General features: G+C 39.5%; 3 protein-coding genes across 5 annotated transcripts; 1 reads left to right on the top strand and 2 right to left on the bottom strand.

The window, feature by feature from the left end:
• Nucleotides 1-10,578: 10,578 nt before the first annotated feature.
• On the bottom strand, nt 10,579-15,091 carry LOC122683825. The gene is made up of 2 exons (XM_043887697.1): nt 14,077-15,091; nt 10,579-10,702 (listed from the first exon to the last, which is right to left on the bottom strand). The coding sequence occupies exons 1-2, from the start codon at nt 15,089-15,091 to the stop codon at nt 10,695-10,697; spliced, it is 1,023 nt and encodes a 340-aa protein (XP_043743632.1). The 3' UTR covers nt 10,579-10,694.
• Nucleotides 15,012-28,253, top strand: PTGER4 (prostaglandin E receptor 4). The gene is made up of 3 exons (XM_043887696.1): nt 15,012-15,144; nt 15,604-16,531; nt 26,308-28,253. The coding sequence occupies exons 2-3, from the start codon at nt 15,647-15,649 to the stop codon at nt 26,902-26,904; spliced, it is 1,482 nt and encodes a 493-aa protein (XP_043743631.1). The 5' UTR covers nt 15,012-15,144; nt 15,604-15,646; the 3' UTR covers nt 26,905-28,253.
• Nucleotides 28,254-37,708: 9,455 nt separating this feature from the next.
• TTC33 (tetratricopeptide repeat domain 33) lies at nt 37,709-68,174 on the bottom strand. Of its 3 annotated transcripts, none has more exons than XM_043887692.1 (5): nt 68,011-68,174; nt 64,633-64,854; nt 47,465-47,546; nt 45,658-45,789; nt 37,709-42,671 (listed from the first exon to the last, which is right to left on the bottom strand). In XM_043887692.1, exons 2-5 carry the CDS (start codon nt 64,851-64,853, stop codon nt 42,318-42,320), a joined length of 789 nt encoding a protein of 262 aa, XP_043743627.1. In that variant the 5' UTR covers nt 64,854; nt 68,011-68,174; the 3' UTR covers nt 37,709-42,317. The 3 variants fall into 3 exon arrangements, with proteins under 3 accessions (XP_043743627.1, XP_043743626.1, XP_043743628.1); XM_043887691.1 differs by lacking the exon at nt 68,011-68,174 and adding an exon at nt 67,791-67,988; XM_043887693.1 differs by lacking the exon at nt 68,011-68,174 and having other exon boundaries at nt 64,633-64,857.
• Between the last annotated feature and the right edge of the window lie 3,915 nt (nt 68,175-72,089).

Here is a 72,089-nt window from a genome sequence, read left to right as displayed (position 1 = left end):
CTTCCCAACACAGGGATCAAACTGGGGTCTCCTACATTGCAGGTAGATTTTTGACCAACTGAGCTACCAGGGAAGCCTGGTTTGCAGAACAGAGAGAAGTATACAAAGGAATCTCCTGGACTTCCCTTGAGGCTCAGTGGTAAAGAATTCGCCTGCCAGTGCAGGAGACATGGGTTCTACCCCACATGCCACAGAGCAACCAAACCCAGCATCACGACTACTGAGCCTGTGCTCTGGAGCCCAGAAGCCACAACTACTGAAGCCTGCATGCCCTAGAGCCTGTGCTCTGCAACAAGAGAAGCCACCACAGGGAGAAGCCCTCTCACAGCAACTAGAGAGTAGCCTCCACTCTCTGCATCTAGAGAAAAGCCCATGCGGCAATGAAGACCCAGCACAGCCAAAAGTAAATAAATAAATTAAAAAAATTTAAAGGACCCTCCCAAGAGAGTCTTAATTTGAATTATAGGAAAGCTTTTATTGTTATTATGGATGTAAATGAGAAAAGAGAAGTCAGCATTTGCCCGAGCTTAAAATGCCATGATTAACACATTAGTACAGGGATCATAAGATGGATACTGGCTTTGCAAGAGAAATGATTTCCTCAAACTCCTAAAAATCAAACAAACAAACAAAAACCCAACAAAAGTGTGCCACTAACCTCTACAGAGCAATGTAGGGATCACCTGGATAGAACTGACCACTTTCTAATAAATAGAGTTCTTAAAAGCAACAGAGATCTCAGGTGTCTTTCTCTAAAAGTGAATGCTTATGCAGATCTGTAAAACAGCACATCCAATTCTTCAATCCTCCTGCACAAATTGAATCTCAGAAAAATACAGGAAAAAAGTCAAATGCAAAAAGCACATTCTGTCAAAATCCAAAGAGAATAAACTAACCTTTTAAAAACAGGAAAGGGAAGTCTTCAAAAAAATAACAGAGGGTACTGAATTGTTTAAAAATGTATTTTTAAATCTTTCCTAAGACCAGTCCTTGACAAGGGCTAAAAGATTCGATTTGGTGTTCAAAGTTGACTGGTCTGTCATTTGGGCCAAAAAGACAGAACTTTGGACTTCCTTTAACAGTCTAAGACTTATGGACACTTCATAAAATGGGCATTTCTAGTGCCACACCTTCAAGCCCAGGTGACTGTGTGGTGTGTAAGAACCCAAAGGAGTCTGTAAACAGGATCTCCAAAATTATATAAGTCCAGGCAAAACCTCATCTGGAGGATGGCCTCTTCCTCAAGAGGGAAATATATTTTATTTCTATATTTGGTAGTATTTTTGTTAATGTTCAATTTGGAAAACAAAATTTTAAATGAGATGCAAGTCAGGAAAAGGAAAACAAAACTAAATAACACTCTTCCTTTTATAGTTTGTTTGGCCATTAAAAAGTGTTTCGGAACTTCCCTGGTGGTCCAGTGGTTAAGATTCCGTGCTTCCACTGCAGGGGGCTCAGCTTTCAGTCCTGGTCAGGGAATTAAAATCCTGCATGCCTTACGATGCATCCAAAAAAAAAGTTTTAATCCATAGGTAGAATGCTAAAGTAAGAATTGACTGCTATCAAAGCTTAAATTGAACATACATAGTTTAGGGTGAAGTCTAGACTTTAGACTGTCAGCAGATCTCTTAAAGTCCCTTCAGCACTAATGGAATAGGATCAGAGATGAAGTCAAATCATTAACACAGCAAAACAGTTTTGAGAAGTGTATGTTGTTTTTTCAGTCATGAAAAAGTCACAAAATTTTACTTCTCAGCAACTGACACTTTTATACTAATTCACGATTTGAGAGAAAAAGAATTTGTTCTTGCTTCTTCAACTGTCTATCGATAGATGAATAGGTTAAAAAAAGAGGTGTGATATATATAGTCAACATAGTTTTGGAAGTCCTAGCCACAGCAATCAGAGAAGAAAAAGAAAAGGAATCCAGATTGGCAAAAAAGAAGTAAAACTCTCACTGTTTGCAGACAACATAATACTATACATAGAAAACTCTAAAGATGCAATCTCTATCAAATTACCAATGGCATTTTCCCTAGAACAAAAACTTTTCCAATTTGTATGAAAACACAAAAGACCCCAAATGGCCAAAGCAATCTTGACAAAGAAGAACAGAGCTGGAGGAATAAACCTTTCTGACTTCAGACTATACTACAAAGCTATAGTCATCAAGACAGTATAGTAGTGGCACAAAAACAGAGTATAGACCAGTGGAACAAGATAGAAAGCCCAGAGATAAACCCAAGCACCTATGGGCACCTTATCTTTGACAAAGGAGGCAAGAATATACAGTGGAGAAAAGACAGTCTCTTCAATAAGTGATGCTGGGAAACTAGACAGCTATGTGTAAAAGAATGAAATTACAACACTTCCTAACACCATACAAAAAGATATATTCAAAATGGATTAAAGACCTAAATATAAGGCCAGAAATTATAAAACACTTAGAAGAACACATAGGAAGAACACTCTGACAAAAATGACAGCAAGATCCTTTATGACCCACCTCCTAGAGTAATGAAAATAAGAAAGAAAAAAAAGAAAGAAATGGGATCTAATTAAATTTAAAAGCTTTCTCACAGCAAAGGAAGCCATAAACAAGATGAAAAGACAACCCTCAAAATGGAAGAAAATAATAGGAAATGAAGCAACTGAAGAGGATTCATCTTCAAAACACACAAGCAGCTCATGTAGCTCAATACCAAAAAACCAAACAATCCAATCAAAAAGTGTGCAGAAGACCTAAACAGACATTTCTCCACCTCCATACAGGTGGCTAATAAACATATGAAAAAATACTCAACATTGCTTATTATCAGAGAAATGTAAATCAAAACTACAATGAGGTATTGCCTTACACCATTCAGAATGGCCATCATCAAAAATCTACAAACAATAAATGCTGGAGAGGATGTGGAGAAATGGGAACCCTCTTGCACTGTTGGTGGAAATGTAAATTAGTAATAGCCACTATGGAGAACAATATGGAGAGTCCTAAAAAATTAGGAAGAAAACTACCATATTACCCAGCAATCCCACTACTAGGCATATACCCTAAGGAAACCATAATTGAAAAAGACATGTGTACCCCAATATTCATTGCAGTACTATTTAAAATAGACAGGACATGGAAGCAACCTAGACGTCCATCACCAGATGAATGGATAAAGGAGCTGTGGTACATATATACAATGGATTATTACTCAGCCACAAAAAAGTGGCTCAAACTGCATTTGAGTCAGTTCTAATGAGTTGGATGAACCTAGAGCCTGTTATACAGAGTGAAGTAAGTCAGAAAGAGAAAAACAAATATCATATATTAATGCATATATATAGAACTTAGAAAAATGTTACTGATACTGATGAACCTATTTGCAGAGCAGGAATAGAGACACAGACATAGAGAACAGACTTGTGGTCATAGCAGGGGGAAGGAGAGATTGGGATGAATTGAGAGAGTAGCACTGAAGCATATATATTACCACACAGCCAGTGGGAATTTGCTCTATGATGCAGACAGCTCAACCCAGTGCTCTCTGACAACCTAGAGGGGTGGGATGGGGTGGGAGATGGGAAGGAGGTTCAAGAGGGAGGGAATATACATATACCAGTTCATGTTGATGTATGGCAGAAACTGTACAACATTGTAAAGTTCCAATTAAAAATTAATAAATTAAGACATGCTAAAAAAAAAAAGAAAACAAATAAGCCACAGGATATGATATACAGTAAAAGAAATATGGTCAGTAATATTGTAATAACTCTGATGGAGACAGATGGTTACTAGATCTGTCGTCATTTTATAATATACGCAAGTGTCAAATCATTGTTGTACACCTGATACTAACATAAAATTGTATGTCAACTATATTTCAATTTAAAAAGATGTACTTGCTTTTCTTCTATTAGATTAAATGAATGAATCTTACTGCAGAAACACCTTAGGCAAATTACATAGCTCTTTTAAAATATAATCTATTATTTTATAGGAAAATACAAAACAATTTAGCATCAGAAAGTCAGATTTTTATTCAGGAAAAGAAGAAGTGAAACTCTCACTGTTTGCAGATGACATGATCCTCTACATAGAAAACCCTAAAGACTCTACCAGAAAATTACTAGAACTAATCAATGAATATAGTAAAGTTGCAGGATATAAAATTAACACACAGAAATCCCTTGCATTCCTATATACTAACAATGAAAAAACAGAAAGAGAAATTAAGGAAACAATACCATTCACCATTGCAACAAAAAGAATAAAATACTTAGGAGTATATCTACCTAAAGAAACAAAAGACCTATACATAGAAAACTATAAAACACTGATGAAAGAAATCAAAGAGGACACAAACAGATGGAGAAACATACCGTGTTCATGGATTGGAAGAATCAATATTGTCAAAATGGCTATTCTACCCAAAGCAATCTATAGATTCAATGCAATCCCTATCAAGCTACCAACGGTATTTTTCACAGAACTAGACCAAAGAATTTCACAATTTGTATGGAAATACAAAAAACCTCGAATAGCCAAAGTAATCTTGAGAAAGAAGAATGGAACTGGAGGAATCAACCTGCCTGACTTCAGACTCTACTACAAAGCCACAGTCATCAAGACAGTGTGGTACTGGCACAAAGACAGAAATATAGACCAATGGAACAGAATAGAAAGCCCAGAGATAAATCCACGAACCTATGGACACCTTATCTTTGACAAAGGAGGCAAGGATATACAATGGAAAAAAGACAACCTCTTTAACAAGTGGTGCTGGGAAAACTGGTCAACCACTTGCAAAAGAATGAAACTAGAACACTTTCTAACACCATACACAAAAATAAACTCAAAATGGATTAAAGATCTAAATGTAAGACCAGAAACTATAAAACTCCTAGAGGAGAACATAGGCAAAACACTCTCCGACATAAATCACAGCAAGATCCTCTATGACCCACCTCCCAGAATATTGGAAATAAAAGCAAAACTAAACAAATGGGATCTAATGAAACTTAAAAGCTTTTGCACTACAAAAGAAACTATAAGTAAGGTGAAAAGACAGCCGTCAGATTGGGAGAAAATAATAGCAAATGAAGAAACAGACAAAGGATTAATCTCAAAAATATACAAGCAACTCCTGCAGCTCAATTCCAGAAAAATAAATGACCCAATCAAAAAGTGGGCCAAAGAACTAAACAGACATTTCTCCAAAGAAGACATACAGATGGCTAACAAACACATGAAAAGGTGCTCAACATCACTCATTATTAGAGAAATGCAAATCAAAACCACAATGAGGTACCATTACACACCAGTCAGGATGGCTGCTATCCAAAAGTCTACAAGCAATAAATGCTGGAGAGGCTGTGGAGAAAAGGGAACCCTCTTACACTGTTGGTGGGAATGCAAACTAGTACAGCCACTATGGAAAACAGTGTGGAGATTCCTTAAAAAACTGGAAATAGAACTGCCATATGACCCAGCAATCCCACTTCTGGGCATACACACTGAGGAAACCAGATCTGAAAGAGACACATGCACCCCAATGTTCATCGCAGCACTGTTTATAATAGCCAGGACATGGAAGCAACCTAGATGCCCATCAGCAGATGAATGGATAAGGAAGCTGTGGTACATATACACCATGGAATTTTACTCAGCCGTCAAAAGGAATTCATTTGAACCAGTCCTAATGAGATGGATGAAACTGGAGCCCCTTATACAGAGTGAAGTAAGCCAGAAAGATAAAGAACATTACAGCATACTAACACATAAATATGGAATTTAGAAAGATGGTAACGATAACCCTATATGCAAAACAGAAAAAGAGACACAGAAATACAGAACAGACTTTTGAACTCTGTGGGAGAAGGTGAGGGTGGGATGTTTCAAAAGAACAGCATGTATACTATCTATGGTGAAACAGATCACCAGCCCAGGTGGGATGCATGAGACAAGTGCTCCAGCCTGGTGCACTGGGAAGACCCAGAGGAATCGGGTGGAGAGGGAGGTGGGAGGGGGGATCGGGATGGGGAATAAGTGTAAATCTATGGCTGATTCATATCAATGTATGACAAAACCCACTGAAATGTTGTGAAGTAATTAGCCTCCAACTAATAAAAAAATTAAAAAAAAAAAATTCCTATCAGAGCCTAAAATATAAAAAAAAAAAAAAAAGAAAGTCAGATTTTTAAAACTGCTATTTATACAATCAAATCTCATTTCTTGTTAAATTAAGTACTACAGCTTTTTTTTTTTAAGTTTTCCTGTAAAACAGCCTTATTCATTGACTTTGACTTTCATACCCTTAGGCCCTCTTAAACTACAGCAAAGTTTTGGTTATACTTTTAGTTTCCTTTGTGACCAGTACTTTTTAACATGAAATGCAAGGAGTTGGCCAGGCCTGATACTAATTTTGACTTGAATTTTAATAGTCAGAGAAGTTGGTATTATCCTCAGAAAGCAATCCCACTTCACTTCTCTACCTCACCCTCCACAATGAAGAGCTTTGAACTTCTGTTGCAGGAGTTCACAGTGAAGTGGCAGATTTTCTCAGGTCATGGGTTCCTCTTTTCAAATTTCAATAATTTCCTTTACTTCAATGCACCTCAGTCGGGTTTATTCAGTTCCTAGTTTCCTCAGTCCTAAAGTAAATTAAGCCTGAATATTCACTGGAAGGACTGATGCTAGAGCTCCAATACTTTGGCCACCTGATGCAAAGAGCCAACTCATTGGAAAAGACGCTGATGCTGTGAAAGATTCAGGGCAGGAGGAGAAAGGGGTGACAGAGGATGAGCTGGTTGGATGGCATAATTGGCACAATGGACATAAGAGTTTGAGCAAACTCTGGGACTTAGTGAAGGACAGTGAAGCCTGGTGTGTTGTAGTGCATGGGGTCGCAAAGAGTCAGACATGATTTAGCAACTGAACAACAGTTTCCTCAAGATCCATTCTCTGAATTCTCAGAAACCTTCTCTGCTCTAGCCATTGGCCTATAGAATGTGCAGTTATCTTTTCTGAAGCATCAGAGTGCTTGAGAAACTCTGAGCCAGAATATGCTTAAAGCTTCCTGTACTGGGAGTGGAAGATAACCTGTTGTTAAATAACAGCCATCTTGAAGGGAAACAAACTATACTCTGGTTAGAAGATACCACCTCTTCAGAATGGCCATTCCTGCTCTCAAATCTAAATGAAGCATTGATGACAGGTTGTAAATATCTAAGTGTATGTGCTTATTTGAATGTTTCCCTTTCTGGACAGTAAGCTTTTTCCCATTACACAAAGTTACATAAGGGCAGGAACTTTGTTTATTTTGTTCAAAGGATGCACTCAGAGGTTATCCTAGTCCTTTACACAAGTACTTGTTGAATGGATGAATGAATGGCAGGCTGAAAGGAGGAAGAAATGTTTGCGACTGGGCAATTTAAGTGCAATGAATACAACCAGAAGAATGAGTACACTCACAGAAGAATGAAGGCATCATGTTTGTCCATGTCCTGGGTCAACTGAGAGATCTATGTCCGAGGATGCACGCAGGGATGTGTTTATCGGTAGGTTGGGGGCAGTGACTTGTGTGTATGTCTCTTTAGGTTGGATGTGTATGCATATAAACGCTGGAAGTGAAGAGACTACTGTGACTAGATGCAAAGTGGAATTTGTATGGATGACAAAGTTCAAGAGGGTAAGTTCTGAAGACTCATGTTACTCTGGATTTGCCATGCATTATGCTAGCAGACTGGCAGTTTTTGCAGGACAGGGCTCTATTGGTGCCCTGGATAAGCTGATGCAAGTCGAGGGACATCATAGCTATAGCCAGTACCTGGCAGAACAGGCTGAGCCCGGTCCAAGAACAGCTGCTTTCCCCATCGTATCTTGGCTCATAAAGATGCTTTCTTTTTTTTTTCTATCCATTTTTGATTGAAAATGTCCCCCTCCAGTCTTCCTCCCCTCTGCAAGTTCCCCACATTGGCTCCCTGCTTTCAGGGAGAGCTGCATTCATTTCTTCCAAATAAAAGTGCTTAGGTTCTTATAAATATCTCAAAATTTAAAAAAAAAAAAGGAAACTTATTTTCGAGGAAAACCAGGTAAATTCTGTGTCTGGGTAAAATTTACTAATATCAGCTCAATAGCTAGACTGTGATTACAGTCAATATTAGGTGTACCCTTGAGAAATTATCTAATAAAGTTAACCTAAGTAGGCAATAGGAATCATCTCTTTGAAAGTAATTCTTTCATTCTCATGAAGGGAAGGAAAGGGGATTGACTAAACTATCTTATTTGTTATTATTTAGTAGCTAAGTCATGTCCAACTTTTTTGTGGCCCCATGGACTATAGCCCCACCAGGCTCCTCAGTCCATGGGATTTCCCAGGCAAGAATACTGGAGTGGGTTGCCATTTTCTCCTCCAAGGGAGTTTCCTGACCCAGGGATTGAACTCGAATCTCCTCCATTGACAGGTGGATTCTTTACCACTGAGCCACCAGGAAAGCCCAAAATTATCTGATAGATACCTTAATTCTCTTTCTGTGATTATATATACAACCAGTCTTTGGATATTTTGGGCAAGACCCAGGCAAAATTAAGTTCTATCAAAGTAATATATACTCAACTTATTATGATGCCATCTAAAACATCAGGGAGGATAAACATTTTATGCATAAATTTGGGGAACATAACTGTATGTAGAAATAATAACTATTTTTAATATGTGCCAGATATTTTCTTCATGTGGATTACTATATTACTTAAACTTCAAAAGAATCAACTTAGTAAAAACTCCTTTTCAGTAAGGTTTAGGCAATTTAACTTACTTACTATGACCTTGAATCCAGACTTTCTTTATCCCAAAGCCAATGATACTAAGGAAGAAAAAAAGAAGACTAAGATTCATGTGGCTGTAGTTCCTGGGCTAAGAAATATAGACGTTAGAGATAGAGGTTTCGGGATTGGACAGACCTATATTTAAATCTTTGTTCTGCCATTTATCAATACTGTGATCTGTAATTTACTCAACCTTTCTGTGCTAGGTGGGGTGATTATTTGCAAGCAATAGCAACTGAGCATGATCAATTTAAGTACGAAAATAATTTATTGGAAAGACAATCAACACACAAAGAATCAACAGGAAGACAGGCAAAGCAAACTCAGCCAAGGTCACACCTAATCAAGATGGTCAGGAAGCCTCAACCAGCGGCCAGTGGGACCCTTCACATTGCCACCCCCAAATGCTGTGTAGTCTTTTAAGAAATGACAACGTCTTCCTCCACATTCCTCAAGCAAATATCAGTTAGCTCATCTATAAACTGGGCCTACTACTATGTAGTACCTGCTTCATAGGTTTCTTGTGAGGTTAGATGACATATGCATACATCAGTCAGCACACTGCCTCACACAAGCTAAGCACTGGATAAATTTCAGCTGGCCTGACTAATTTTTGTGCTTTTGAGCAAGTCACATAGCTTTTTTGTGCCCACCGTCTCATTACTGAAGACCGATGAGCCCAAGACCGATGACTACTGTTTTGTTAGCACAGGGTAACTGCCCAAACAAGCAGCCCCTCAAATCTCAGGGGATTCTTTCTCTTCATTTCCTTGTCCAGTGAAGGTCACTAGGATTAGAATGAGGTCCTCACTCAATGAAGGTATACAAGGACCCAGTCACCTTCTACCTAGTGGCTCTGCCATACACCAGGGCCTTGTATCCTGTTGGCAGAAAAGGGAAGATAGAGAGCACAGAGAATCAGGGTCCTTTAGGGACCAGGCCTGAAAGTGATACACATCACTTCCTCCTATTTCCACTGGCCAGAATACAGCCACATGAGCCTCAGCTAGCCACAAGAAGTCTGGGAAATGCCATCCAGCTATGTGTTCAAGAAAAAATGGAAACAGGATTTGGAAAAGCATGGGTCTCCATCACACCTACCTAACATCTTCAGGGGGTTACTAAGAAGAGCACGGTTCAGTTCAGTTCAGTTCAATCACTTAGTCGTGTCCAATTCTTTGTGACCCCATGGACTGCAGCAAGCCAGGCCTCCCTCTCCATCACCAACTCCCAGAATTTACTCAAACTCACGTCCATTGAGTCGGTGATGCCATCCAACCATCTCATCCTCTGTCATCCCCTTCTCCTCCTGTCTTCAATCTTTCCCAGCATCAGGGTCTTTTCAAATGAGTCAGCTCTTTGCATCAGGTGGCCAAAGTACTGGAGTTTCAGTTTCAGCATCAGTCCTTCCAATGAACATTCAGGACTGATTTCCTTTATGTTGGATCTCCTTGCAGTCCAAGGGACTCTCAAGAGTCTTCTCCAACACCACAGTTCAAAAGCATCAATTCTTCGGTGCTCAGCTTTCTTCACAGTCCAACTCTCACATCTGTACATGACTACTGGAAAAATCATAGCCTTGACTAGATGGACCTTTGTTGGCAAGGTAATGTCTCTGCTTTTTAATATGCTGTCTAGGTTGGTCATAACTTTCCTTCCAAGGAGTAAACATCTTATTTCATGGCTGCAGTTACCATTTGCAGTGATTTTGGAGCCCCAAAAAATGAAGTTAGCCACTGTTTCTCCACCTATTCGCCATGAAGTGATGGGACCGGATGCCATGATCTTAGTTTTCTGAATGTTGAGCTTTAAGCCAACTTTTTCACTCTCTTCTTTCACTTTGTGAATGCAATTGTGAAAGTTCCGTGGAAAGCAGTCAACAAGCTATAGAAAAAAAGGGTGTTGATGACTAAACCAGGGAGTCTCTGTGTATTTTCTGAAGTGCTAAAATATACAGCAATTCAGGGGATGTGAGAAGAAACTAAAATATAATCAGCATGTCCATCTTCCTGTAGAAGAGACACCTGGACTTATAAGACTTTATCTCTCCACCTGTACCTTCCAAAATGAGCAACACTTCTGTGGGGGGAGGGAGGAGACAGTTAGGGAGTTTTGGATTGACATGTACACACTGCTGTATTTAAAATGGATAACCAACAAGGACCTACTGAATAGTACATGGAACTCTGCTCAATGTTATATGGCAGCCTAGATGGGAGGGGAGTTTTGGGGGAAGAATAGACACATATATATGTATGGTTGAGTCCCTTCATTGTTCACCTGAAACAATCACAACATTATTTGTTAATTGGCTATACTCCAATACAAAATAAAAAGTTTTTTTATTTTTTTTTTAAAGTTTCTTTTTAAAAATGATCTCCAACTAATAAAAATAAATGGAAAAAAAATCAATATTAATTAAATAATCTTCTTTCTTTGTCCATTAGCCCAGTTTACAATGGGAGTGCAGTGGAAATATCTGTATGGAGAAAGAAGAGGGGAAGAACAAAAAGGTAGAAAGGTGTCACTTTGATGAGTGAAACTGTCAGAGAAGAAGGAAGCCTGAAGCAATCACTTGGTAGCGACCAGCCACCACCGTGGTAATTCAGGCCCACATGAAGACGCTGAGGAGTCAATCACAGTACTATCATGTATAATAGCCCTAAGCACCAGAATCAGCACAAAATTTATTCTTGGAAAATGAAAATAATTAGGTGCACATTTAAAATGCACTGCTAAAAAGGGAGGGACCAAAGCCACAATCATGGACCTCTTTTCATGTCCAACATCAGGTTAATGTCATGCTTGTAATTTACTAAACCAGTTGGGTGAGCACATGGAAGGCAGATGTGGCCATGGGCACTGGGTTATCTGCACTAGATAGACACCTTTTTCACCTTTTTGAGAATCTATATGGCTAGTCCTGAATGACAGAGAGCAGGTTTTGCATGGGCTTTGCTACATGAATGTTATCTCTTTAGGAATGCTCTAAGATCTGGCCAGCTTTGCCTCAGTATGGGGGTCCAGGTCAGATCTGATTCATCCTGCTGCCTTCCTCTCAGGAATTAGCCCCTTTGTTTTCCATTCTTTTGACCCAAGGAAGATTCAACCTAGTCAAAGGGAATGTAGTTGGTAGCCTCCAAGTGGACTCTGCTTTTAAGAGTTCCCACCTTATGATGTTGACCTATAGTCCAGTAATTTAGCTAGCAGAGAGCAATCAAAAGGATCAGTCAGGCCATTCTTGGACTAGTGCAAACCTTCGGGGAGGATTTGGTGACAGAATTGAAATAGAGACTTACAGTGTAGAGTAGGGATTGAGGCAGAAATGGCAAGAGAAGATACAAATCAATGCTTAGAATAAAATTTTTTCATAAAATACACAAACAATGATAAGAATTGTCCACCTAATCGTGGTGATTCTTCGTTTTCTTTTGCAACGTACATTCCCAGGAGAGTGTGAGGGACACTGAACAACAGTGTCCCAGTTTTTCAAATAAAGAAGATAAAGTATTTGTTGGCCAAATTTTCAACTTCTACTTTTGAAGGCTAAACTTAAGTTTTAAGAATCATGTACCAAGAGAGGGTAGCGGTAAATCTCATAACAGTTTTTCAGTCTTACGTTCGGGATTCTTATTTATTTTCATTTTCATAAAGCTACTCTGGAAAGCAAATGTAAATGACTAGTAAGAAAAACAGCTCTATTGGTAACAAGTCCAGTTTATCAGCAATGTGTTAAAATCTCTAATCCTAATTCTCTCAACAGGGTGCCTCAACTTTTATATTTAAAATACTCTTCATCATGAAAAGTTAACAAGGACCAATTCAAACTGTTCTCCATTTTAGGAACTTCAAATGCAAAGAGAATTGGAAAAAAAATGTTATTAGCAGAGGGTGATTATAAGTGGAACTTCCCACCTCGACTTCAAACTGTTACTAATAACCACCTGACAGGCTTACAGTGATGCAATGTGGTCACAAAAGATTGGGGGTAGAACGTGCAGTTTCCTTTCTCAATGCTGACACAACCCTAGAGCTTACTACTCAACGGGAAGCACAGACTATACGAGTGGTAATAGGGGATTAGGGCTCTGAGAAACTGACGGATCTCCATCAGTTCCTTTTACATGGGCTACCAAATGTGTGTTTCTTTCTGAACCCCTGATATTCATGTGGAAACAAGACAAACAACACATTGATGTTATATCAGTATACCCACATGGTGCCTTATACAATTATGTCCTGTAATTAGCTGAAAACTGGAATGCTTTGTTTTTCCTATTACTCATTTGTTACTGTGTCACTTGAGAATAACGGGAGCACCAGACAAATTCTTAAGTTTGTACATTCACGAAATAATAAAGGCATGAGTGCCCGCTTTAGCATATAAAAGGATCAAGTTATTTATCTATCCTGTGAGGAGATGCATTACCTTAAAATGCATGTATCCGACCTCTGGAAAGAGACTTTCCTAGGAACTGAAATTATGAAGGCTCACACAATCTCACTTTACGGTTTAAAAAAAAATGGTGAAGCGGTTATAATTATGCCATAAAGCTTTACAATCTTTTTTTTTTTTTAGTTTTCAGTTCTGATTTTAGCAAGTAAAATATTAATAGAACAGTTCTGACTGTAGCAAGTAAAATAGAAGGGAATAACGAGAAGAAGCTAAATTGTAATTCAAAGATTAAAAGGTAGAGCAAATAAGCTTTTCCAAGAGTTGACCAGTGAGGTAGTGACTGGACAATTCCTTTACTTGAAGACAATCCCAGTCGCTCTGCATCAGCCTCTCTAAGGATTCATGCTGAAGGTGTCTAAATCCGAGTTAACCGAGCCCAGACACGAAACTCAAGTCTAACCGTTCTCACGGGCCGCAGAAGTTCCCCGGAGGAGGACAAAGGTCTCCGCGGTGCCACGGGCAGCTCCGCAGTCACCGTCCGGCCCCTGGAGGGCCGCGCGCAGGCTCTCCGCAGCCGCAGGTCTCTGCCACCTGCGACGGGAGACGTTGCTGTCCCGGCTCCCTCCCCCACCCCTCCCGCTTTTTTTTGCCTCTGCACTGCCAATGAACTCCTTTCGTGGTGAGAGGATGGACTCCTTGTTGTTTCCCCGCCCAACCCTGGTGCCCACTCGCCCATCCAGCCACCACGACAGTCACGCGCACCCTTACTTCTGATCCGGGACCACTCGCGCACGCACCCTATTTCTCCTCTCCCGGCCGCGCGCGCGCGCGCGCGCACACACACACACACACACACACACACCTCGACAGCTCCCAGGTAGAGTCCTAAGCCGCTGACCTCCCTTCCCAGCACCCAGATGTTGCAACTCGGCTGAAGAAGGTGCGAGAAATAGCCCACTTGGAGAGGGAGGCAGCGAGGAAAAAAAGATGCCGGTTTCAGAGCTGTCCTCCCTGGATGCCGAGTTCAAAGTAGCTAAGAGGGTGCATAGGAGAATACCGGGACTTCCCCAGGGTCCCCGCGGACCGCGGCCTCTCCGCACCACCTGCCTACAGCAGGGTGGCCAAGCCTCCACCATCCCAGCCCCACGGTGGGCTGGAAAGCCGCAGGCAAGCAGCCAGCGGAGGCGCGGTGGGACCCGCGCCGCCCGGGGCCCCGCCCTCTGCCCCGCAGCGCTTCCTCGCCGCGCAGGGGAGAGAGCGGGCGCCCCGCCCACTTCACATCTGGCCAATGGGGGCCCAGGCCGCGCGCTGTGTGGCCCCGCCCCCGCCAGGGAAACTTGAAGCTGCTGAAAAGTTTGTACAGAGGCTGGACCGGCCAGAGCGGAGCTGGAAACCCGGCAGCCCGAGAGGAAGATGAACCGCCCCAGGTCAGCGCCTCGGGCCGAGGGGACCTCAAGCTGCCCCCAGGGCGTCAGAAGCGCCCTCAGCTGTAGCCGCCAGCCCCGGTAGCCGCCCGCGCTGCCCTGGGCTGGGGAGGAGCGCGGCCCGAGCCGCGTACCCAGGCTCGGTGCCACCTGCGCGTGCCGCCGCACACCTGAGAGCTGTCCGCCCGCGGACGAGTCCCGCGGGCTCCGCAAAGCTTGGATCGTCTTTGAAGAAACGAAGGAAAAAACTAAGGAAAAAAGCAATCCATGATCGGGCTTCACTGACCCACTTCGCTGCTCTTCTGTTCCTCCAAGTTTTTGAAAGCTGACCACTGACCCCAGTTCCGGAAAACTGGCAGCCACCGAGAGCAGGCTCTGAGAAGGCAGAGGCTTGGCAAGCTCCACATTGAGCAGGGCACGGCTGAGGGCAGGTTGAAGCCTTGTCCAGGACATCTGAGGCTTGACCCTGGGGGCTTACGTAACTGCAACCTCCGCGGCTTCCACAGGTGAGACAGGGTTGGGGGCACTGGGCAGAGAGCGGTGCGGGCGCCCCTTGAGCGTAGCCTGGAAATGAAGAGTTCTCTATTCAAATTATCTTCCATAACTTGTTTTCAGCGAGACTTTTATTGACTCAGAATCTGTCGGGAAAACGAGCAAGCCACTTTTCCCTTGAGATAGGCCTTGTTCATCTTGGCAGTGGAATGAGTTGGGTTGGGGAGAGGAGAGAAAGACAGTATCAACGTATAAATATTAATGCCGGTAGAGTGGTGCTGCCGGCAGGACTTATCCGGAGCCTGGAGATTTCGGTAGCTGCAGTTGGTAAGTGGCTACAGTCCACAATGTTGGATCGAGTTGCTCCCCCCCCGATCTCATCAGCATATTGTTTCTTGGGAGCGGGCCTGACACCTTTTTGCAAGTGGTAATTTCTTCTCATCGCTTTTTCGTCTCTCTCCTATTCTCCACAGACCCAGCCTCGCACTCCAAGGCAGTGTACCGTCGGCCACCACCATGACCGCCCCTGGGACCAATGCATCATCCTCCCAGGCCTCCAACCCACTGAACAGCCCAGTGACCATCCCAGCGGTGATGTTCATCTTCGGGGTGGTGGGTAACCTGGTGGCCATCGTGGTGCTCTGCAAGTCGCGCAAAGAGCAGAAGGAGACGACTTTCTACACCCTGGTATGCGGGCTGGCGGTCACCGACCTGCTGGGCACGTTGCTGGTGAGCCCGGTGACCATCGCCACCTACTTGAAGGGCCAGTGGCCCGGGGGCCACGCGCTGTGCGAATACAGCACCTTCATCCTGCTCTTCTTCGGCCTGTCGGGGCTCAGCATCATCTGCGCGATGAGTATCGAGCGCTACCTGGCCATCAACCACGCCTACTTCTACAGCCACTACGTGGACAAGCGGCTGGCCGGGCTCACGCTCTTCGCGGTCTACGCGTCCAACGTGCTCTTCTGCGCGCTGCCCAGCATGGGCCTGGGCAGTTCGCGACTGCAGTACCCGGCCACCTGGTGCTTCATCGACTGGACCACCAACGTGACGGCGCACGCCGCCTTCTCCTACATGTATGCGGGCTTCAGTTCCTTCCTCATCCTCGCCACGGTGCTCTGCAACGTGCTCGTGTGCGGCGCGCTGCTCCGCATGCACCGCCAGTTCATGCGCCGCACCTCGCTGGGCACCGAGCAGCAACACCACGCGGCCGCCGCCGCCGTCGCCTTGGCCCCGACCGCCTGCCGGGCTTCCCCGGCCGCCTCCTCCCCCGCCCTGCCGCGCCTCAGCGACTTTCGCCGCCGCCGGAGCTTCCGCCGCATCGCGGGCGCGGAGATCCAGATGGTCATCTTACTCATCGCCACCTCCCTGGTGGTGCTCATCTGCTCCATCCCTCTTGTGGTGAGTGGCAGGGGCCCGGGCCCCACTCGGCCCTTTTCCTGCGTCCACCTCCCTCCTCCATCGCCCGCTCCCTGCTCTCCCTCTCCTCGGCCACCGGCCACCGACGTGTCTCCTCCAGGTCGGGGCTGGGGTCCCCACGCTGGGCTTCTCAGAGCAGACTGAGGCTCTTTTTAGGCCTCGTTGCTAGCGAGGTGCAGCAGGTGCCTTTCCCCTACATCGCCGAGTTTCTTTCCCCGAAAGCCTGGTTTTCTCTCCCTCCCGGGACAGCCCCTACCTCTGGCTGCCTGACAGTGGCCTTGAGCCTTCCGAGAACACGCGCTGCTCTCAGATGGAGAGAGGAAACCGCTTTAGTGTGACTGAGCCCCATCCTCAGGCGGAATCCGACCCGTCGGGGACGGTGATTTCTTTGGTGTCCACTCCTTAACAGTAGTAGGGTTTTTAGTGTTCTGATTTATGTCCGTTTTTTTTTTTTTTCTTTTGGTAGCTTATGTCGAATTTTAGAGCTTGAATGCATTTTGGTCTAACTCCTTCACTTTACACTGGGAGTGACTTGCTTAAAACAGTCCCGCAGAACTAGGCTGTCAAGCTAAATTCCTCGCTCTGTGCCATGCAGTGAGTCCCCCAGGAAAACATCTCGGTGCACATGTGGCCCTCCACGGGCAAGGCCCAGAGCTTCATTCTTTCTAGGGGCCCGGAAAGCAAGGTGTTTCGGGGACCTGTTGAGGGCAGACTGATGCACCTGGGGTATTGAATTCACATTCTCAACTGTGAGAGGTAGAGTGCCCTTCTAGAGAGATGGGGCTTTAGAGATGGTCACCTTATTTATTGCCAAACCAAAGCTTTGCAACTTGAGATGAACCTCAGACCAATCTAACCCCAACGCTGCTTCTGTAATATGACGTCATGTCTCCCTCCTAGAACACTTCTAATTTTGGCCTTCGAAACAGTGTGTGAGTTTGGGTTTTGGTACACTTTATTTTAAGGACACCATCTTCTTTAAAATGGCCTTGCGTTAACTTTTCAAATGTTTTAAAATGTCACAAGCAGAAAGTTGGAAAGTCTGCCTAGTTCTCCTCTCTTTGCACTGGAAACCCATGGGCAGATGCACATAATACTTCATCTAGAGTTTCTCATGAAAGCAACTAGTCCTGAGTTTTTCTATATCTCAAAACACCACATTCCTAGAAATTCTAAACTATCAACTTGAAAAAGTTGGTTTTGTTTTTTTAATGTTGATTGGGACCATGAGAAAATACATGTTATAGGCTATTATTCCATCTTTTCCCTTACTAATACTGTTCAGAGACTTTAAGATAAAAATATTATATAATAAAATTGATATTGTATCTAATAAAATATTTTAATATAAAATATTATATAAAATTACAGATGGATAAAATTCCTTCCATCTGTAAATGGAACTCCAAGGTGGCAGAGAGCCAGTGTACAGTAGCTTCTTGCCAATTTGTATGAACAGAAGTAAATATAATTGGCCAGAAGGGCCTTTAAGCCGTCCCAGGACCCAGGATAATTTACAGCGTTAATTGAGCCACATAAACATATTTTACTGTCTGTAATGGCACCTTTAGAATAGAGGGAGATTTTAGAAGAAACAACTCTCTGGCTGGGGCCTCCTTCTGTGGCCTCTGCCTTCTGTTTTACAGAACAGTAAATGCCAGAGTGAGTGGTTGTTATTTACAGAACATCCACTTTAAGGAACTGAGGAATCACAGCTAGAGGTTTAGCAACACGCACATAACTTTTAAACTGTGTTTTGGTTGGAGGCAAGCATGCGAAGCTGTTGATGACCACACAGTCACAGATGAACTGTTCTCTTCAAAGCCTCTTATGGGCTGAAATGGTAGATCCATGGCAAAGCCATTTATCACAAAGCCTTTGACATTATTTGAGAAACAAGAGGCAAGAAATTATAGGACTTATATTTGTGGTTTGCAGACCGACCACATTTAAACTAACAAGGATTGTCTACTCTTTGTGAGGTCAGTGTTGGGTAGTGATATTAAGTCTTTTTACCCTGCAAATTGAAAATGGCTCAGCTGAGAAGTTAACACATAGACATACCTTTGTAAGTAATAAGAAATCATCGGGATGGGGAATAAGTGTAAATCTATGGCTGATTCATATCAATGTATGACAAAACCCACTGAAATGTTGTGAAGCAATTAGCCTCCAACTAATAAAAAAAAAAAAAAAAAAAGAAATCATACAAGTAATGGTAGCTTCAGAATAGATTTAATTGTAAATTAATGATAAGAATGATGTCATTATATTACACACCCACCCACAGTTTAGCAATGACTGAAAGAATTAAAAAGTGAAGCATCCACAACTGTAGCCTTCCTTGGATCACTTTTACAACTTTCTTGGTTTCTGGTTTTTTTTTCCCACATTTCTCACATTCATGTTGTAATTTGAGTTGAAAATTTCTGAACTCTGACTTTTAAAACAGTTGGATCTATCTTCAGTTTCAAGGAAACTAATGAAGAATCTCTTCTAACTTTATCAAATCAAGTTAGTTGGTAATCCTGTTTGAGGCAAATTAAACCCTTCCAAACATTTAAAATGCTTTGGAAATAATAGAGCAAATACAGTTTATGTGCAATTTCACAAGTCTTGACTTACAATACATAAGGAAAACAAGCATCACTGCAAAGCGGCCACATTTTTGTCTTTCAGATATCAGAGAAAGAAAAACGACAGTGGCGCTTAAAGGCAGTTGATATTGAATTTAGTATAAAAGTCAATTTTAATTTGTTCTCCAAAATATATATATCTCATAAATAGAACTTGGAATGGAAATTTGAGAAAGGTTGGAAAAATTAATTGCAGTTATATAAGGAACTGTGCTGAAGTTGCAAAATTTTCTAAAGTGAGTCATAAGCAATGAAGAGAAAAGATGTAAATACAATCAACAGGGAACATTGCATGACAAGGTTTAGTGGGACAAGGTTAATGTCATATTGTCTGTTCTGTTTATAAGCAGTCTCTGGTTTTTGAAATACAAGAGAAGCTAAAGAAATGAAAGAGTTTATGCTCAAAATAAATAAAAGGGAATGAATTCTTTGGAAATATTCAAGTGAGACAGCCTAAGGTCCTGGTGTTAAATGCTGCAGCTGGATCAATGTCTGGTACCTAATTTTGTTACTAATGTTAGACATTATTGTAATCCAGTCTTTGGCCTCAGGGCTAAACGGTTACACTACAGGATTTGAAAGGCATTTTCCCCCATGCACAGGCATGCTATGGCAGTATTTATTGCTTACTTGTTTCTTTTATTTTCTTTCTTCTTACTCTGAAGTAGCAAGCCTTCACCTCTATTAAGAGTAGAAGGGCCAGTTTGATTCATCTTCTGCCTGGGAGGAGTGAAACTTAGGAAAATAGCTTCCTTTAAGTGTTTATTTGGTTCCTTACTATAAACTAGTTGTCTGTATAAGCCTTCATCAGCATTTGATTGCCAAAGGTTTATTAGAGCGGAGGAGAACTGTGTAAATAGATATACTTTTGTTTACTGCAGGCAGACTGGAAGTGGAAACTAAAAGAAACTGATGGGGTTGCAGATGAGTTAAAAACCACATCTAGAGGTCCATGAAGAATGGCATAAATCCAGGCACTATTACAGCAAAACCTGAAGGATTTGATTATTTTTCAAATAACTTTGCCTAAATTTTAAAAAAGTAGCAATTCCCAAAAGCAGAATTTTAGCCAAAACATAAAATTGCAGACCCAGGAGTAGTACCTTGAAGACTGGAGCAGCACATAAAAGTAAGGTTGTTTTCCCTGCTTCTCTTCTGAGTCTTTAAAAGCGCTAGGAAGAAAAGAGGGCTGACCAATATTTTCACTGTCTCTGCACCTCAGATTCCTCAACTGCAGATAATGACTTTATTTCATGCTATTTCCTGGGTGGCTGTGAGTGAGTCCTAGTCTAAGACTCTTTTCACCATGCTTTGCTGACCTGTCAAGGCTTGATTTTATGGAACATCTGCTAACAAGATATCTTTCCCCCAGAGCTGAAGTGATTCTTGAAGGTTCTTGTTAGAATGTTGAAAGTTAAGGGTGCAAAGAAACTAAACGCTTGAGAAGTAAATTTTCAGTGTACACAGTGACCTGTAAAGGTGAAGCAGCTGCTCTGCAGTTAAATAGTCGGTCAGTGATGCAGAGGAAGGAGAACCGAGCTCTCCTTCCACCACCCATCCAAGAACTCCCTCCACTCTCCTGTACTTAGAGATTTTTGTCACAGAAAAAAAAGAGGTGGGAAGAATTTCTAGTAATGCTGTGTCAATTTTAGACCCTTCACAGGGCAGTTAGATAACTGACCACACACAGATCATTCCTTTCATGTGCTCAGAACAGAACAAGGAGCACATACAAATCCAATCACAGGTTCCCGTCATTTATTGGAAAGCATTTCTATTTCGACAGTCAACTACCAAATCAGTCTAATCAAAATTTCAACATTCCTTTTCAATTAGACATTCCCTGCCGACAGGTTAATTCATTAAACAGGAAGTATGTGTTTTAGATACCATGCGCGTCATTAACTATACCCCAAAGCGACCTCTAAGCTGTGGTTTTCATGTTATTGATATAGTCCACAGTAGCCAAGCTTCCACATATTTGTACTAAGCCCTTTCATGATTTTGCTCATAAATTATACGGAGCAGAGAGCTAGGATTTGAACAGAACTGGGCATTTATCTTTACAACCTGTAGCCTTCCTTATAGCTTCCCCGTCATCACACTTAATTTGGGGTTTATCATATTTTTTCCAAGTTATGTTCCTGAATCCTAATCTCTAGCCGTCCTCAACAAGTTTAGAATATTGTCGTGTATGCCAGTTCTAACAACAAGCCACATGTGCAAATCTGCATCTACTGAAGAAATAGACTAATGAAATTGCAAGAGACTATATACGTTGTTTGTTTTCAGCGAATTCTTTTAAGGTGTCCCCCACCCGCCTCCCACTCAGAGGTTGGTTTTCTCAGCAGCACACTCTTCCAACACTGAAAACTGCCTGAACACGTTTATTTGTGTAACATACAGAGCCTGTTGGACAAGAATTGCAGAAAAGTGCTCTCTCCTCCCTTCGTGAGCTGGAGTCCTGCTGTGGATGGTCCCATCTTAATCTGGGGTCTACCCCTTTGGGGAAGCAAATCAAGTAAAGCCTTTAAAGTGAGGCAGAGATGGCTGTGATTTTTTTTGAAATCTAGTGAAGTGCATGGAGCTTTTGTTCACTTTTGTCTTCTTTTTCTCTATTCAAGTCAGTCTCCATTGAGATCATGCTGCAAAGGAAAGCTCCGTCTTCATTTTTTTCAAATAATTTTACCAGCTTTTGAGAATGTTTTCATCTAAATTTGGAATGTTGCTTTTCATACTCATCTTTGCTGCTACCCCATGAGCTCTGCTTTCCTGAGAAGACATGAAATGACCAGGTTCGCTAGCTTATATTAATTGTAAGCCCTCTGCCCACCGCCCCCCCCCCACACGCACCCCATGGAGCACTGAAATAAGTCTCCTTTTCATGCCTTTATACAGTAGTTTCAATTAATTACTACTGAGCATGAAGTGAGCCACAAAATAATTCTTTGCTTGCCTCTTGTCACCTTGATTATGAAAGTTCACTATTAATTTTTTTTACAACACTGACTTTTCTGAAGGGTCATAGGAATTTAAAAAAATAAATGGTAACTCCTAGTTTATTCCCTTAAATAGCTACAAATTTCATTCCTTCTATAGCCATTTCAGGTGTTAAAAAAATTTCCTCCTTTCAGTAATAAATGTGTTTCCCTCGAGGAAGCGGTGGGAGAAACAACTACCAATGAAGCATTTCAATGTTAAAATTTTAAGAAGTGCAAACTTTAGATTTAAAATTCTGTTCTGAAAGAGGGTCTTGAAGTGGCTGGGCAAACCTCTTAGGGAGGGCTGTGGGACCAACTCCCAAGTAGAGCAACACTGCCACCTACTGGCTAAAAGTCTCAAATTCACCCAAATCCTGCCTTGGGTTTTTTTCTAGAGGCTACACTCAGGGGAGGGCCTAATACTAAATCCAGATTTATTTATTTATTTATTTATTTATTTTTGGCCTGCAGATAGTCCCTTTTTATTTATTTTTTTAATAGATATGATATTGTTTAATCCTCTTGAAAATAATACAGTCCAACAGAAATTAAAAAGAAAGTAAGTTAAATTGTCTCTGTGCAATTTCAAATAATCTTATCTACAGAGAAAATTTTGTTATTCATTTCCACAGTCCCATTTGACTCTTTGTGACTCCATGGACTGCATCATGCCAGGCTTCCCTGTCCATCACCATCTCCCAGAGCTTGCTCAAACTCATGCCCATTGAGTTCATGATGCCATCCTAAATCCAGATTTAAATCCATCATTTCTTTTACCCTTAAGAACCTACTGTGTGACGTGAGTAAAATACAGACCTCATGCTCTGTATTTTACCAATAATTCCATTGTCAGGAGATAATTCTTAAGCAGAAAGCTAGCTAGTCTGGTAAAACAGAAAAAGCAAAATGAAAGTCATTTGGAGACCTGAGGCCCAGGCCAGAATCAGCCAACAGGGTGGGGGATCTAAAGAAGGTTCTCAAAACTTCCTGGTTTCAGTAGCACTTCATCTGAGAAAAGGTCTGTAGACCTGAGGGAATCTCTGTGCCCAGGCACAGCTGAGAACCTCAGTGAAGAGTATGGTAGGGAGAGACCAAGATGCTTTGTTCCATTGGTTTTTGAAAGGACAGAAGGTCAGTCATCCTTTGTCTTGGTAGAATCATTTATACAAGCATAGTTTCTAAAAATATTTTAAGAGTTGTCATCATAGGAACTTCACTGCAGGGGGGTGTGAGTCCTGTCCCTAGTCAGGGAACTTAAGATCTCACATGCTGTGTGGTTTGGCCAAAAAAAAAGAGTAGTCATCATATACTGTTGTTCATTCTAGTACACTTTTTATTTAGCTGTCTTCCAGAGATCAAGGGAATAATTTCATCTTAGAGCCATTTCACTATTTTATTCTATGAGAGTTACAGGGCTGTATGTAATTGCTTATCCAAAATATTTAGGACCAAGTGTGTTTTATTTTTTTATTTTATTTTTTTTTTACCAGAATGGAATTTTATTGTGTAAAGTTTATAGAAGTATGACTACTATTCTTCTGTACAAAGTGTGTTTTAAATTCAGAATATCTTGGCTTTTAGGAAAGTAATTTAGTCATCTACTATGTAATATGTAATATCCCCATCAGAAACTAGAATGGTACCTCTGGAGCAAAACATGGGAATATTCACATCAAGTGGACTAAATAAAATTATAAATAGCATCTTGGTCTAGTCAGTTCAGGTTTTGCAACCAAAAACAACAAATGAATATCAAAACAACAGCAACTTCTTGATAAAGGATTATAGACCTGTAGTTGATTGAGGTCTAAATTCCAGTATAGGAAGAAGTAGAAATACAGTTACATCCCACTGATCTAGCATCATTTAGAAATGTGTCATATAAGTTGACTTTTGCAGATTAATGAGATTTATTTACATGTTTTAGACTTCCTTTTATCCAGTTTATTATAAATCTTTCTAAAATATCCCTATTCTTTCTTAGTGATTCATACACTATAAATATTGTACTGTATGACAAAGTGGCAGTGTCATCAACTCTTCTTAATGTTAGACATATTTGCCCTTAGTTAAATGGCTCCAGCTATGCTTTTATAGTTCTTTCTTCTTTTTATGGCTTTTAATGCATCTTTCTTGGCTGTGAGACTCACCTCTTACTTATCCCTGACCTAAAATAATTACTATAGCAAGTAATAATTATCAAATAATTATATTATCTTAAAAACCACTATTTTTATATGAATTATTGTGAGATTTTTATATAATGATCCTGGTGGAATTAGAAGTAAGACTCAGATAGCATCATCATCTTTTAACAGTAAAATTTTGGGTTTTTTGGTGTGTGTCTTGTGTGTGTATTTATATACACATATATATTTATTTAGATATTGACATATAACATTATATTTATTCCAAGTGCATAGCATAATGATTTGATATTTATATATGTTGCAAAATAATCACTATGATAAGTCTAATTAACATCCATCCCCATGCTTAGTTATAAGATGTTTTTCTCATGATGAGAGCTTTTAAGATCTACTCTTTAGGAGTAAGTATGGAAGTGTATGTTTTACAAGTGCTTTTTCGAAGTAGACTCACAGATATAGACAACAAACTAGTGGTTACCAGTGGGGAGAGAGAGGGGGGTACAATATAGAAGTAGGGAATTAAGAGGTAAAACTACTAGGTATTAAATAAGATACAAGGATATATTGTACAACACAGAGAATATAGCCAGTATTATATAATAACTATAAATGGAGTATTACCTTTAATAATTGTGAATCACTGTACTGTACACCTGTCATTTACATAATATTGTACTTTAATTTTAAAAAAGAGAAAGAAGTGCCTTTTCCACTAAGGAATAAAATGATAATTTTCCTCAAGTTTACAAATTTATATTCTCTTCACTGAGTCTGGTCTGTCCAGAGTGCTCCTGGCTGTTTATTCTAAGATGCTCCAGAGATACAAAGGAGGGGTGGATTCCAGTGGAGGCTTCAGGATGGATTCAGAGTGGCAGATGTTGAACAGAACTATAGTTCCCAAGCAGCAGGGAGCCATTGAAGGTTTAGCAGCCGAGTAGCATAATCAAATCTGCATTTGAGAAATAATCTTCCGGTGGCAGGTTGGAGGATGGTTTGGAGAGAACAGGAAGTGGAGATGGGAAAGCTAGTTCGGTGGTTGATGCAATAATCTAGGTGAGGAAGGCAGTTAGAGGAAAAAAAAAATGGGAAAGATTTTCTTTTTTTTCTTCTTTTATTATTATTTATTTATTGACACAATTGGTTTATGGAAAAGGTTTTTGAAGTAAGAGTTGATAACACTAGATTATTATTATTATAACTAGGGAACAGCTTCATATAGAGAAAATAAAAACTATTCTCTGGCCATTCTAGATGATAATAGATTCAAATATTGATTTAAAATTTCCATGTTTAAAAGTTTCTCACTATTCTGTGAGAAAGCACAGAAATGAAGTTAATAAAATTCTTCTCCAGGAACCTTTATGCCTATGTTACCTGTACACACATTGCATTCTTTTATCCATCTTTGACCTAGAGAAGATATTCATAAGGTAGTTACTGATATATTAAAGTTATACTAACTTGATAAATGGTAATTGGTGGTCTTCCTGGTTCTATATACGCTGCTCTTTTCTCAGCACTTTTTTTTTTTTAAACTTTAAAAAAGTTTTTGACCATGCACCAGGGTATGTGGGATGTTAGTTCCTCTATCCAGGGATTGAACCCAGGCCCCCTCCATCGTAAGTACCAGTCTTAACCACTGAACCACCAGGGAAGTCCCCTCTTGGCACTTAATAGAAAACAGGGCAGCTAATGTTACTAATGGCTCAGTCGGTAAAGAATCCACCCGCAATGCGGGAGACCTGGGTTCGATCCCTGGGGCGGGAAGATCCCCTGGAGGAGGTCGTGGCAACCCACTCCAGTATTCTTGTCTGGAGAATCCCATGGACAGAGGAGCCTGGCGGGCTACGGTCCATGGGGCCACAAAGAGTCGGACAGACTGAGCGACTAAGCACGCACAACAAAGTTACTACGTTAGACGTTGCACGCAAATGTTTTCCCAGTTGATGAATGAATGCTAAACACTAAACGCGGGTATCTCCTTCACGCAGGTGCGGGTGTTCGTCAACCAGTTATATCGGCCACAGTTGGAGCCAGTCATCAGCAAAAACCCGGATTTGCAGGCCATCCGAATTGCTTCTGTGAACCCCATCCTGGACCCCTGGATATACATCCTCCTGAGGAAGACAGTGCTCAGTAAAGCCATAGAGAAGATCAAATGCCTCTTCTGCCGCATCGGCGGCTCGCGCAGGGAGCGTCCGGGGCCGCACTGCTCAGACAGCAGAAGGACGTCCTCCGCCGTGTCGGGCCACTCCCGCTCCTTCCTCTCCCGGGAGCTGAAGGAGATCAGCAGCACGTCGCAGACCCTCCTGTACACGCCGGAACTCAGCGAAAACGGCCTCGGGGGCGGCAGGAACCTGCTGCTGCCGGGTGTGCCCGGCGTGGGCCTGACCCAGCTAGACAGCACGTCGCTCAGGACTCTGCGGGTATCGGAGACCTCAGACTCCTCCCAGGGGCAGGACTCGGAGAGCTTCTTACTGGTGGACGAGGTTGGCGGGAGCTGCCGGGCTGGGCCCGCCCCCAAGGGGAGCTCCCTGCAAGTCACGTTTCCCAATGAAACGCTGAACTTATCCGAAAAATGTATATAGTAGTGAAGGGAAGACATACAGCACTATCTCTGGAAGCTTCGAAGATCCCGTGCAATAGACACATCAGTGAACTGTTTGGCCAGTGCTGAGAGGGCTCTTTTCATCCTATCACGCACGTTAGAGAACACCCGGGCTTCTGAGCACTTTGCAGACAGACGAGTTGCTCCTTCTGGGTCCTGAGGTCCGAAGCCTTGGCTGCCACCTCGCTGTGATAATAGCGTTTCGGTGACAACTTGATGGCTGGGAAGATGGACCCTCAGTTTTTCTACTTGACAGGCGGACAGCATAAGTTTTGCTATTTTCATAAAATCAAGAGCTTTATATGTGGCACACGGCAGAAGTCCATGTACCGAAGGGCTCTATTCCAATAAACCATAAAGGACTGTCTTGTGGATGATTTAAGGGTCTCACTAAAGCATGAAATGTGAATTTTATTGTTGTAAATATGATTTAAGGTATTTAAAGTATTTTCTTCTCTGTGAGAAGGTTTATTGTTAACACGAGGTATAATAAAGTTGTGGTAATCCCTCTCCCCCTAGTATAACCAGCTGAAGTTGCAGATGTTAAGATATTTTTCATAACCAAGGTCAGGCCATGGTGTTGAAAATTCAGTGAGTCAGATCTATAAAATAAATACAAATTTTTAAAACAAGTTTAGCACTATTAAAGGAATAAAGCAAAATGCTATTTAAGACATAGACATTACAGGCCAAAATATTAAAAGTTCTTTCCAAGCTATGTGTAATACATAGTGAAAAATGTTTAGTGATGCTGCATGTATCTATCCAGAAAACTGTGATTTCAGGAGAACCTAACATGCTGATAAATATTTTGTACTTTTGTCTTCATTAGCTGGTACTTTTTAAAATGTAACAAAGCTTTTAAAAAGTGTTAGTAACCCATAATTGAAGTGTGTAATATAAAAAGTAAGCAGCTTGTTTTCCCCCTTGGAAATGTGTATAGTTTTACTTTCCTAAGGAATGACTTAGAATATTCTTTGATATTTAAGAGAAAGGCAGATTGCACCATGAAGGGTTTTAAGGGAGGTGTGGAAGGATTGATTAAATTAGCCTTTCACAGATGTCACAACAGAAGGGGTACAAAACTTGGGCATGTAAGAATCATCTTCTAAAAGTTTTGTGTAATGCCCAGTCATGCTGTACACACATCTGAAGCACCTTTCTCAAAGAAATATTGAGCATGTTTTGTTGCTTATAGTGTCTTTGTGAATTGCTTGGTTGTAATTAAATTGAGCCTGATAGTAATGTGGTTTTAAGAAGCAGTTGAACCAACTGAAATTATTTTGGAGATTATAATAAATAAATACACTCAATTGGAGTTTCATGTCATCTGTTTTGGAAACTTGTGTGATTTTTGTGTGTTTGTTTCAGGTCATCTTCCATCTTTTTAAATTGAAATATTTTAACTTATTTTACAAATAATGTTCAATGTAAAGTTGCAAGAATAGCACAAAGCCTTGGAGCCACTTAATAAAGAATGGCATTTAGAAACCAAGATCTGAGTGCAAAGTGTGCTCAAAATTACCAGTTTGTATGGATGGAGACAGTATTATGCTTAACTTGCTACATGTAAATAATCTAAATATTTATTATTAAAACATTAGCATAGACTTGTGGTCTTTCCTACTTGTAAATTCTCTAGATCTCTGCTTTTCAAACTTTAGCATGCATCAGTCTTTTGGAAAGCTTGTGAAAACACTAAGTTTCTGATTCAGTAGTTCTGTGGTGTATCCCAGGTATAGTGATGCTGCCAGTATGAGAACATACTTTGAGCAACAATAATCTCCAGGAGCGAGGTTATAAATTTTTTTTTTTGCAATTTTTAAAAGATATTTTTGAATGATACCAGAAAATCAAGACTGTCATTTTCATAGACCTGATAGCTTAGTGATTTTCAGCTAGCTCAGAAAAGGAGATCTGTTAGACATGGGGAGAGGGAGGGAGTGGGTGAGATGTGTGGAAAGAGTAACATGGAAACTTATATTACCATATGTAAAATAGATAGCCAATGGGAATTGCTGTATGTCTCAGGAAACTCAAACAGGGGCTCTGTATCAACCTAGAGGGGTAGGATGGGGAGGGAGATGGGAGGGAGGTTCAAAAGGGAGGAGATATATGTGCACCTGTGGCTGATTCATGTTGAGGTTTGACAGAAAACAACAAAATTCTGTAAAGCAATTATCCTTCAATTAAAAAATAAATACATTAAAGAAATATATCCTATAATCAACCATAATGGAAAAGGGGAAAAAAACAAACAAACTGAAACTTCTAAAGTGTTCTATTTTGCCATGCTAACCAAAGACTTTGGAAGGTGGTCAGGGACAGGGAGGCCTGGTGTGCAGCAGTCCATGGGGTTGCTAAGAGTCAGACAAGACTGTACAACTAAACAACAACCAAAGACTAAACACAATGTTTTCAGAGAGTGTTTTACTTGTTAAAGAGGCTTTTATTTTTCTTCCATGTATATGGACAATGAGACAACATATCAGTTCAGTTCAGTTCAGTTCAGTCGCTCAGTCGTGTCCGACTCCATGGACTGTAGCACGCATCTTCCCTCTCCATCACCAAGTCCCAGAGCTGGTGTTGTCATCCAGCTGTCTCATCCTCTGTCATCCCCTTCTCCTCCTGCCTTCAATCTTTCCCAAAATCAGGGTCTTTTCCAATGAGTCAGTTCTTCACATCAGGTGGCCAAAGTATCAGAGTTTCAGCTTCAGCATCAGTCCTTCCAATGAACACCCAGGACTGATCTCCTTTAGGATGGACTGGTTGGATCTCCTTGCAGTCCAAGGGACTCTCAAGAGTCTTCTCCAACACCACAGTTCAAAAGCATCAATTATTCAGCACTCAGATTTCTTTATGGTCCAACTCTCACATCCATACATGACTACTGGAAAAACCATAGCTTTGACTAGATTATAGACATTTGTCAGCAAAGACAATGTTTCGATTTATATATAAATGAATATATTCATTACCCATGTTAATGGGAGGAAAAACAAAGTCTTATTCAGAAGTTAGCAATACTAGTCAAGGTATATGCTCACTCATCCTTTACTTCATGTTCACCACCCAGAATGCTGATTCTAGCTGATTCTTTTTTTAATTGAAATAGATCTCACATATAATAAAACTTTCCTTGTAAAGTATTGTAGCATTTTCACAGAGTGCAACCATCATTCCTAATTCCAGAATAAGAGAAACCACAAACCCATCTGCAGTCACGCCCAATTCATCTTTCCCTCTAGACCAGGGCAACCACTACATCTCTATGGATTTGCCTATTCTGGACATAAATGAAATCATACAATATGTGGCCTTTACTGTCTGCATAATATTTTCAAGTTTCACTCACATAGCATGAATCAGTACTTTCTGATTTATAGCTGAATATTTCATTTGTGTGAACATACTACATTTTGTTTATCCATGCATCAGTTGATGGGCATTTGAGTTGATTCCCAAATTTGGCTATTATTAACAATCCTGATAGCCACAGTTGTATACAACTTTGGGGGGTATACTCCTTTGTATCTGGGAGAGAGATTTCTCTATATATCTGGGAGTGAAAGTGCTGAGTCATAAATTAACTACACATTTAATTTTTTGAGGAACTGCCACGTTTTCCCAAGTGACTGCAACATTTTATATTCCCTCCAGCAATGTCAAGTTCTCCACGTCCTCAATACTTGTTATTGTCTTCTAAATTATAGTCATCCTAATGGGTATGACCAGCACAGAGGGTCCATCCTGATCAGGTCAGTACCCCAGAAGGGTTTCCTTTCCCCATGATCCTGGTCCATTCACTTCCTCACTCTCTTGGATTAATGAAGTATGGCTCAGTTGGGCCCTCATGAGTCACCCCTTGTTCACGCTCAGTCTGTGATCCATGTACTCTGTCAGATGCATTTGATGCAAGCAAATCCACCATCTGAATGTCACTGTCCTAGGTGGCGTAGTGGTGAACAACCTGCTTGCTGATGTAGGAGACGGGGCTCTATCCCCGCACCAGGGAGAATCCCCTGGGGGAGGAAATGGCAACCCACTCCAGTATTCTTGCCTGGAAAATCCCACGGACAGAGGAGCCTAATGAGCTACAGTCTATGGGATCGCAAGTCAAACATGATGATGACTGAGCACACAATGGGTATGAAGCCGTGTCTCACTGAGGTTTTGATTTGCATTTGCCTAGTGACAAATAATGTTGAGAATCTTTTCATATGCATACTCACCATTTGTAGATTTTCTCTGGAGAAATGGCCATTCAAATCATCTATGCATTTTTAAATTGGTTTATATGTCTGTATTAGTTTGCTAGGGCTGCCGTAACAAAACACCATGAACTGGCTGACTTCAATAACAGAAGTTTATTTTCTCACAGTTCTGGAGGTTGAAGGTCCAAGATCAAGGCACTGGCAGATGTGGTTTCTCCCAAGGCCTCTCCCCTTGGCTTGCGATGGCTGCCTTTTCCCTGTCTTACCACGTGGGCTTCTCTGGACGGAGGGGCCTGGTGGGCTACAGTCTATGGGGTTGCACAGAGTCGGACACGACTAAGCAACACACACACACACACATCCCTGGTGTCTCTTAAGAGGACACTGGTCACACTGGATTAAGGCCCACTCTTACGACCTCATTCAACCTTAATTACCTTCTTAAAGGCTCACCTCTAACTACAGTCACATTGGGAGTCAGGGCTTAACCATGTGAATTTCAGAGGATACAGTTCAGTCCAAAACAATGTCTTTTTATTGTTGAGTCTGGCTTACTCTAAAAAGAACAGCCATAGGAAGAAAAACTTCAGCATTGTTCACCATCTATTCCATGTTTATTTGTAAGTTTTACCAACTATGCTATGCAAAGACAGTTTTTTGTGGTAAACGTGTTTCGGACCGTTCAGAGCCCCTAACTTTTTCTGTAGGTCAGTTCTCATTATCTAAATGGTTAGTATTAAATCCTATCTGGTTCCAACAGGATACAGTAGACAGGAAGATAACTGAAACACCACTGGCTTCCCCGGTGGCTCAAACAGTAGAGAGTCCACCTGCAGCGCAGGAGACTCAGGTTCGCTACCTGGGTCAGGAAGATCCCCTAGAGAAGGGGATGGCTACCTACTCTAGTATTCTTGCCTGGAGAATCCCACGGACTGAGAAACCTGGTAGGCTGCAGTCCATGGGGTCGCAAAGAGTCGGACACGACTGAGCGACGACTAACACGTTCCTTTTTTACTTTCATAATCTTTAAGACCATCTCAAGTCAGAAAAAGTTGTGATACTGATACAGCAATTCAAATGGTACTTTGACTAGAAAACAATGAAATGCAAGAAGCATTTCCCAAACTACACCCACTTCTCTCCACAAGTTCCTTATTGGAGCCATAGACACAGAGGGCCATGGAAAACTCAAGGCACAGTAGTATTCCCTGTGAACTACGCCTTTGGCCTTAGACTTAGTGCAGAATAGCTGCACTACACAAAACAGTGATTTTTCCCAAAAGTACTTGTCAGTTTCAAAATAAAACAAGCCATGAACTTTGCTGCTTTCACAGTTCCCCCTTCCCACCACCCTCATAACTTCCCTCATAGCTCAGTTAGTAAAGAATCCGCCTGCAATGCAGGAGACCCCAGTTCGATTCCTAGGCAGGGAAAATCCACTGGAGAACGGATAGGCTATTCACTCCAGTATTCTTGGGCTTCCCTTGTGGCTCAGTTGGTAAAGAATCCGCCTGCAATGCGGGAGACCTGGGTTTGATCCACTGGTTGGGAAGATCCCCTGGAGAAGGAAAAGGCTACCCACTCCAGTATTCTAGCCTGGAGAATTCCATGGATTGTATAGTCCATGGGGTCACAAAGAGTCGGACACAACTGAGTGACTTTCACTTTCCCATACCAGTGAACCTGACTCTAGGATGCTGCAAGTATTATCTCATGACTGCTCTCTAGATACACCAGAAATGGAATCAGCAAAAAAAGAGACTCAGAGCAAGAGAGAACATTTGACCCTACTGTTTAACCTGGAGCTGCCCTGGGTCACACATGCGGCTTTAGCTCTAAGCTGGAAGGACTTTGGAAGAAAAGAAGGAAACAGAGTAAGATAGTTTGGCTTCTTGTCCTTGTGTTCATATCAGTATCTCTACCATTCATTCATAACCTTGTATTTACCCTTTTAGGTCATCTACCCCATTCCACCACCGAAGAGAAGGACACAGCCCAGCACTCGTACCTGTGTCAATAACAACTTTCAGCCACAACAAGTCCCTACACTAAAATCTGAACAACTGGGTAAACATTTCTCTTTCTTGAGTTCAGTACAAGGAGGAAGCAAAGAGAATTCCAAGAACAATGATAAAAGAGAACTCAAGGCAACAGATCCACACAGGAACACACGTAAAACTGTAAAAGGCAGGAGAGGGGGCTCTGGATGTCTCTAGATTAAAACCAAGAAAGAAAGAAAAGAAAATTAATGGATGTTTTATATGTGGAATATTGAGGGGAGTATTCTATTAGTCAGAGGGGATATTTGTAATATACACTACATAGGAAACTAAGAAACGAAAAAACAAGGCAATTATTGACTCCATGAAAGACAAAGAGACATACTCAAAAAGTAAAACGAAAATAATAGACCCGGTGAGATTCACTATGTGTAATAATTATATAGTCATATTAACAATGAATATAGATTGAGGTCAAAATTACAATCAACTGTATTGAAAATGGATGCAGGAATAGTAAGTAAATGTATCGAGGAAATGAAAGAGAGCCAAATCATATTTCTCTATAATAAAAAATCAATACTTAATGTCACAAATTTTTAAAAATGAATTAAGCCATGAAACCACAATTATTGTAATTTCACTGCATATATATGTATATATATATCCTTATATACCAATCATATTCATAAAAATTTTACAGCCTGAAAATACCAAGTATGCTTTAGAAACTCAGATACAAAATTAGAACCATTGAAAAAAGTGAACTTGGCACGATCTACTAAAGTTCAGGACTATATTCATCAATATGAACAATAACTGCAAGGATTGAAACATAGCATATATATATCTCAATGCATGACTTCATAATGACACAAAAATAAAACAGAACACTTACGAGTCACCTTTAGAGGGTACTGGACAACCAACCTATTATTTTGAAAAGTGCTAAATAAAGGGGGAGAACAAAGCCTCCAATACATAAACTGCCTGTACTACATAAATCATCTCTATGGTATAAAATAGTTGATGAGAAGTTTTTCTTTAAAGATATTTTCTAGCACCAAAATTCTAACAATTATCACCATATTGTGGCCTTTAATGAAACAATAAATCTAGGCAATGATAATCAATGTCTGCTGACATTACAAAGAGATAGCCAGAAATATTTAACTTCCGGTCTAAGTATCCAAAACCACCTGTAATATATTCTTACCAGAAAACTGATGTTAAAGCTGAAGCTCTAATAGCTTGGCCACCTGATGCAAAGAGCTGACTCATTGGAAAAGACCCTAATGCTGGGAAAGATTGAAGGCAGGAGAAGAAGGGGACTACAGTGGACGAGATGGTTGGATGGCATCACCGACTCAATGGACACGAGCTGGAGCAAGCTCTGGGGGAGATGGTGAAGGACAGGGAAGCCTGGGGTGCTGCAGTCCATAGGGTTGTTGGACATGAACAACAACAACAAATCATTTTATAAGAAATGTAGGTCAAGAGGAACATTAATGACAGGTGGGATGCAAGAGACAGAACACAAAAAGTAGAAAATTCTAAAGGACAGGCAACTCAGTTAAAAAAGAAATAAATAAACTGCAAAGAAAAAAATGAAAGGGAACCTATAGATTATAAAAGACTAAGACATATCAACAATGCAATGAATGGACTTTTTTTTGAATTATAATTTAATCAAACCATACTATCATTCAATGTGACACAACTGACAAAAGTCTATGTTGTAACTACTTTTGAAACTTAATTTGTCATTTTAAACCTTCCCAAAAAGGATACTGTTAGGTCTAAGTGACATTTGTTAGTTTTCTAATAAACACTATTGAACAAGATACCAAATCTACAGGAATTCTTTGAGAAAAGAATAGATGGAAACACTTTTCAACCTCTATTTTTAAAGAGGTCAGCATTACTCTGACTCAAGAACTAAAAAAATATATATATTACAAGAAAACTACAGACCAAAAAAACAACAAAAAGAAAACTACAGACCAATATTTTTCATGAACACAGTCATAAAAATTCTTATTCCAAATTTAATAAGAAAAGATCTAAAAAGGACAGTCCACTACAACTAAATAGGGTTTATCCCAAAAATGCAATTGATTTGACATTTGAAAAATACATCTAATTCATCACACTAACAGAATAAAAAATAAAAATCATATGATCTTCAGATGGATGCGGGAAATACATTTATCAAATAGCAGACTAGGGAAAGAACTTCCTCAATTTAACAAAGGATGTATATAAAAACTACACACACACACAAAAAAAACTACAGATACCACCATACTTAACAGTGAAAGACCAAAAGATTATAAATAAGGCAAAAATGTCTATTCTCACAGCTTCTATTTAACACTGTATTAGAGGTTCTAGCCAGTACCTAAGGTGAGAAGTGGAAATAAAAAGCATTCAGTTTGAAAAGAAGGAAAATTGTCTTCATTCACAACTTGGTAATATATATGAACAGCCTAAAGAACCTATAAAAAAGCTAATGCAACTAATAAATGAGTTATCAAGGTTGTAGGCTACGAGGTCAGTATATAAAAATAGATATTTCTATGTAATAGTATCAAACTGGAAAATGAAATTTTAAACATACTTCTTACAGCATTAGAAATATATGAAATATCTAGGGATAAACAACAAAAATACAGGCAAGACTCAACCACAGAAAACTAAAAAACACTACAAAGAAATTAAAAGATCTAAAACAATGACAATTATGCCATGACCATGGATTCAAAGATGTGACAATGTTAAAATGGCAGTTCTTCCCAAACTGATTTACAGACTCAATACAATTCCAATCAAAATTCCAGCAGACTTACATGTAGATGAAGACAAATGATTCTAAAACATATATGGAAGAAATCAGAACAGCTCAAGAATTCTTTGGGAAATAAAGAACAAAGTTGAAAAAATCATGTTGATTTTTAAGAACAGGGAAATTTCCTGGCAGTCCAGTGATTAGGACTTGATACTTTTTCACTACTGAGGGCCCAGGGTCAATCCTTGATTAGGGGAACTTTTGTACTAGAGGTTCTAGCCAGTGTAATAAGGTGAGAAATGGAAATAAAAAGCATTCAGTTTGAAAAGAAGGAAAACTGTCTTCATTCACAACCTGATAGTATATGTAGAATAGCACAAGATAACACAAGCTACAAGACACAGCCAAAAAAAAAAAAGTAATAGACATATAGATCAGTGTAGCAGAATACTGAACTCAGACCCTCAAATACATGCTGAAGGTATTTCAATTGGAAAGAGTAGTTGTCTTTTTTTAATGAATAGTACCTGAATAACTGAAAACCAAAAAAGGAACCTAGCCCTTTACCTCATACCTTACATAAAAATTAACTTGAATCAGACCTAAGTATAAAAGCTAAAACTGTAAAACTTCTACAAGAAAAGAGAAATTCTTTCTGATCTTGTCAGCACACAAAAAATACAACCGTAAGGGAAATATAATGGACTTCATCAAAATTAGAAACTTCCACTCCTCATAAGCTATCACTGAGAAAACACAAAAGCAGAGACTTCCTTGGTGGTCCAGTGGTTAAGAATCCACCTTCCAATGTAGGACACACAGGTTCGATCCCTGTTCAGGGAACTAAGCCTATGCACCACAGCTACCACGCACATGCTCTCTGCAGCCCCCACGCCACAACTAGAGAAAAGCCCTAGCACTGCAACAAAGAGCCTGCATGCTGCAACTAAAACTCAACACAGTTATAAATAAATAGATAATTTTTTAAAAAATGAAAAACAAAAAAGCAAGCCACACCACGGGGACAAAGTATTCACAATACATATACCTCAAGATTTTCATCCAGAATATATAAAAACTTTTATAACTCAAAAATGAGATAACCCAAATAAAAAACGGACAAAATATTTTAAAAGGTATTTCCCAAAAGATATACAAACATCAAATAAGCATATAAAAGATGCTCAACATTATCAGGAAAATATATATTAAAACCACAATGAGATACCATTACACATCCACTAAAGTCACTAAAGTGAAAGTTGGTCAGTGGTGTCCGACTCTTTGTAACTCCATGGACTATACAGTCCATGGAATTCTTCAGGCCAGGAAATTGGAGTGGGTAGCGGAGAAGGAAATGGCAACCCACTCCAGTGTTCTTGCCTGGAGAATCCCAGGGACGGGGGAGCCTGGTGGGCTGCCGTCTATGGGATCACACAGAGTCAGACACGACTGAAGTGACTTAGCAGCAGCAGCAGCCGGCGGATCCCTTCTCCAGCAGATCTGGCTGACCCAGGAATCAAATGGAGTCTCCTGTATTGCAGGTGGAATCTTTACCAGCTGAGCTACCAGAGAAGCCCTAAAGTCACTAAAATGAAAACCAACAGCAATACCAAGTATTGACAAGGATATGGCACAACAGAAAATTAATACATTGCTGGTGAGAGTGCAAAACAGTACAAATACTTTAGAAGATTCAGTTTCCTCTAAAGCTACACATACACGTACCATAAAACTCAGCAATTCAATCCCCAGGTAAACATATATTCATACACAGACTTGTGACATATGCATACAGCAACTTTATTCACAGCAGGTGAAAACTTAGATGTTCATCTACAACCTAGATGTCTGTCAACAGATATGATGAGCAAATTGTGATATATCCATATAACAGAGTAGTGCTCAGCAACAAAACAGAATAAATTACACAACAGCATGGTTGAATCTCAACATGGATGGATTTCAAAAGTATTATGCTAAGTGAAGATCAGAAAAAGTATACATTGTATGATCTATTTATTTGAAATTCTAGAAAAGTCAAATCAGTGTGTAGTCACAGAAAGCAAATCAGTAGTTGAACAGTGTTTGTGGAGTGGAAGGGAACTGACTATAAATAAACTTTAGAGAACTTTCTGGGTGATAGAAATACTCTCCATCTTGATGGTAGTGTCAAAACTCTTCAAACTTAAACTTACCATAAGTGCATTTTATTATAATGCAAAATTACACTCAAGAAAGTTACAGGATGAGCGGAGATACTGTTTCATATCCTCTCCTTCAAATTAAATCTAGAATCAATATTGTGGTCTAGCACAATGCTAAGTCAGTAGACCTTTTAAATATGCCAAACAAATGTTTGCATATTGCCTTGTAATTAAACATTGCCCATTTTTAATAGAATTTCCATGATTTAAAAAAAAATCTAAAATTAGAAAGAAATTTGGTTTTTGTCTCATGCTTACGTTGAAATAATCTACACTAATCTTTGTTATGAGGGACTCATAAAGTAACACCCATTTTCCCTTCCTGACTTCTGAACCACTTGAGAGACAATGTCATGCAGAGATTTATAAGTCAGATTTATTGCTGAAAAAGTCTAGGTGAAAGGATATGATTTAGGTTTGTGCCAACAACAGCCACCTAGTATCAAACCCAGAATTAGATAGACCTGCTCACCAAGGCATGGGCAGTCCTGAACAACTACAGGTCTCCTCTCACAGGGGCAGACAGTCTTTGCTGCAAAACATACATTTCTAGCAAGAGACCACAACAAAGGCTGTCTGCAGGCATGACACATTCCAAAAACAAAGGTAGAAAGAGGCTGGCCTGTCCAGGTCTCTATCTTAAACTTCCTCTACTGGGGAGAAGGCGGGGAGGAACAAAGGAGAGACCAGAATTCCTTGGCTAATGGATGTCCAAAGCACCGTGGAAAAAAAGCCATCCCCTTCCCCATCCTTCTGCCTTCTCAACCAAGTACAGACCATTTCTCACCCTGTCTTCCACTCTGGCACACACAGAAGTGAGGTTCACACCTAACACACATTAAGGCACAGTTCATGGTACACTGGCTGGAGGGCCATCCCCTCCTCCACTCAAGCAGGCGTATTTAATTGCACACAGGTAAAGTGACGTATTTCATTTTACTTTAGTAATGAGTGAATCATTTACAAACTTGTGTATTTTTATTATTGGCTTAAAAAAAAACATTATTTTCTCAATACTAAAATGTCATCAATTACAAAACACAACATCAGTTTCATAGTAGTCTCTAAGGAAAAACGCATTTAATATACCTATTGATTTGAAGATAATTATAGAACTATGGTTCTTGTGTCAATGTACAACTCATTTAGATACATGTATGTCATGAAATCAAAGTCCAAATCAATTTTAAAAGGCTTCTGACTCATGAAGTCTGAAATTAAAGAAATTATTAACAATTTCCTGCTGCTGAGAAAGGCAGGGAAACAAGCTTTTGACGTCATTACACAAAGCACAATTTTCAAACTGAAAAGGCTATATTGGTCAGTTATAATCATGAAAACACTAGCTTTCTGAACCAAAGCTTTTTTAAACTTTTCTTTATAGTTTTGACATATTAACATCAATTTAAAAGCTAATTTCATACTAAAGTATACCATAAAACTCTGCACATAGGTTCCAATTAAAGTAGATCTTGGTTCAAGAGAGAGGAAACATCTATACCTGTGGCTGATTCATGCTGATGTATGGCAGAAACCACCACAATATTTAAAGCAATTATTATCCAATTTAAAAAATGTAAAAAAAATTTTTTTTTTGAAAAAAGAATTACAAAAAAATAAAATAGATCCAGGTGTTGTGGTCTAAACCTTGCATGTGTTTATGTAGTATTTATTAGCACATTTAAGATAAATACTTTATAATCTAAGAACCTGTTGTCTAGAGAATAATGATTCTCAAATTATCAGACATGGTCTGGATTGTATAGTGTTCTGACTAATGAGTTATCTATGCCACACACATTTTCAGATAAGAATGCTACAAATTATGTTCAATATAGTATTAGTGATTAGTGTTGTTTCAGAAATTATATTAAATATCTTTAATTATACCATTATCATGAACATCAATTATTTCCCTCAGATTGAAAGAATTTGCTATTACAGTTACCAAGCTTAGTATAGATCTATCAGTATTCACATCCTTATAAATTAATGTATGCATTTTTCCCTTCCTACACAAAAGAGTGCTAACTAAGCATTTTTGGGGGCCTTTCTCCTCCATAATTCACTATTTCGTTCTCTCCTCCATCTGCATCTAAACCATCGTATGTCTCATCTCTGTGTAAGAAAGAGACTAACCTGGCCTGCTGATGTCAGTACAGAGGCAACAGTAGGTTCATAAACAGAATCTAGTAGCTACATGCACTCCCATCCTGGATCTTGTTTCTTTTGGGTTGAGGGATAAACCTTATACCAAGAATAGTCCCCAACTGAAAGCCATCTGTCCTGTAGTATCAGAAGTAGTGACTTCTCACTTCCAAGTATGCAAAAAATTACAAAGAAGTTTTCCTCCTTTCTTAAAACCAGAAGAAAGTGAGGTTAAATAAAACCAATTCAAGGGCTTCATAGAAACAGCTAGCATTTACTGAGTACTTCATACACAAGACACCATACAAGGTGCCTTATATATTTTATTTTCATGTAAGAAATAAATTAATCAATCTAATTTTTTCAAAAGCTAACAACACAAGGTAATAGACAAACCTTTAAAAGCAAAAAAACCTATTTATTCACAAACTATACAATCAACATCCATTACTCAAAACAACATATGAAACAGTAAGTGCACATTTCTCTACATACGCATCTACCTGCCCTTGAAGAATATGCATTATTAAACAAAATAAAATATAATTAATTTTTTTTATCTTTCTAAAACAAACTTCTCTAACCAGAGCTAACTATCTGATATAACTTTGGGGGTAAAAAATAGTACTTTTCAAGGCAAATGCTGGCTTCTCCAACTCTGAAAAAAAAGAAGTAAGCATTCCACTAAAAACAATGTTTTTCAGTCATCTCAGACCGTTATATGTACATGCTCCCAGTTGGCAAGATAAAATTCCTTAAAATAAAAAGTAACTTACTTCCTCTCTAACAAGGATAAAATACCAATACTAGCTTCCTGAGTTTCAAAAGTAACAGTACCCAGCAGTTCTATGTAACTGTACTAAAATAATAATTAACATTAGCAATGACAGTATTGATTTGTGGATGTGATGGTGACCTTTCAATGAAATATATCCTTCAATATATCCTTTCTACTCATGGGATTAAACCATAAATCACACTTCAGTTTCTGTGTATGTTGCACCTAACGTTATTCACTCCTTTATTTCAATAACATATCTACTTTTCCCCCTCAATTTTTAGAAAAGTATAAATGAGTCATTTAAAATTGTGATTGTTTCTCATTTCACTGAGCAGTTCCATAAAAGTTAACTAGAAAAGGAATTCTAAACCATCAGCTAGGAAATTACAGCAAGAAATAAGTCATTTTTAATGTTTTTAATCTTTTAAAAATAAGGAAAAGAAAATACTGCTTTTGACTGGGAAAACAGTAGTGCAATTTCTTATGATGCATCTATAAGAGCCACTGATTTTTTTTTTTAAATGCACATCTTTAAAATGACTCAGTGCTAAGGACTACTCTATCTACCTTAATAATTTAAAAAGTAAACCATGATTCTGACATGTGTCAGTATCTCACACATCTAACAAATACTGAAAGTGGCAACTATCATTGTTATAATAAAGTTAAAAGCACAAATCAAAATTAAGAGAAACTGCAGAAAATGTTCAGCGTACACATTTGCATGCATTTTCAAACTTTCAAGATCCTACATAGGCCCAAATGACAACTCTGAATCAAAATGAGTATCAAAAAGATTCAAGCTTCGTGACGGACTTACTCTAATGAAACAAGAGAAAAAGAAGAGTGAATAGGAACAGCAGTATATTTCTAGCAGGGAAAGAAGCCTACTTCCTTTATTATAAAACAAAAACCAACAAGTCAATATTTTTATAACACTGGCCATCAAGTTATTCACTATTTGAGAACTTACTTTTCAAGTTGTATCTTGAAAATGCATTCACTTATATATTTGGATTAAATTAAGCTTCTTAATCAAAAAACCATGTACTCAGAGTTTTAAGCTTGAGCTGAAATCACGTCTCATCAAAGCACAGTCCAAAAACTACACAATAATTCTTTCACTTAGTTTTATATGTCTCATCTGAAAAACTTATTTAACAAGCAGGAGTTTTACCCTGTTTCTCCAGACTAAATGCCCCCACGCCTAATTAAGTGGTAATCAAAGATGGATTCAAACGACTCTTGTTAAGCTTCATCGGGCTTTGATAAAAACAGAGCCATCCGGGGGTGCAGCACCATCTTCCTTCTCGGTCACAGTCTCTACAGTCCCAGAAGCTGACACGATAACCATTGTTTTATTTGCTGCAACTGTCTTCTGTTTTTCAGCAATAGCTGCACAAACAGCAACAACCTCATCACTTTCAAAGTCATAGTCGGGAATTGACTTGGGTGAGAAGTGTGTTACTTCTGCTGGTACTTCACTCTTTTTAATCCTCTCTGCTACTTTCTGCTGCTCCTGGAGTGTTCTTGCCCAAGAAAGGTCTTCTTTCCATATCTCAGGGTTCATTGGATAGATGTGAAGGGCTACTTGAAAACTTCGAATTGCCTACAGGGGAGAAAAGGTCAGACTTCTTTGCTTAGTTTTAATAAGGAATGTATTTAATATAATCCACAATATGTCGCTCTCTCTCTTTTTCTCACTGTATTACAATGTAAAGATGGAAGTTAGAACTGTGCTGGATATGATGGTTATAGTTTAAAAAAATGGTAAATGTACTGGAATGATGGTTATGGTTAAAAAAAAAAAAGAGTCAAAAAGCATAAAAGAAAGTAGCTGACAAAACTGTTTGATAAGGACCAAAAAGTCCATTAAAATAGAGGTATTGATATTATGGCTCAGAACAAGTCAAATACATTGCTCAGCTTCTGGAGATCAGCAAACATGTAAATCTGGGGATTTCTTGGGCCAGCTCATGATCAGAAAGGCATCAGGAATGCATGTCTTTGAAGCCAAAAGTTTAGATCATAATAATGATAACGTGTCTCAAGTGTCACAAGAGGGCAAAGAAGAACATTATATATAATGATAAAAGAATCAATTCACCAGAAAAATATAATAATTATAACTATATATGTACCCAACATCAGAACATTTAAGTATATAAAGTAAACACTGACAGAACTGAAGGGAGAAACATATAGCAATAACGTATTAGTAGGAGACTTCAATGTCCTACTTTCAATAATGGATAGAACATTCCAACATAAGATCAGTAAGGAAACAGAAGACCTGAACAACACTACAGACCAAAGGGACCTAACAGACAAATATAGAAAGATTCATCCAACAGGAGCAGAATACACATTATTCTCAAGAACACACAGAATGTTTTCCAGGACAGATCACATCTCAGGTCACAAAACAAGTCTTAAATTTAAAAAGACATACCAAGTATCTTTTCTGAACTACAACAGAATAAAACTAGAAATCAACAGAACTGGAAAAACTCATAAATACATGGAAATTAAGCAGCACACTCTTGAACAACCAGTGAGTCAAAGAAGAACTTAAAAGAGAGATTAAAATGTATCTTGAAATGAAAATGAAACTATAATATCCTGACAGTATAGGATGGTATATTTGCAAAAGCAAAACTAAGTATAAGTTTATAGTGATAAATGTTATGTTTAAAACAGAAAAGATCTCAAGCAAAAACCTAACTTTACAGCTCAAAGAATTAGAAAATGAAAAACAAAGTAAGCCTGTGACCATTTTCTAACATACACACTCAGCTTCATATAAAAATCTAAATATTACTCATAGATATATATCCAACTATTGACTTTTAACTTACTGCCTGTTTAATTTACCTATGTATTTTCTTATGTTTTTGTCCATATGGATATATTAAGAACTGTTAGATGTTAAAAATTTTAGCTTGTTTTCAATATTTTTTACAGTATTCCCTTTATTATGACAATGGATAAATTTATTTTTTCTATTCCAGTGTTTCAAAATAACAGCTTAAGTTTACCTAAAAATCAAAAGTTTATATTTTTTCCAAATAGAGTCCTAAAATCATACTAAATGGGACAGAAAAAAACCACTTTTGATTCCTCCAATAATTTCACAATATAAATAGAAAGAAATTTATCAAGGGGAAAAAGGTAACAGCTGAACCACTGGTATTCTTATTTTGAAAACTTGAAATACTGAATAATTTTACTTTCATTCGCTGATTCAAAATAGCTCTGTTGTTTCATCTGTACTTTATTTTCTTTGTTTATAGGACAATCTTTGCTATATGTCCTAGAGATTTTCTCCATTACCATAAACACTTATAAGTAAAATAGATAATGATTTGTAAGATTTTAATAAAAGAGAAATGGGTAAAAGGTATTATAAGCTAGACTTTTGTTTGTTTTGCTATTAACCTGTTAGAAAACTAAATTCCTTGAATTTCTTTTTCCAACTGTGATATGATTTAAGTCTTCAGACAAAAGAGAGAAAAAATGACTATGTCAAATGGCAAGGAAATAAAACAATCTCTGGTTAAACTTGTTTCCATTGCTATGACTCTTCCTTCAGACTATCATTTTGAAATTATTTCAATCAATTCTTTTCTCATCAAAATTCTATATGATTTTTGAGAATTTGATAAATACCATAGTTGGTAATTAGAAATAATCATATATTTACAAGAGTACCAGAAAAATCTAAGTTATTCACAACTTACTAAAACCATTACTAGCAATGTTAAACTCAAGATTTACGAAGAATTTTAGAAGTAACTTCTTTGGAATTTTTTTGCTTGTTTTGTTTTCAACTATAAAACGGTAATAAAAGTATGAAAAATTTCAATTTACTTGATGACATATAGGAAATCTGGCACCACCATATTAGATTTTCAAACACCTTTTAGGAAATTAGCTGTTAGGTACATATAGTTCAGTCAAAACAAAAAAGAAAAGAAGACAATGCTCACAGCCAACGCTGACCTATTGAGCCTTTACTACATACACGGTATAGTCCAGATAAGGTGAGAAATTCATTCAGTACCAGTTTATAGCAAACTTTACACAATGAATACTCCAATTTCATAAGCTTCTACCCTTTCCATTTCTCTGCTCACCAAACTTAGCAACTTTTCAGTCTAAGTATTTATCACCATTATTCTTCTGTATTTTACTTTCTTCCTTCAACATAATGTCTTAGTGGTTTTGTCTCCATAGTGCTACTGATATCACTTTATAATGGGGGTAAACTGAGTGATGCAATGAACTAATCTAAAAGTTATTTTATATTTAAATAAGTTTTACCGAATGCCAACATTTATTGTTAATTTTTTTTAATTCCCATAATGCCAAATACCTGAAAAATATTCTGATCCTGATATATTGTAACTGACGTTTGTAATGGAAAAATGATGTTCAGTAATAAGTGAGCAGTGTTTATGGGTTAATACCTTTAAAAGGTTATTTGCTATTTACCTTTTGTGTAGATTTGATAAATGACTATTTACTTTTTGATTCAACTGATCAAAAACATGTCGAAATAAAATGTCATCACTGTAATAATCCGACTTCCTTACCAAGACTATCTCTCCTAATCCAAGTTGAGCACGCCCTAAAGTCTGCCAAGATTCCCATGAATGTGGATTTCTCTGGACAGCCATTTCTGCAGCATGAACTGCTGGGAACATTTCATGAAGAGACATTAGGACCTATGGCCAAAAAAGAAGAAACCCATCAGTAACATTCATAAATTAGCAAACTAAAAACTAGCCAAAAAAAAACATGGACAATCATATGTAAACAACTCTTCATTTTTAAAAATATATTTTTAGTTTGGAAAATATAACATTTTAGTGGTTTTAACCCCCTCCTTTGCTACTTAAGTTTAAAAGTTATATTCTTCCTATTCCTGAAATAATTATGAAAAACATATTCTCTTTACAACTACTGAACCCTACTGCATGCACACATGCTAAGCTGTTTCAGTTGTGTCCAACTCTTTGCAACCCTATGGACTATAGCCCACCAGGCTTCTCTGTCCATGAAATTCTCCAGGCAAGAATACTGGAGAGGATTGCCACTTCCTCCTCCAGGGGTTCTTTCCTACCCAGGGATCAAACCCAATGTCTCTTGTGTCTCCTGCATTGGCAGACATGTTCTTTAACAATAGTGCCACCTGGAAATCCCCATCTAAACCAGACAGTCATATTCTGGCCATGATGGCTCACAGCTATTTGAACCCCAACTCCCCTTCTATTTACTCAACTTACAATGTGTTTTTTAGGGAACCCCAGGTCCTTCTGTCAAACTAGGTAAATTTAAATTTTGGTTCAACCACCCGCCTTGTCCCACATGAACATCTTCCTGCTATAAAAATCATTTAAACATGCCATCAGCCTGCCCACAATTAGGTTCTCCAAATCATACACACCAGAAAAATCAAGGCATTCCAAAACCCTCTATTTCAATTTATGGGAAAGTGCTGGCTTTTACCTATAAAATTTTGACCATTTGCATTTCACAAGATTTACGACACTACCATTATCAGGTTCCAAATAAAACGACTCATTTCATACAGCGTGCCATAAATCCTACCTTTAATATATACATATTTAAGATTAAAAATTAAAGGCTTATCCAAATGAAGGTCCTCATAGCATTTCATTCAGTGGAAATAATTTATTTGGGTTTTTCCTGGAAAAATTAAAATCAGATCTGAAAAAGGAGGTGCCCTATGTTTTGGATCATTATCTGAAAGATATGCTAGGTGGGCGGATCAGGCTGAATTACAACTATTCCATGCTAGAAGTATGTTAGTGCTCTGTCTGAGATTTTAAAAGTCTCTTAATAATACAATAGAAGTACTCAGAGGTTTTCTTTATGAACTTTCCCACAAAACATTAAAAATGTATTTATAAGTACAAATGTTATTTTTACACTATTAATAAACTGAGTCTATTCTGACCTTTTGCTATGGACCAGGCCGTTCTAAGAGAAACAACCTCATCCAGAATCCAATTCATCCTCATTCTGAAGAGACTGAGTTACTGTTAAGTCCACTACAATTAATTTCCAAGGAAAGCTAACACATTTCATCTATTTAAGAGATCACCAGTAACTTTTTAAAAGATACCCATCACTCATATCTTAAGCATAGTTAGGCTGAAATAAAAAATAAAAATTAGCTTCAATATTAAGGTAAACAAATTTCTAATTTGATGCATGAGAAAGAGCCATAAATAATAAGGTGACATATGTTTTTCCCAAATAAACAAATTGTATTTAACAAAAGAAAATGGGAGGAAATATTCTTTCGGTTCATCACTGCTCACATCACAAACAGTGCAATTTCACAATGAAAGGGAAATTCTTCATGACCATTACCTGTGATTTCATCTCATACAGGGTAGCATCATTTGGGGTTAACTGTAGTGCTTCATCCCACTTCTGAATCGCCTCTCGGTATCTATAGTTGTTAAAGTTATATTAGTATTATATTTTCAGTAAATCTTTGAGAATACAAGACCAAATTTAAAAGTCAGAAAATAAGAAATAATTGTTTACCAAGAAATATCTCTATTCAAGAACTGATAATGATGATGTTACAAAAGCAGAAAAAATTAAGAGATGAAGGGAAAGGAGAGCAAATGACAAAATATTTTTTTAAAAAAGGACAGCAATTCAAAAAAAAAAAAAAAAAAAAAGACAACAAAAGCAAAATATGAATTAAAAAAGACTGGAAGTTTTCCCTGAAAATTTATTTTCTGGGCTAAGAAAGCACCACAGAATTTCTTTTTTTCTTCAACCTCAGTGTCTATATGTGTTGTCACTCATTTCAGATGGATTACAAAGGACTTCTCTCAAGAATTTATAATCCAGTGGCAACCCCTGACCCTAATGCAGCAATCTAGCTGACAGAGATGACAATTTAAGACATCGCCAGGTCATTTTGTAAACATTCTTCAGTACTGAGTTTCTCTGTCTATAAGCTCCATGAGTCTAGGGATCATGTTTTATTTATCACTATCAATACATGGTAAGTTTATAAGATATGGGTCATATGAATGAAAACAGTATGGAGACAGTGATTTCCACCACTGTCTTTTCACTGATGTTCTCCCAGTCATGACTCTCTTCTAAGTCAACATCTCCACCTAGATTCCCTATAGATGCCTCAGACTCAATATGCCCCAAACTGATCTTAGCATACTCCATACTAAATCTGCAGAAGCAAATGTATATACATATATCCTTACAGCTGACTTACACTGTTGTAAACACAGAAACCAATACAATACTGTAAAACAATCACCCTCCAATTTTATAAATCTGCAGAGGTACAGCAGCACTTCCTTTTTTAAATAAAATTAAGGAAAGATTAAGTCCTACACATTATCCAAAGCGGTCATCCTCACAGCATCGTTCCCAAGCAGTTAATTCATGTATACTTTAATATTTCTAGGAGGACAAAGTTCAAATTACCAGAATATTCTTCATTGTAACAAGCTGAAACTTTCTGTACCTTTCCGTCAATGCTACTCACCCTCTCTTCTAGACCTAAACAGAAAATATATAATCCATCAATTGTTTTTTTTTTTTAATCCATCAGTTTTGATGGTGGATGATGGATGATCTAGGGAGGTTTTGGGGGAGAAAAAAATGCACACACACACATACACATACTGGTCCCTGCCTCAGATCAATGAGAAATTTCTGCAGTAGGGCCCAAGCATCTGTATTTTTAAAAAGTTCCCTAGGTTATACTAATAAAAACCAGGGTTGTGAACCACTGATAATCTCTCTCTTGGTATATTAAGCCCTATCACGTGCTGTCTTCTCCTGAATCACTTCCAGCTACCCTTCATTTTCTCTACGTATTCTTGTACATAATTTCCTACCTACTACGTGAAGATCCAGGCCAACCACAATAACCAAAAATGTGGGCTGACCTGCACTGATTATTATTTAAGCAGGGAGCAGAAAACTAAAGGCAGAATTAGGTAGAAAACACAAAGTTAAATAACATTTAAAAAGTACATTCTCTGTCTGTTTTCAACATGCTATAGCATTCCTTTACTAGTAAATAATACAAATGGCAATACCATTTCCAAGGTCTCATGCCAGTGTGGCAAATCTTAGACTACACCTGCCACATAGCCAACTCCATGCCTCGAAGCAGGGGTGAGGGTGGACAGGGTGGCAGGGAACTTTAGAAAGTCTGCCTTAACTGCCATATGGGTTGTATCAATGGCTACTATTACTTTGTAGCAGCAGTCTACATACAAGGATAAGCTGAAGATTCACCCCACAATGGCTGGCAGTCTTTGTTTCTAGGCAAACCACATCTGAATAATGCAGAAATGATGATCAGAATTACTATTAATATCTTCTACCCTAACAGGGTCCCCTGCTGAGCTCTGGAATATATCTGTTTGAAGACTGTGTTTAACTCAAGGAGAAAGACCACTCAATTTTAGGAACTACTAATGATTTGAAGATAGACCATTATTCACCTCATTTTTATGATGCGCTACCACAATGCTCTGTTTTCCCCTGCCTCTGCCTGCATATTTTCTCTGTAAGGCACATCACAGCCTTCTTGGACTTAACAACAAACACTACAAAGCACCTCTGCACTACACGTGGGGGCCTTTCAAAACAGCAAAATCACCAAGAAAAAGCAATAAATGTGGAAAACGTAACACTAAAGAGACCACAGAGAGGATGCTTGTTTTCACTGTGAGAGCTAAAACACAAAGGCAGAAGGAAGGAGTCTTTTGACTCAGCTGAGAACTCAGCTGGGAAAGCACCTGGAAACTGATTCTGGGCTTACAAATACATTTAAAATGAGTAAGTGAGCTCACAAATACAGAATCCATGAATGAAGGCTGTATTTAAGAAGCAATCTTATAGCATTTTGTCAATGTCAAACAAAATGTCACTAAACACAAATGGTAACTACTTTTCACTAAAATTATGGTAGATTTCTATCATACAATTTTATGTGCTCATGTGGAAATACCGAAACAAATATAAAAGCTATTCCTATACAGCTCTGCGCTTCATGTGCTTAGTCGTGTCTGACTCTTTGCAGCCCCATGGTCTACAGCCCTCCAGGCTCCTCTGCCCACAGAATTTTGCAGGCAAGAATACTGGAGTGGGGTGCCATTTCCTTCTCCAGGGAATCTTCCCAACCCAGGGATCAAACCCACATCTCTTGTGACTCTTGCATTGGCAGGCAGCTTCTTTACCACTAGTGCCACCTGGGAAGTCCCTCCTATACAGACACATTTTGGTAAATAAATAGCTAATGCAAGATTCATCACTTTATTTCCTTATGAAAAACTATATTATCAAGGACATTAAAGTTTTCACCTTATTTTATATTGTGCTCCTAATATTTATAATCATTGTTTTCCCAAAATGCTTAATGACAGAAGTAACTTTTCCACCTTAGTTTATCAGAAGTGGCTTACCACTGTTAAGTATATAATTTTTGATTTTAGAGTTTGCCTCCTTGATTTTGGGGGAGGCTTTACAGAGAAATTATAAAGATGTTAAAAGTAGCGTTAGACAGATCTGACTGAAAATTGTGTGATTTCCAATGCAGGTAGATCTGGTTCCAAGTTTTAGATAATGCTCAATACACTAAATTAAGCCAAAACAAAAAAAAATCCATAAATTATTTTGAGTTTTTCTGTCTAGAATTTAGAATAACATTCTGAAGAAACCAAGGAAAAAATAATGTGTAGTTCCATATAATGAGCACTCATAGTAAGGAACCTAACTTCCCAAAACTTCAGGAAGGCTCAGAGAGAAAGAAAAAAAAAGGAGTAAAAACAATGGAAGAGAAAAGGTATACTTCCTAACTGCATATTGTCTCAAGATTGTCATACTGAAGAAGAGGGGATTTGGAACAGGAAGAAGTACCGAGATGATGCTCAGACTACAGTATATCTATACTGTATAGAGATACAATGTAAATATACTTTAAAAAGAAATGTTGAGGGACTTTCCTGGTGGTCCAGTGGTTAAGAATCCAGCTGCCAATGCAGGCGACACAGATCTGATCCCTGCTCCAGGAAGATCCCACAAGCCGCGGAGCAACTAAACCCACACACCACAACTATTGAGCCTGTGCTCTAGAGCCTGGTGTTCTGAAGCAAGCTGCAACCTCTGAGCCCACACACCCTGGAGTCTCCGCTCTGCAGGAAGAGAAGCCCCCGCAATGCGAAGCACACCACAACTGAAGAATCGCCTCTACTCACCGCAACTACAGAAAGCCCGCCTGCAGCAACAAAGACCTAGCGCGGTCAAAAGTAAATAACATAAAGTAAAATTAAATTAAGTTAAAAATGAATTTTAAAAATTAAAAACAAAAAGTCAGAAAAGCTGCGTTGGCCATAAAGTTCCTTCGGTTTCCCCCACAAAATCTCATGGGAAAACCGAAATGAACTTTTTGGCCAATGCAATACTAAACTACTCTGAATTTTAGTCACCATTCCTTATTGAAACTGTGTGGACAAGGATTAGGTCATAAAGTCTACTTTCAGTAATAATTTAAACTATCTACTTACACAAAAGAAGAAACAGGTCTTTAAAAGTTTCTAATTTATTATAGACAACAACTAACCATTTGCAATGGATCAATTCAATCTGGAAACAGGAAGGAGCTCTGAAATTACTTGGAGGTACAAACACACTGAATAAAGATCATTTTCAAAAGCAAATAAAAACAGTAATGCCAACTTCTAATTAGTAAAGGACATTTCTTAGTTATTGTACTGAACACAGTTGCTCTATTCTACCCCTTGAGACACTAGACGATGAGAATTTTCTGAAAAACTTCTAAAAAGTCATAACCTTAATATCACTAGACGAGAATTTTCTGAAAAACTTCTAAAAAGTCATAACCTTAAATTCAGATTCTTCCTTTTAATATCAACTTTTTACTTCAGATACAAAAATCACTTAAAATATTTTACTATCTCTATTACTCATTCATTTAGCTTACACATACATGTCACAAAATAAAATTGACTGGCAATTAATTCCAGTACAACTAGGATCCAATAAAAACATTCACAAATAAATGGGCTAGACTATAGCAAGTTCCTATACTTAAGTGATAAATATGATAAAATCACAATAAAGGCAAAACAATAAACAGTAACTCTCTTCAGCGGGATGAACTCAATTACTTGTCTTCTTGCTTTCTTGGAGCAGTCTTCTGCTGAATACTAGCTCACGGTATCTTTGTAAAACTATTTGAGGGGTGCTTCCCTGATAGCTCAGTAGTAAAGAATCCACCTACCAATGCAGGAGACAAGAATTCGAACCCTGATCCGAAAGATCCCACATGCCTTGGAGCATTTAAGCCTGTGCGCCATAACTATCAAGGCTGTTCTCTAGAGCCTGCCTGTGATCTGCAATAAGAGAAGCCACCTCAATGAAAAGTCCATGCACAGCAGCTAGAGTAGCCTCTGCTTGATGCAACTAGAGAAAAGCTCATCCAGCCAAAAATAAATAAATAACTTAAAAAAAAAACTATTAGAAACTTTACATTTATTTCCATGTTTATTTAAACTAAAAGCTCTATGTAGACAGTGTAATAGGTATTTTGCTCACCAAAGTATATGCAGCTGTAGCAGCTAACACAGGTTGAACTGGAACTCTATGGAAGGGGCCTGACCAGAAAATATAAGCCACTGCCCAATTCAAAACTGTAAATGGCATAATTAGAAATGTAGTCTTAAGAGTCCTAATGACCAAAAAAAAAAAAACCAAAAAAGAGTTCTAATGAATTTCAGTGCCATGTCCTACTCTTTGCAACCTCGTGGACTGTGGCCTGCCAGGCTCCTCTTTCCATGGTATTCTTCAGGCAAGAATACTGGAGTGGGTAGACATTCCCTTCTCCAGGGGATGGATATTCCTGATCCAAGGATCAAATTCAGTTCTCCTGCATTGCAGGCAGATTCTTTATCATCTAAGCTACCGTGGAAGCCTGTATTTGGAGAACCTAGCAATGAAAATAAACCAAATTGTTGGGTTAAGGAAAATACATTATTTGAAAAATTAATCCCAGTGATCAATGAAGAATTTTCAGTTCATAAGATAAATGTAAAAATCCTAAATAAAGGATTAGCAATCAAATCCAGCAACTTAGTAAAGTATAAAATCCACATGACCATGTAGGATACACCTCAGAAAACCATTAGAAAATGTTTCATGAGATGATGGAGGAAAAGATTACATGGCACTCAACAATGCTTACTATAATTTAACATCTATTTTTTATTATTTATAGCTATTATCTATATGATTTTTAACAAAAAATATATACATCATCAAAGGAATTTAGTTCCTTGGTGCTGCTGCTGTTGCTGCTAAGTCGCTTCAGTCGTGTCTGACTCTCTGCGACCCCATAGACGGCAGCCCACCAGGCTCCTCTGTCCCTGGGATTCTCCAGGCGAGAATACCGGAGTGGGTTGCCATTTCCTCCTCCAATGCATGCATGCACGCTAAGTCACTTCAGTCGTGTGCGACTCCGTGTGACCCTATGGACAGCAGCCCACCAGGCTCCTCTGTCCACGGGATTCTCTAGGCAAGAATACTGGAGTGGGTTGCCACTTCCTTCTCCTCCTTGGTGCTATTATACACTAAATATTAATCATATTGACATTATCTCTAAAAGCATTAACTATGTCACCCAAAAAAAGTAGTGTATTATGAGTGATTACAAGCTTTTCTCTAACATTTCCAAATGTTATTATAGACACAATATGAAAAACTTTGGAAGTATGCTATGTTCTATCATCTTTCTCTTGAAAGTAAAATTATTCCTTCTTAATAATTCTTATACTCATAATTTTCTAATTTACAGTACAGTAGTAAATTCCATAGGATTTAACAGTAGCAAGTCGATCTCTCCCAGTCTTAGCCTATCTGCCCAATCTTTTTTCTCCTACTCGCCACCACACCTGTTTCCCTCAGCTGTCTTTTTTTAACTTTTGGGCCATGCCATGTGGCATCTTTCCAGACCAGGGATCAAACCCGCACCCCCTGCAGTGGAAGTGCAAAGTCTTAACCACTGGATCACCAGAGAAGTCCCTCAGCTGCATCTTTGCCTTGTCTCTATCCACGTATCTACCCTCAGTGTACAACTGTGCACGCTGAGGTTCCCGTTCCTCCCCCTCCTCACCTAGTCAAAGGCTCTCCTCTGAGACCAAGTAAAAACCCTCTTTTCTCGTGAAGACCATGAGTACCATTTAAGTGACCACAAAGTCACACTTTTAAGTACTGTTTTACTAAATACTTTCCATGCAATTAGTTAACACACAATTATTTTCATAGAAAGTTAATTCACTTAGTGCGCACAAAAGTTCTATAAGACACGGCATTATTTGTTCTCATTTTACTGAGAACATTGACCAGAGAGTAGTTACAGAACTAATCCAAAGACACATGACAAGCCAGGACTTGAAGCTAGCTCTCAGAACTACATGACCAATGCTTTCTCCAATTATCCCAATGTTGTTTTCATTTAATTTTTCTCTAATTCTTCCATGTATTTTTATCTTTTCTTTACTAATGAATTCAGGGACCAAAGGGTGGGTTTGCTTATATTCTCTACAACACCCAGAACATGGGCGGGCACAGAGAAGGTGCTAATATCACTGATTCTGCCCATCTCATTTGTCCTTTCCTTCTCCAAGAGAAGTCTTGGAAAGTTGCAGAGAGAAGCATGGAAGATAGGAAGAAGGGACAGGAGCTAGCATGTTTCCAATACATTAAAAAAAAAAAAAAAAAAAGGAAAGAAGTAAAAAAAAATTCTACCCTAAAACAAAAGTAGCAAAGACTTGAATTCTTATTTTGTTTCATCTCACCATTCCAGGTACAGAAATTACAAGAAATTCCCAAGACCATGTGAATGGAAATATGGGTAGAAAGAATCAAGAGATTAGAAGTAGGGGTATCTTAAGACTCTGGGATATCTGAGGTTTCAAGAGCCACTGTGGCTTTGGGGAAGGGTCTGGGGGCCACGGTCAGCATAGTAATGGCCCGTACAGTACATGTCTCAGGCTTCGTAAGCCACAGTCTCTGACACAACTACTCTGTCTGCTGTAGCACAAAATCCGTCACAGGCAATACACAAAGTACCTGCTTGTGTCCCAATAAAACTTTATTTATAAAAGCAGACTTTGGTGTGCCAACCCCTACTCTAGTTGGCCCGTGCGTGCCAAGTCACTTCAGTCATGTCCGACTCTTTGCAACCCTATGGACTGCAGCCTGACAGGCTCCTCTGTCCATTGGGTTCTCTCAGGAAGAATACTGGAGAGGGTTGCCAAGTCCTCCCTCCAGGGGATCTTCCCAACTCAGGGAAAAAACCCACATCTCTTATGTCTCCTGCGTTGGCAGGCAGGTTCTTTACCACGAGTGCCACCTGGAAAGCCCCAACTTGGTCCAACCACTGTTAAACTTATGTCACTTTCAGTCCTATTTTCTTCCTAACTCAACCAAGGGCAGTTATCACCCCATGGAGGGCATTTATGGAGGACTTTTTGGTTGTCACTAAGACTTGGAGACACTAGTGGCAAGAGGATGAATGATTAGCAGCCTGCAAAGCAAAGAGCAATCATGCACAAGAGACGGTCCTGCCCAAAATGCCAACAGCATTATTCCTAAAAAGTCAGGATGGCTCTTCCCATCCACCCCCACAAAGCTGCTTATGCATTAAAGTTTAAGTCGTCCTAAGTACAAAATAAACCAAGAAGTTTAAGATGACACTGACCATCACTAGCTCTGTTTTTCCCTTTCATTAGGCAGGCACGCAAACATGCCCACACATACAAAAATGCACACATGCAAACACAGGCACACAGATTTGAGGCAGAAAGAAAAATGTCCTCTTCCCCAGCTGCATTGCTTTGATCTGGAAAACAGCCACTACTGTTAGCAGAGGCACTGCCAAATGAAATGTGCACTGCTGCTAAAGGCATACAGAGGTTTAAAGAAACAACTGAGCTGCTTTCCACTGGCTAAAGAGAGCCAAGAACTGGTGGGCATTTACTTCACTACCATCAGCTTGTGGAATTCCCTCCCCTCCCTCATTTCTCATTTCTCCCCTTGCTTTTTCTCATCTCCCCTTCCTCTTCTCCTGGCTATGAATAAAAGGTGGTACCACCAAGCTCCTCCATTTTTGGATCACAGGAAACTTGGCACCTAATAAATCAATGGTCACTCATAAGCTCTACAGCGTATCTCTTAATTCAACTTTGGTTTGGAACAGATTGAACAGACATGGCCCTACTGCAGCTGCTGGATAGGAAGCATTAAAAGATAAAAACCTGGTTTAAAGTCACTATGGTTAATAAGTGTCTAAAGTCTGATTCAGCCAGTTTAAAGACAACCTGAACTAGCACAAAGAAGGAAGCAGAATGAATATTTCCAGGGACTGCCCAAGGGCTGGGTAAGATAATACCCGACACTGAGGTACAAGAACAGCTGGTGACCAAGCCAAGTGAATCAGCACACTTATTACCAGATAGAAATGTCACTGTGTTTAGCTAGTTTGCTCCCAATTAATTTGTAATTTGCTATAGCATCAAGTTTAATGAGCTATATAGTTACCAGCTTATTCATTTAATAAACATTTATTGAGCACCAGAGCAGAAAACTACTGGGCCAGGTAGTATTCTAGGTACTGAGGATGCAGCATTCAACAAAATATAAAAGGACCTACCATTCTTCTAGAGCTGACATTCTAGAACGTATGTGTGTGGGAAGAAGGCACAAAAAGACAACAAATATAAATTAAAACATGGTTAAGTACCATGATGACAGACACACGGAGGGATATGATAGGGGTGAAAGCCTGGTGAGGAAAAGTCTCTCTGGGAAGGCATCTGAGCTGAAAGCTGAGTGACAGAAAGCGGCCAGGCAATGGGAAATCTGGAGAAGTTCACTCCAGACAAAGGGAAAGGCCAAGCGAGGCTTAAACACCCTTTTTGGATTTTTTTTTCCCCTGAGGCAAGAAAAGAAAAGCATGGCTATAGGAGGAGGAGGAGGAAGGAAGGAGATTGACAGGTAAGAAAGGTAGTCTGAAGCCATGATTATGAAACTAGTAGGCCATGGTTATGAGTGTAGATGTTCTTGTATGAGTGATGGGGAATCCACACAGTTTCCAGGCAATACAGTCATGAATTGCTTTGCATTTTGAAAACATCAGTTGGGCCCAGCGGAGGAAAATTAACTGAAAGGGTGTAAGAATGAGCACAGGGAGGCCTGTTAGGAGACTACCAGAGTAATCTAGGTAAGATGACAATAAATTAGACTAGGATGATAGCAATGAAGACAGAAGGGAGGATAAAAGTGATTCAGAACATGTGAAAAAGTAAAAATCATCTCAACTTGGATTGGATAAGAGGAGTGAAAAAAAAGAAAGGAATCCAAGATGATATGTTAGCCTGATGATATGAAGCCTAAGCTTACAGGCTAACTCTTTGTGGCGGATAAGATCCAAGGAAAGAGTGAGGAAAAAAGAGAAAAGTGAGGCAGTTTGGGAGAATAAACACAAGGCATATGTTAAGCTGACAACAGCTTCAAAAACAAACACAGATGACTGTTAACCTTGGAGAACTTCTTCAGACACAGTGTGAAATCTCTTTGTACTGGAAACAGTCCAGTGGGGAATGGAGGAAAAAGAATTTATTTGCAGCCTCCCTCCCATATCCTGCCTCCCGTTGATCAAAGTCGGTCCCACAAGACTTTAACCCATTCACATTCCTGGGTATGTGACCCAGTCCCTCTAAAGTGCCCATAGGTCCAACCTAGCCAGCATCAAGGTGCGATGGTCTTTTCATTATCAGCACCATTCATGGCGGCTCTCTAGTCTGTGCTGACAGCAGCATCTGCCAGGACCTTAGGGTAATAAGAATAGCTGTAATAACCTGTTACAAAAAATAATCTGAAAAAAAATACATGTATATGTAACTGAATCACTTTGCTGTACACCTAAAACTGACACAATACTGTAAATCAACTACACATCAATTAAAAAAATATATCAAAAAAAAAAAAGTATCATGAGCTGTCTCAAGGGCAGGGATCTGAGGGTGAGTGGGGCTGATTAGATCTGGAATGGCACATCAACCAGCAGAGATGACTTCATGCTTCCAGTTTGTTTGTTGTAGCTGCTAAGTTGTGTCCAACTCCGCGATCCCATGGATGATAGCCCACCAGGCTCCTCTGTCCATAGAATTCTTCAGGCAAGAATACTGGAGTGGGTTTTCACTTCCTTCTCCACGGGACCTTCTCCACCCAGGGATCAAACCCACATCTCCTGCATTGCAGGTGAGTTCTTTACCGTCAAAAATTGTGAATCACTATATTGTACACCTATAACTTATATAATATCAACTACAGTTCAATTTTAAAAGGGTAAAAAAGAGAGAGAGAAGAACAGATGACATCAAAACAAAAGGAGGGGAGACTTCCCTGGTAGTCTAGTGGCTAAGACTTCATGCTCCCAATGCAGGGCGCCTGAGTTCAATCCCTAGTCAGGGAACTAAGATCCCATATGCCATAACTGAGACCTGGTGAAGTCAAAAATTCATTAGATAGATTAAAAAAAAAAAAAAAAAACTTTTTTAAAAAATGAGGGTGGTTTTAGGAACAAGATTCTTGATAAGACAAAAAGGGATGAGATGGGCCTTTGATAAAAGCAGGGGCACTTCATTACAACACAATGAAAGTAAGTGGCTTAGATGCAGACACTCAGACTGGAAGACGTGGGGTGAGAAAATAAAGGCATTCTACACTGACTGCATCTATTCTCTTCCACAGAATAAGAGGCAAGATCACTGTCATTAAATACATCCAGGCTGGCACTCAACAGAATGTGTTTCACACAGCCAGATCACCCTCAAGTTCACTTTGGTAGGTATGCTTTTCCAGACAAGGAACAAAATTCATGGCAAATTATAATTTATTCCAGCTTTCCAAACATACACACTAATACAAGGAAAAATGAGACCACTTAGCTACACGATTAAATATCACCATCTAGTGGTTGAAACCTTAAAAGCCAGTTTGAACCCACACTGTGATTCCTAAAAAGGTATGCATGTCCTGTGCATGCGTGTGTCCTGTGCAAGCGTGTGCGTGCTCAGTCATGCCCAACTTTTGTAGCCCACCAGGCTTCTCTGTCCATGGAAGTTTCCAGGCAAGAATACTGGAGTGGTAAAAAAAAAAAAAAAACCAGTACTGGAGTGAGTTGCCATTTCCTCCTCCAGGGGATCTTCCTGACCCAAGGATTGAATCCACATCTCCTACAATACAGACAGATTCTTCACTGCTGAACCACCCTGGAAGTCTACGGTGTGTCCTAGTTAGTATTAATTAGAGAAAAAGATGCTTGAACAAAATAATTGATAAAAAAAAATTTAATACTTCATGAAATGTATCAATCACATATAAAATCGTACATCATCTAAAGTATATTCACTAGTGCTTACTAGATGCTATGTGGCACGCTAAGTGATTATACATGGACTTGATCTTTAATCCCCCGATAGTTTATGAGATAAATGTCACCTTCATTTTTCATATAAGGAAACTATAAATTGACGCTTAAAAGATTAAGAATCTGCCCAAAATTTATACAGTAAAAATGATAAAGCTAGCATCTGAATGGAATTAAAATGACTTCAAAATCCACACTCATAACCACTAGACTTACAACACTGTCTCTGTAAGGCACCAGGGGCTTCCCAGGTGGCACAGTGGTAAAGAATCTCCTTGGCGACGCCAGAGATGCAAGTTCAATTCCTGAGTTGGAAAGATCCCCTGGAGTAGGAAATGGCAACCCACTCCAGTATTCTTGTCTGGAAAATTCCATAGACAGAGAGGTCGAAAAGAGTCGGACCCGACTGAGGGGCTGAGCACACACAACTGTAAGGCACTAACATTACTTAGGGCTTCGGTAGAAAAGTAAACCTGTTTTCTGTTAGAAGGAATCATGAATACTACAAGGTAGAAATTCAGAATTTAAAAGCTATTCTGTTGCAAACCACATTTTCCTAAGAGTAGTTAATAGTTTGTTACTAATGAAGTAAACTGGACAGGGTAGAGTCTGTGATGCTCAAGAACTGTGTCTCCTTTGGAGGAAAAATGACATTAACACACTGGATCATACATATTCAATGTACTCGGACAATTCGCTAAGTGCTAAATAAAACTAAACGAAAAAATCTGCAGAGTAAAAAGAAAATCTCAAGGAGGCAAAACAATGTATCCCAGGAAATTGAAGGAGCTCCCTCCTTTCCATCTACCTTCCCTCCCTCCTTCTCTAGCAATGCCTCCAGAGGCACCCCTACCTCTCTACACTCTTAGGATTACTACTCATTCCAAGTTCAAAGCTGTTCCATATTTTGTTACTTAATCCTTACCATCATAGCTTATGGGAAAGGAATTGGACTCAGAAAAGAACAATAATTCTCAAGTGTCATATTCTCAGGCAGGAGGAAGATAGAAAATTCTATTCCCAAAGGTCCTCTGTGGTTGGAATATGAAATAAAATATGTTCTCAGAATGGTGTTCCAATCTGGAGCTTAAAAGTATATATTCCTACAGGTACAATGTAACATATGGTAGTTAATCCACAAAAACCTACTTAGTGACAATATCGCATAACACAGCAGTCCACAAATATTCAGTAAATATCTACTCACTGGCCTTGTAAATGACACAAATTGTTCTAAGAGCTAAAGGTAGAGTACAAAAGTCTGTTTAGACAAAGTCCCTACATTCCTGGAGCTTACATTTCTACAGAAGGCAAAGAAATATAAAGCACTAAATAAGTGAAAAATGTAACTTCAAAAAAGGAAAAATACTAAAAGAAATTTAAAAAGCTGATATGATTGTGGTTCTTCTTTGTTTAACTCATAAAATTACTTTTCACCATTGTTAACAAAATACAATGAAAAAGGTCTTATTGTTGCATACAAAGAGATCACAACCTAGTTTTTCTCTTCAGGAGTGTTTACTGCAAACTTTTTTGTATTTCTTTGCTCCAGCAATACCAACTTGGTAGAATTTTCCTAAACAGGTAAAACAATTTCATGACTCTTTCTACTTCCATGTTCTGTTCCCACTTTCTTGAAATACTTCCCACCACTATTGGTTTGGCAAATACTACTCCTTTGAAGCCCAACTGAAGATTGAATTTATCTGTCAGAACTTCCTTGATATACACAGGTAGAATTGGTGGCTCTGATTTCCTGTGATTCTAAAATATTTTGTATGGACCTGTCTTACTGCACACACTAGTCTACAGTGTAATTATTTGTATTCTTGTGCATCTTCCAGCCCAGCGTTTCTCATGATGTACTCTGCATATAAGTTAAACAAGCAGAGTGACAATATACAGCCTTGACGTACTCCTTTTCCTATTTGGAACCAGTCTGTTGGTCCATGTCCAGTTCTAACTGTTGCTTCCTGACCTGCATACAGGTTTCTCAAGAGGCAGGTCAGGTGGTCTGGTATTCCCATCTCTTTCAGAATTTTCCACAGTTTATTGTGATCCACACAGTCAAAGGCTTTGGCATATGCAGAGTACATCATGAGAAATGCTGGGCTGGAAAAAGCACAAGCTGGAATCAAGATTGCTGAGAGAAATTATCAATAACCTCAGATATGCAGATGACACTACCCTTATGGCAGAAAGTGAAGAGGAACTAAAATCCTCTTGATGAAAGTAAAAGAAGAGAGTGAAAAATTGGCTTAAAGCTCAACATTCAGAACACTAAGATCATGGCATCTGATCCCATCAGTGCAGTTCAGTTCAGTTCAGTCCAGTCGCTCAGTCGTGTCTGACTCTTTGCGACCCCATGAATCGCAGCACACCAGGCTTCCCTGTCCATCACCAACTCCCGGAGTTTACTCAAACTCATGTCCATCGTGTTGGTGATGCCATTCAGCCATCTCATCCTCTGTTGTCCCCTTCTCCTCCTGCCCCTAATCCCTCCCAGCATCAGAGTCTTTTCCAGTAAGTCAACTCTTCGCATGAGGTGGCCAAAGTGTTGGAGTTTTAGCTACCCATCACTTCATGGCAAATAGATGGGGAAACAGTGGAAACAGTGTCAGACTTTATGTTTTTGGGCTCCAAAATCACTGCAGATGGTGATTGCAGCCATGAAATTAAAAGACGCTTACTCCTTGGAAGGAAAGTTATGACCAACCTAGACAGCACATTAAAAAGCAGAGACATTACTTTGTCAACAAAGGTCCGTCTGGTCAAGGCTATGGTTTTTCCAATGGTCCTGTATGGATGTGAGAGTTGGACGGTGAAGAGGGCTGAGTGCAGAAGAATTGATGCTTTTGAACTGTGGTGTTGGAGAAGACTCTTGAGAGTCCCTTGGACTGCAAGGAGATCCAACCAGTCCATCCTAAAGGAGATCAGTCCTGGGTGTTCATTGGAAGGACTGATGCTGAAGCTGAAACTCCAATACTTTGGCCACCTCATGCAAAGAGTTGACTCATTGGAAAAGACCCTGATGCTGGGAGGGATTGGGGGCAGGAGGAGAAGGGGACAACAGAGGATGAGATGGTTGGATGGCATCACCGACTCGATGGACATGGGTTTGGGTAGACTCCGGGAGTTGGTGATGGACAGGGAGGCCTGGCGTGCTGCGATTCATGGGGTCACAAAGAGTCGGACACAACTGAGCAACTGAACTGAACTGAATTGTGCATCTTATCAAAAGCTGAGCTCCTTAAAGTTTATTAAAATATCTTACCTCTCTTTGAATGTTTTTTTTAAAAGAAGGATGAATGGATGAATGGCTATTTGATGTTAGATTTTAATGATGACATTACACATTTCTTAAAATGTAACACATTTTAAAGAAACTCGTACACCAATAAATGTCTAACACTGTTCCTACACCTTGGTACATCAACAAGTCTTATAGCACTTGAAGTAACTGCCACTCTAACAACTAATTCACTTTCTGATCTCTCACCATTGCACCACTGTAGAGATCAATTTAATGATTTTCTCTGAAACACAGATTTAGAAATATAAGTCATGAGTAAAGTAGTTTTTCAATCTTTTGTAAGGTTTATTTGACTAGCATTCCTTTCACCTAATCACAAAATAAGACATTAAAATTCTTTTTCTAAAAAAATAGTTGATGTGATGGAAAACAAGGAAATACAAGGTGCTATGTAGTCAGGGAGTGGTTTGCTGAGAAGAGGACTCATGAGCAGAGATCTGAAGGACAAGACGATAAACATCAGAACACAGGAACTAAGAGGTTTTCAGTTAAGCGTCGTAAGGCAAAGCTGCATCAAGAACTGTCTTCAAAAACACAAGGAAGGACACTATGGCTTAAAATGTGCTGAAAATGATAGTGGTTTAAGATGAAGTTGATTAAGAAAACAAGGATTGAGTTCTATTCTTTTAACTTTACTATTCTTCCTTATATTATTTCCTACTCCTCATATTACTTTCAACCATGTTGAATATTCTCTTAGATATTTTTAAACCATTATTTCTATTTATTTTTGGCACAGAGGAGCCAGACAACTCACAGAACTACAGATTCCTTTAATTCTGTTTAGCGATCTTTCAAAGCTGTGTGTACAGTAATCCAAAAACAAATGCTAAAGAACTAAAATACTTAATTTTCTCACAGTGTTCTACATTCAAAATAAAGCATCCAATCCAGCTGATTTCAGTGAAATGACTCAATGTTTTGACATGCAAGGGGAAAAAAAGCTATTTGTTTATCCACAAAGTTGATATCTCTCATCTACCACAGGAAATTCAGAGGGAATCCCATGGCAATAACTGAATAGCTCTTCCCTTCTACACATAGTGTGGTCTAGAGAAAAAGATAAAAACAACAAAATTAATGAACTTTTAACAGGCCTCTACAGGAATTTCTAAAGATGTTTTATGGATGTTCTCAAAATGATTTCATGAATGTGGAAAAATTATAGTTGATTTTCTTCTAAGATAGAATGGCCAATCTCATGAAGTCCTACAAGAGAAAAATCTTTGTGCCTAAACACTACAAATGAGAATTCACAATCTAACATTAGGACAAGAAGCTGTTAGTTGTCGTTGACTGATTGTCTTCCCTTCACTTCCAATCTGAGGTGTGAATATTTTAGTTTAAGCATTACTTCATGTTTTACATTAAAATTCAGTAAGATTACTCCCAGAATCACAATAACATTCCTAGAAACAAAAAGGCTGGTTCTTCAACTTTGACTCAATTAAGACAAAAATGATAAGCAAGGAATCTTTTATAATCATCCTTACCAATAGGGAAAAAAAGAAGAAGAAAAAGAACAGAGAAAAGAATTTTTAAAAAGAGCTTCTTGTTTAGCACTACTACTTCTAATGTCTCAAACGCTTCAGCACCACAAAGGATATACCAGTCAACAGCACACAGGCCTGACTGTAGATCTCTGGATGATCTGAAGAGCGTTCCATCCTACCAAAGACCAAAGCCATCCTCTAAAAGAAAACTCTAAAAACATACCTTTTATTTTCAGCCAAAGTGGCTCCTTCATCCTTCAGCTGTTTGCTTTTCTCGGCACAGCCTTCAAGGAGACTTTCTTTCCTCCGTTTAACAGCATGAAGCCAGATACTTTCATCTTTCCCGACTGCATCCTTCTCATCAGCAGCTTCAGCTTCAAACTGCTGGGATGTGACCTTTGAGACCTTCTCACCAATCTTCCTTTTCCATCCAAAGGAAGCCATTCTGGAAAAATTACAAAGAGAGAGCTTTAAATTTCATAATTGGCCCTTTATAGAAGTACACCAACAGGTAAAGAAAGAATAAAAGGATAAGGCTGTCACCATTTTCTGGCCCCAAATTAAAATAGTGAATCTAGGCGATAATCATCTAAGGCTGCTAACATCCCAAAGTGAAAGTGAAAGTGTTAGTCACTCAATCATTTCTGACTCTGTGACCCCATGGACTACAGCCTGCCAGTTTCCTCCGTCCATGGGATTCTCCAGGCAAGAATACTGGGTGGGTTGCCATTTCCTTCTCCAGAGGATCTTCCCAACTCAGGGATGGAACCCAGGTCTCCTGCATTGCAGGTGGATTCTTTATTGCCTGAGCCACCAGGGAAGCCCAACACGGTAAAGAAAGACAAGTTCACAATATGTATCTCCTGATGGAAGTGACAAAGCAGCCATGAAGTATTCCTGCCAAAATTAACACTAAATCACATCATACCTCTACCAGTTTACAAGAAATAAGGGATACAGAGGAGTACGCTAAATAACATGTCTGAGACAAGACAGCAACAAACAGAAAAATAAACTGGTTTCTTCACGAAAAAAAGAAAAGTTGGGAGGTATCCCCTAGATTAAGAGAGACTTAAGAAACACACAAACCAAACACAACGTGTGGATCTTGTTTAGCTACAGAATCAAACAAGCCAATGGGGAGGAAAAATTTATGAAATAATAGGGGGGACCAGAACAATGGCTTCATATTTAATGATATTAAGAAATTCCTGCTTTTTCAGGTATAATAGTATTATATTGACAAAAAGAATGCTCATCTTTTAGGAATACATATTAAAATATTTTACATGAAATTACACGGTATCTAGGAATTGTTTCAAAGTAATCAGCAGGAGTGATGAGTGCAATATAAGATATACAGATTAAAAGATTGCTATGAGTTGATAAGTGATAAAGTTAGGTGATGAGTACATGCAGTCTTTTTACTTTCTTCTCTCTTTGCATATATGTTTGAAATTTTCCATCATAAAAAGTTTTTTGAAAGATTCAAAACTGGTAAATGACTTAATTCACAGAACTATACAGTTAATCAGAATGACAACAAATATTAAACTGCTTTGTGAATTTGCAATAATAATACAAAATATAAGGGCTGAGTGAGTCTAACTGATGGAACAAAGTTAAAGAAAACCCTGAAAGAATTCAACAAATATTTATTTTGAGAAGGGATTTACTGAGGGATCAAGAACTCTTGTTAGTTACATGAATGGGTTTATAGATACTGAGAAACCTTTGGAATTGTATATGAATTTTTATATGTTTGTGTGCACCCCGCACAAGAGTCTCTAAGCTTTCATTCCATTCTTAAAGGAGCCTACAACCCCCAAAGAGAGTATCAACTGACTGATCAACTATTGGGCTAAGGAAAAGCAGTGGACCAGAGGTCTTCACACAACTATCAAAGAATGGGCATGGTGGGAGTACCCAAGGGAGAGAAATGAAATAATAAGCTCCAGCAGATACCAAGCTCTTCATCACCGATGCACACTGAAATAAAGTATAACCACTAGGAAGAAAGAGACCAAAAAAACGTGTGGGTGGCTATGAGGTCACTAACATGGAAAGGCCTAAGATAATGGCAGATTTTGGAGAGGTAAGAAAATTGTGGGTCATGTGCCTAAGTTCTTAATGAAGTGTCAATAAACTACAGCAATCAAGAAATGTACTGGGTGGGACTTCCCTGGGGGTCGAGTGGTTGGGATTGCATGCTTCCACTGCAGGGGGTTTGGGATCCATCCCTAGTTGGGGAACTAGGATCTCACCTGCTGAGAAAGGAAGCCAAAACAAAAACCACCTCAAAACTAACCAAGAAAGAATGGATAGGCTGACAGGGGTAAACCACATGCTTTCCACAGGAGCAGAGATTTTTAGGAAAGCCTGCAGAAGTAATGGATTATAAACTATACCAGGGAATGAGGACAAAGCCAAATCCTCTTCCCAAACCCATGAGAATAGGGGAGAATGAGTTTCCTATGTTCGAAGATCACTGCAAGCAACACAGGGAAAGAACAACAACAACAACAACAAAAGCCTGAAAATTTAAGTGTGTTTACTATGGAACTTAAGTCCAGAAGTACAGAAAGAGAACATGAGAATGGCTCGTTAGAAAGGTCTCACAAGATATTAGCATAAGTCATGTTAAGAAGTTTTGCATTTACCACTAAAGGTGACAAGAATGAGGATGGTTAAGTTTTCTGGCTTCAAGTTTCCAAGTCGGCAATGTGAGGGACGAAATAGTGTGTGTTAGGCATTCAGTCGTGCCCGACTCTTTGCGACCCCATGGACTGCAGCCCGCCAGGCTTCCTCTGTCCATGGGGATTCTCCAGGCAAAATACTGGAGTGGGTTGCCATTCCCTTCGCCAGGGGATCTTCCCGACCCTGGGATCGAACCCGGGTCTCCTGCATTGCAGACAGATTCTTTACCGAGCCACCAGGGAAGCCAACATAGTGTGGGAACCCTAATAACACAGACATTCTACCCTGCCACAAGCTAGAGAACGCTTCTCTTCAGGGCGTCGGAAAATGAAGCAACGAAGGTGAGGAAACTGAAGAACACAAACAAGCAAAACAGCATCCTTCTGCGTATACGGATATATTCGGAGGTGAGGGATTCCGCAAGAAACGATTTACCCGAACACGTTACCGCAAGAGAGAAACCAGTACTAGCGACTTCCCCTCATTTGGCACATACACACACAAAAAAAACACTGCGAAGTTCACAAGGGCTGCCCAGGACGTCACCTGCGAGTTCAGAGTCCCGCCCCGGCCACGGCCCCGTCCCCGCAGGGTGCAAAGTCAGCTACCTTCCGCTCCTCCAGCCCGGGGCGCGAGTACCAGGGAGGGCCTGAACCCCAAAACTGCTGGTCCCTAGAGACCAACCTTAGCGTCCCGGCTCTGCCACACCCGCGGTAGGCCTCAACTCCGACTTCTGAAGCTCCTTACTGCCGTCACCCCAAGACCCACCAGCCTCGTTTTCCCCCAACTTCCGCCGACTTCACCACAGACCGGTAGCCTGTGTTACCCGAAGACCACTCCCCGGGCCCCCTGTTTACATTCCGCTTGCCCTTTACCCACCGGAACCGGAAATTATGTGCCCCACCTCCTTCCCGCTTGCCGTAGGTGCCGGGTCTTCCAAGAGAGGGGGTTGGCCGGCCTGGGGCGTCCGAACCGTCCGGAGCAGCGAGGTGGGAAGAGGCGACTCAGTGCCTTTCACACGCAATCTTTTCCCTGGGACTACAAGTCCCAGGAGTCACTGCGGCCGCTCCCCCCCTCATTATTACCCTCCGAGGCTGGTAGTCCGGGCCGCCCGGATCGGGCGCGCCCTCTAGCGGCAGACGAGAGCATCGGAGCGCTGGTGCCCACAGTTTGGGAGCGAGGGAAACTGCGTCTGCGCAGGCTGAGTTCGCGTGGAGAGGACTTCGCTGGTGGTATCGCGAGGCCCATCCAGTCAGCAGGTAGAGCGCGGAAAACGACTTCGGGGGAAATCGAGAGCGGCTCTCCCTGAAGGAATTTACAACCTAGTTGAGATCTGCCAGGCGCTGAGGACAGAGGCAAACCGAACCATAAAATATATGAGGGTGGGGAGAGGACCGGGGAGGACCGTAGCTCAACTAGGGGGCAGGGGTCGGCGGGGGAGGGCAGCCGAGGGGGCAAAAAAGTTGGATGCAGCGTCTCTAAAGAACTATGGCCCGAAAGTAGCTGTTTTGAAAAGTAAAGTGGGAACGTGTAACACAGGGAAGTGTTTAGGAAATTGAGAAAATGGAATTGTTGATTTCTCAGTGTTGTGGTTTCATTTTTGTAGACCTAGTTTTCTCAACCTCAAGGGTGTAACGTTTCCAACTGGATCATTCTTGGGCGGGGGAAGGCGGTGACTCTCCTCTGCGCAGCAGGGTGTTCAGTAGTAACCCTGGGCACTAGATGCCAGTAGCCTCCACTACCACCCCACCAGTGGTGACAACCAAAAATGTCTCCCGAAGTTGCCCAAAGTCCCTGGAAGAAAGATGGGTCCCCCTCCCCTGCCTCTTTGAGAACCACTGATGGGAAATAATGATTCTCCAAAGTTGAGCCTCAGACCCCTGAGGGTCCTCAAGATCCTTTCAGAGTCAGAAGTATTTGCGGGACTTCTCTGTGGGTTAGAATCCGCCTTGAAATGCAGGGGACACAGGTTCCGTACCTGATTGGGAAACTAAAAATCCCTCATGCCACACCATAGAGTCTGTGCACTGCAACCCCTGAAGACAGCCTGCTCTGCAGGCCGAGCGTGACAATGACAGATACCACATGACGAAATGAAGATCTTACCTGCTGCAACAGAGACCCAGTGCAGCCAAATAAATTTAAAAACAAAACTATATTTTCATACTATCATGACATCATTTACCTTTTTCATAATGTTGACATTTGCAGTAAGAATGGAAAAGCAATGGTGGCTAAAACCACTGGCACCTCAACGCAAATCAAGGTGGCGATACCAAGCTGTACTAGTAGTCATTGTATTCTTTCCTCAGTACACATTCATTGTTAGAAAAAGAAGATTCAGTCACTGAGTGTCCTTAAAGAAGCAGTAAAAATCATTTTATTAACCCTGAGTATACACGCCTTTTTAATATTCTGTGTGACAAAAATGGGAGGTACAAAGTACTTTTGCTCGTTGAAGTATGATGTCTCAAGATAAAAGCACTTGTGAGATTACACTATAAAAACACGTGAGAGGGAGGAGCCAAGATGGCGGAGGATTAGGACGGGGAGACCGCTTTCTCCCCTACAAATTCATGAAGGAACACGTGAACGCTGAGCAAACTTCACAAAACAACTTCTGACCGCTAGCAGAAAGACATCAGGCGCCCAGAAAAGCAGACCATCCTCTTCGAAAGGAGGTAGGACAAAATATAAGAACATGTGAGATTATGTTATAAACAAATACTTTTTTTGTGGAAGACAACTTTTACTTAGAAGAACTGGCACACCTGCTGATTATTCAGGCTTGGGTCTGCCGAACATTTTGAAAATGAAGGAAAGGCGCCGGCTCTACCTCAAGGAAAACAATTGACAGTGTTGCCAAAAATAAAATTCAAGAATTTAAGCAAGAGATAGCTGGAGTAACAGCCAAGTTTGGCCTTGGAGTACAAAATGAAGCTGGGCAAAGGCTAACCGTTTTTTCAAGCGAGCACACTGGTCATAGCACACACCCTTTTCCAACAGCACAGGAGACGACTATGTGTGGACATCACCAAATGGTCAATACCGAAATCAGATGGATTATATTCTTTGCAGTGGGCACTGGAGAAGCTCTATACAGTCGGCAAAAAGAAGACCTGGAGCGAACTGTGGTTCAGACCATGAGCTCGTTATTGCAAAATTTTATCATATCTATGGAGTCACAAAGAGTCGGACACAACTTAGCGACTAAACAACAAACCATTTTGGAATACTTGTATTTGACATACTTATCTTGCCAGCTTCCTGGTACTTCCAGACTTTTTTTTTTTTTTTGGCCACACTGCTGAGCATGTGGGATCTTAGTTTCCAACCAGGGAATGCACCCACAATCCCTGCAGTGGAAGCACAGTCTTTTCCACTAGACTGTCAGGGAAGTCCCCAGACTTTTCTGATGAGATCAGTGGTGGTATCAAATGTGATTTTCTTTTTTATTGTTGGATTAGATGTTTCCAGCATTTATAAGAACTGCAGAAGTGAACCAGTTTTTTCAAAATAAGCAGTATGCAATTGTGGTAGCCAACCTCCAAGATAGCCACCTATGAGCCCTACCCCTTGCAGTCACACTCTTGTGTAGTTACTTCCCACATCATACCAGGATTGTTCTCTGTTGCCTCAAAGATATAGCAGAAGTGATAGTATATCATTTATTATATCACTTCTGGTATTAATAAAAAGATACTACTATGGTGGTGGCAGTGTTTCTTCACCTGGGCAGAGGTTTACATGGCCATGTTCATTGCAAACCTACTGAAAATTCATCAAGGGAAATATTTGATTTGAGCACTTCTCTGCGTATGTTAGACCTCTATAAAAATCTTTAAAGTGTATGTATCTAAGGATTCAGAGCAGGATTTATGCCTTATGGTCACATTCATAGTGCTTGGTTCATAGTAGCCATACAAGAAGATAGAGTTTGCAGAGTGAATAAGTAAATGGTGCTTGAAGCTGTACACCTTTCTAGGAGTCTATATCAAACCTCTCAAATAACTTTATCTTGATCCACTCTACCCTGGTAAAGGCTACCCCCACCACTTCACTACTTACTTTGCTCTATGATCATAATGCACCTATTGACATATTTAATAATTTCCCATGCTGCCTATATAGACAACATGATCATCTTCCAAGTTGTTAGAAATCCTCTAAATTTGTCATAGTTAACATTTATTGTCATTCACAATAAATAGAACAATCTTTTTACAATAGAACAGTTCAATAAATATTGATTTTTCAGGCAAAAGAATTTCTTGTACAATTTTGTTCAGTCAGGATAAATATCTAGAAAAATTTATAAGTCCCCTAAAAGAACAACCCATGTGTTGTTCATAATACTCTTTAGTACTGTTTTCTGTTGTTCAATTATCAAGTTATTTTAAAGATTCAGAATGTTGACAATCTAACACAAGCCAACAATGCCATAAGGGATAAAAGATTTTTTACTGATTGAATTCTAACAGTAGTAGTATTCTAACCAAATCCAATGTTAGCAGCCAAAGGTAACTGCTCTACTTTTATATAGAACTTAATATTTTGTCCAGGTGTTTTTTAGATGAAACAAAAGCTCACTAATTTAGATGAAACAAAAATCATAACATTCAAGTGCCAAAATCTGCTCAAGCACTATACTTTATATTTAGGCACACTGTTTAAAAGGTACACAGATGGTTGGCCATAACAAGTAACTTTTTTTTTTTCCACATAGTTTTCTCAGAAGTTAAAGTTAACCGCATTGTAAACCAATGAAAAATCGTATTTTTTATTTTCCATTTTGCAAGTCAAAGTATTTGAAATTGTATCCTTAAGTATACCCTGGTCAAGACAAACGTGAACAAGCCTCAAAAATCTTCTACCACAAAGACTGATTTCTACCATACTACCAATTTATAGTTATGTTGTGTGTAGGCTTTGATTCATCTAGTGAAGAAAACTCACAATGAAAATAGGATTTCTGTTATGGAT

The sequence above is a fragment of the Cervus elaphus genome, chromosome 25, assembly GCF_910594005.1.
Source record: "Cervus elaphus chromosome 25, mCerEla1.1, whole genome shotgun sequence".
NCBI classification, from domain to species: Eukaryota; Metazoa; Chordata; class Mammalia; order Artiodactyla; family Cervidae; genus Cervus; species Cervus elaphus.
This window is presented reverse-complemented; position numbering and strand designations above follow the sequence as displayed.

What these genes read in the sequence shown, in the direction of transcription:
- LOC122683825 (XM_043887697.1), bottom strand. Translation starts at nt 15,091, where the DNA reads ATGTCCTGGACAAGGCTTCAACCTGCCCTCAGCCGTGCCCTGCTCAAT.
- PTGER4 (XM_043887696.1), top strand. Translation starts at nt 15,647, where the DNA reads ATGACCGCCCCTGGGACCAATGCATCATCCTCCCAGGCCTCCAACCCA. An exon ending in TCTGCTCCATCCCTCTTGTG is followed by an intron (nt 16,532 to 26,307) that starts GTGAGTGGCAGG and finishes TCCTTCACGCAG; the next exon opens with GTGCGGGTGTTCGTCAACCA.
- TTC33 (XM_043887692.1), bottom strand. Translation starts at nt 64,853, where the DNA reads ATGGCTTCCTTTGGATGGAAAAGGAAGATTGGTGAGAAGGTCTCAAAG. An exon ending in ACTTTGGCTGAAAATAAAAG is followed by an intron (nt 47,547 to 64,632) that starts GTATGTTTTTAG and finishes TAACAACTATAG; the next exon opens with ATACCGAGAGGCGATTCAGA. An exon ending in GATTAGGAGAGATAGTCTTG is followed by an intron (nt 42,672 to 45,657) that starts GTAAGGAAGTCG and finishes TCTCCCCTGTAG; the next exon opens with GCAATTCGAAGTTTTCAAGT.